This window comes from Abramis brama (genome assembly GCF_963993115.1).
Source record: "Abramis brama genome assembly, chromosome: 6".
Lineage (NCBI taxonomy): Eukaryota > Metazoa > Chordata > Actinopteri > Cypriniformes > Leuciscidae > Abramis > Abramis brama.
This window is the reverse complement of record NC_139968.1, coordinates 27,055,893-27,114,180: the sequence shown is the minus strand read 5'-3', so window position 1 is coordinate 27,114,180 and position 58,288 is coordinate 27,055,893. Positions and strand designations below refer to the sequence as shown.

Sequence of the window (58,288 nt, the reverse complement as noted above, 5' to 3'; positions counted from 1 at the left end):
ACAAATATAAATAAATGAGCCAAGATAATACTTCACAAATAAATACAAACCATCCTACAATTTGCATGTAACCTTTGAACAAATACCAACTCTAGTGTATACAAATGCATATCTGTCTGTTATGTTTGTGTGACACTTGGCTTTTTATGAGATCTCTCGGCTCGATTTTCTCACAAATGTGTCCAGGCAGATTTTCTCACAAATGCAGTTGAGCAACTTCCTCTTCTAAAGCAGTAGATGGCGCTAAACTAGTGGATTAATTTAGTCTCCCGGAGAAGCACTGATTTGAAACTTGCCTTTGCCTACAGCTGAGGAAAATGACCTGTGAACTTGTCTTCATTTATCTACGTCTAAAATAACGTGCCTCCTTTCACGTGAATGACAAACCACCTTCAGAGATTTTCGAGTGGGAAGATTTCCTTTGTCCTGTCGGGACGGTTCATCTGAATAAGTTATGACGGCGTTTAGAATTTGTCATTTCTACTCCAGAAAGATGGTACACACAGAATAATACATTTTACTGTAATCTCCTATATGGGCCATTCTACAGAATTGGTGCAAAGTCAGAGTTGGAAACATCTTGAAATTTTTTTGTTTTTTCCCACAAATTTTGCATGTATGCAAATTGTATAATATCCAAGGTACGCTTTTCTAGTAATTGTGCAGTTAATTCTCATATTGTATTTTCAGAAAATGCTGGAATATTTTCCTCCTCCCCAAATTTGTCACTACCGAAACACAATATTAAATAATTTATTAAGAAGGCTTATAATGACCTATTAAGATTGTGTTTACATCTACCTTATAAATATATATTTTTTCTATTTTTAAAAAATATTTTTACCGGTTAAATCAATAAAGATTATAATTTTAAAAATATTTTAAGTGTAATTTATGAGATTTGTTGTATTTTGAATCCAATCTTTCTTTGTAGAAGGCATAAAGTTTATCGTACTGATTTCAAAGTTAAGGATTCATTAGTTTGAATATGCATTGAACCAAACACTATCATAACATCTTATTTGATAATTCAATATAATTTTTTTTGACAAAACATCCCATGTTACGGTAGTGACTGCACATTTTTGGTAGTGACCACAATACTTAGTTTGCCATGGCTGAATCAGACTGTCCACATTTTATGTTAATATAAATAAATAACTATAATGCACATATGCAGTCAGTACATATAGCAGACACACATCTGACAATAAATATCTTATAAGAACACTTCTGTTCTTTTCTTCTGAGCTATTCTATACTTTGGGTCTTGAGGTGCAAGTGAGAAGAGGTATGCTCATAGATTTTTCTTCCTAAAAAAAAAACTTACAATGTAGACTGTTTCAGAACCACTTTGTTTTATTTTCACATTTTCAATATTTTTTTTATCGGTCATTCAGATCAATCTCCAGAACCACTGAACTGTGTGTGTGTGTGTGTGTGTGTGTTTACATCTATAAATTACAGAAATGTCTGTCTGTCTGTGTGTCTGTGTGTGTGTCTGTCTGTCTGTGTGTGTGTGTGTGTGTGTGTGTGTGTGTGTGTGTGCGTGTCTGTTATTCGCATATCTCTCGAACCGTTAGTCCAATGGATTTCAAACTCGACAGGTGTCTCGCTACGGGCATGAGTAAGTGCAGTGACAAGTTTGACATTGTTTGGATGAGAAATGCTAAAGATATCGTTAAATATATCATTTTTAGAAGGTTGTGGTTTAAAAATAAACATTCTGACATAAACACTCATTCAGCTACACTGTTTACTTCTGAATATTATAGTTTGGTTCCAAAACGTGATAAATCCATTTTGATTAATTTGAGTAAAAATGTGTTTTCTTTACCAAGAAACCAACAATTACTAAAAACACACACAAAAACTGATTTTGCACGGGCACTTTGCACTGCTCCCTGAATCGACGCACTTATTCATTTGTGGATGTTATCTGAATCTGTAACTCAGCTATGCTGTTTACTTCTGAATATTATATTTCATTCTGGTGCGCTTAACCTTATCGCTACTGTGTAATAGTAGTCTATGCTATTCACCAACTAAACATATCCTATTCAATGCGTTCACAGTCTCTTTCACGGGCATCATTTGTAGTTGCCTATTCACAAACTGTTTGCTCAAGCATAGCGTTTTCTCGGAGTTCACTTTGTGCTTTCTACCATGCACAAATAAAAATGTTTTATAAATGTTTTAAAAACTTTTGCTGTGTAATTGTAACAATGAGCACTCAAACACACCAAACCAACAATTACTAAAAACACACACAAAAACTGATTTTGTACGGGCATTTTGCACTAGTAAAACATTAATTTCAGAATAATTTTCCTCATTCAGATAAATCTCCAGAACCACTTAACTGTGTGTGTGTGTGTGTGTGTGTGTATTGTTTTCCTCCATGCTTTTCTGACATGTCTTTGCTCCCTGTCAGATAATTCACTGATACTCTTCAACTTTCCTTCTTCCCTTCGTTTCTTATTTCTTTCTCTTTCTTTCCTTAAGTATTCCTCGTACTTCACTGGGTCTTCCCTCAACCTTTGTTTGTATTCTCTCTGTCTCTCTGTTGTAGTTTTTCAAAAATTTTTAGGCATGTTGGTGTTTTATGTCATTCTCCCTGTCAAGTTAATCATAGAAATTAACATTACTGACAACAACCTTACACCTAAGCTAGTATCATGGACTGCAACCTTAAGTAATTGTAACCTCATCACATTACAGAATTTTAACAGAATCTTGCATACTAAAACACTAAAACACTAAAACATACTACAGTAGTAATTATTTGCATAACTGTACTAAAATGTAGTTTATTCCTCCAAATAAAGGATTATGTGTTCCCTTTTGTCACTACCAAAACAATAATGTCACAACCGAAACTTCAATGTTTCGGTTGTGACTGTTAGTCTTTTGAGCCTAGCACAAAGATGCTAATCAGCACATGGTTAGCAATCACTGGTCAGGACAGTTGAACACATATAACAACTAAATTTTATGGAATAACATCCAAAAAAGTTTTCTCAATAGCAGAAAAAATGAGTTTGGTAGTGACATTCCTTAAAGTTACACACAGATTTTTAGACCTTTAGAACACATTTACCTCAAAATGATGGGATCAATCTACTCACCATATAGCACAAGAGAGAGAGGGACACAGGAATATTTCCTGATCAAAAATGTAGGCGTGTGGTTAAAATCAGTCTTAGCCAATGGACTACAACATTCACTGTTTTGGTAGTGACATGAAAATGCAGGACACGTTTTTTTAGATAAAGTTTCATGATTTAAAAATAAAATATAAAATAAATATTTTTTTTTAAAACAAGAATGGAAAAATTTGCAAAAAAATTTTCAATATCATTTTCACAAGTTGAAATTTAGAGGTTAGGGTTTGGGACAGCGACCTCCTAATTGAAAGTAGCCCATAAATGATGATTTTATATATATAAAGCTTACTGATATCTTAAATATTATTGTGAGTTTCAATAGATAATTGAAGGATCTTAGTAAACATCTAAGATTTTAATAATTAAATGCTTTTCAAATGTGTTTTTTGGATGAGGGACAGCAGTTTGCACCAATTCTGTAGAATGGCCCATATATGAGTAGCTCAGTCAGACAGAGAGGTTTAATTCGATAAGCAAAAGTGTCAGAAGGGCAATTTGACTCAGACTGTCCAGTGCTAAACTGTAATTTACAATTATGAGTTTAAGGGTTAAAAGCTTCCTTAAAATGTATAATGACGAGTCATCATGAATCTGTCCATATGCTACAATGACTAGGGGTAGCTAAACCTGTCAAGGTTTTGCTGGATCTGTTCATCTGCACTGCGCTGTTTTTCAAAGGCCATTCTTCGGGGCTGCTGTTTTACCGGCGGACCCGGTCTTGTTTGGATGTCATGTTGCACCAGTTTGATGCGACCAAGGTCCATCGGTCCAGCCAAGAAAACATCACCATAGGTGCTCAGGAGTTCTGCTAGCTCTTCTTGATGCGACTTCCCCAGATGCACTATACTCTCAGCATATAAAGACTGTAAATGACTTGGGACAGTTTTGCTTGGGCTGGGTTGGGCTTGAAGTTGGCAGCTCAGTGTCGGCAACCCTTACGACATTTGCAGGCTGTAGAAACCCAGCAATGGCCCCCTTCCTTACTCACACGGCAATGGTACCTGGATTATACAGTCTTATTGGAATTTGTTTACTGGGTTGAGCATCAATTACAATCCGTGCCACCAACACTCTGTGTTTCTCCATAAACCCTTTTTGTTACGTGTCAGAACGTAAGTGTTTATACTGTCTAGAGCAAATGTGTTTGCGCATTTGTTTTCTTTTTGTTTTTGTGTTTCTTTCTTTCTCTCTCCCTGTCGCTTTACGCTCATTTGAGTGTAACAGGTGCAGCTGCTTAGAAGGGTGGGGCTGATGGACTCAGCGCATGAATATAAGCTGTGTGGAAGGCTTGTTTATCGAGTTCCCCCTCCTGCTTCACGTTGTTGTAGAGCGCGTGTGTGAACGAGTTTTTGCCCAACACAGTGGTGTTGAAGGCCGGTTGGCTGTCGTGTGCTTCTTCCCATTTGTAGACTAAGCTGCTTGTGAGCGGCATCCTGATTGTTAGTGGTATAGGCCGGTAATTGTGATATTCCGCACCGTTCACTGAGACTAATTGAGAGGTCTAAGGCCCTTTCTTTTTCTTTTAACATTTTCTCCTGTTTACTGGTTAGCAGGGAGGTAAGAATTGTACATTGTTGTTTATTTCTGAATCCAGGAAAGACGATCTAAAACTTAGTTAGAAGCCCTGTTTTGTTTGTTGTTTTTGTGGCCGACTGATCCCTCTCATTTTGCATTATCTTTTTTTTCCCTTTTCAAAACGAACGAAAAACTTACCCCTAAAATAAACATTGATTTTCTTTGACTGCTTTGTTTCGTTGTGTGTTTACGGGAGCAGGAGATGGAACTCCGGGCGTCGCCTTTTAATAGGCGTCGCTCTGTATGTTAGTGCATGTGGCACGTAACACTTTTGTTGGGCTCAGTAACACATTTCCCTGCACATGCTCTCGGAAATATGCATTTCCTGGCACAATATATTCACGTCCTGCTTCCAGAACTGCAGTGCATACTATTCTAACAACGTGCACCCTGGGTTTGTTTTTGGGATTGTGCCAAAGCTAATCCCTGGTCTGAAATGACAATGACTGTGCAGATGAGGTTTTGTTTGGTCGGAGCAGCAGGTTCAGTGATGCATAAAAAACCCAGGTCGGGTAGATGGGATTACACCCGCATTGTGGAGGAAATGGATGCCGCGTACAGCCCATCATCCGAGCACGCAGCCGCAGTTGGGATAGAGCTGAGGCAGAGAGTCCGCAAGGCAGGTGAGCCGCTACATGTGTTAAGAGATGATATCTATGAGAAAGTCTCCACTGTTTGTGCAGATCGCTCTGAAAGAGAGCAGGACTCTATCAGAGTTTGCCCTGAAGAAGACCATTTGTTGGTCGAAACATGTTGGCTCATGTATTTTTTAAAATGACTTACAGTGAGGAAAATAAGTATTTGAACACCCTGCTATTTTGCAAGTTCTCCCACTTAGAAATCATGGAGGGGTCTGAAATTGTCATCGTAGGTGCATGTCCACTGTGAGAGACATAATCTAAAAAAAAAAATCCAGAAATCACAATGTATGATTTTTTAACTATTTATTTGTATGATACAGCTGCAAATAAGTATTTGAACACCTGAGAAAATCAATGTTAATATTTGGTACAGTAGCCTTTGTTTGCAATTACAGAGGTCAAACGTTTCCTGTAGTTTTTCACCAGGTTTGCACACACTGCAGGAGGGATTTTGGCCCACTCCTCCACACAGATCTTCTCTAGATTAGTCAGGTTTCTGGGCTGTCGCTGAGAAACACGGAGTTTGAGCTCCCTCCAAAGATTCTCTATTGGGTTTAGGTCTGGAGACTGGCTAGGCCACGCCAGAACCTTGATATGCTTCTTACAGAGCCACTCCTTGGTTATCCTGGCTGTGTGCTTCGGGTCATTGTCATGTTGGAAGACCCAGCCTCGACCCATCTTCAATGCTCTAACTGAGGGAAGGAGGTTGTTCCCCAAAATCTCGCAATACATGGCCCCGGTCATCCTCTCCTTAATACAGTGCAGTCGCCCTGTCCCATGTGCAGAAAAACACCCCCAAAGCATGATGCTACCACCCCCATGCTTCACAGTAGGGATGGTGTTCTTGGGATGGTACTCATCATTCTTCTTCCTCCAAACACGTTTAGTGGAATTATGACCAAAAAGTTCTATTTTGGTCTCATCTGACCACATGACTTTCTCCCATGACTCCTCTGGATCATCCAAATGGTCATTGGCAAACTTAAGACAGGCCTTGACATGTGCTGGTTTAAGCAGGGGAACCTTCCGTGCCATGCATGATTTCAAACCATGACGTCTTAGTGTATTACCAACAGTAACCTTGGAAACGGTGGTCCCAGCTCTTTTCAGGTCATTGACCAGCTCCTCCCGTGTAGTTCTGGGCTGATTTCTCACCTTTCTTAGGATCATTGAGACCCCACGAGGTGAGATCTTGCATGGAGCCCCAGTCCGAGGGAGATTGACAGTCATGTTTAGCTTCTTCCATTTTCTAATGATTGCTCCAACAGTGGACCTTTTTTCACCAAGCTGCATGGCAATTTCCCCGTAGCCCTTTCCAGCCTTGTGGAGGTGTACAATTTTGTCTCTAGTGTCTTTGGACAGCTCTTTGGTCTTGGCCATGTTAGTAGTTGGATTCTTACTGATTGTATGGGGTGGACAGGTGTCTTTATGCAGCTAACGACCTCAAACAGGTGCATCTAATTTAGGATAATAAATGGAGTGGAGGTGGACATTTTAAAGGCAGACTAACAGGTCTTTGAGGGTCAGAATTCTAGCTGATAGACAGGTGTTCAAATACTTATTTGCAGTTGTATCATACAAATAAATAGTTAAAAAATCATATATTGTGATTTCTGGATTTTTTTTTTTAGATTATGTCTCTCACATTGGACATGCACCTACGATGACAATTTCAGACCCCTCCATGATTTCCAAGTGGGAGAACTTAAAAAATAGCAGGGTGTTCAAATACTTATTTTCCTCACTGTAAGCCATACAAAATAAAGGCTTTTTAACTTTATCCTTCTCCTCATTGAGTGCCTGGGACCAATTTTTTTTTTTTCTTTTTTTTTTTCTTAGGACTCTATCAGCATTGAAGTGTTCACTAACACTATGGGCAATGCTGACATTGTGCAAAGACTGCTGGAAAAGCGCCCACGTACGCTGGTTCATGCTTACGATATTGCTCATAGATACGAGACCACACGACGAACTGCCACCAGTGTAACACAACTCATGCAGTCGGCCACAAGGCCAATGGAACGGAGAGCCAGAGCTGCAGCAGTCCATGAAAACCCCGAACCGAGTGAAAGTGAAGGAGGGGGTTCAGTGTCGCCACACTCTGATCTGAGACAGAAACCATTCAGAATGGTATCCAAACTGCACCAACTAAGATTCAACAAAAGAGGAAAAATTAATTGGGAAGAGATTGTATGCCATAACTGCCATGGCATTGGCCACATGAGACGGAACTTCCCTTCACCCAGGCTCGATCTGCCTCATGTAACTCCAGTAATACACCATTCTGCAGACACTCAACCTACTTCCACCGTTCTCCAGGTAAAGGGTGCCAGTCCTGAAATGTGTATACACACACTCTTATACAGCATGTAGCTATGTGCTCTCTTGGACAGCAGAGCGAGAAGGAATGTGTTACCCCATCATTACTATGAGGCTATTAATGAAGGAGTTCGATCCCCATTTGAACTATCAACAGTACAGGCTCTGCAAGGAATAAGCCCCATAAATGTGGATGTTCTCGGGGAAGTCCACTTGCCGATACAGGTCAGAACCCACAAAGTCAGCGTTAACTTCATTGTAGTCGATGTAACAGAGGAAACAGACACGATTCTTGGACAGCCGTTCCTGGAACAAGCACGAGCACGCCTCGACTTTGGCAGTCAGAAAATTGCACTGACTGCAAAAATTGTACTGACTGCCTTACTTTAATCCCGGACGAGCCCCCAGTGTTACCTTTTTCTCTTCTGTGCTCTCCGTCTCAGCAGCCGTATGTGTGCTTTCCCCTTTCTCCCACAACAGCAGTCCCAAAATAATTTTTGTTAATATAATAAAGTTTGTAAGTTGGTATGAGCCATCACAGTCATCAAAAATATAGAAAATAACACAAAGTGAAAACAAAATGGTATTTTGGGTTAAGGTTATGGAAACTACAGTTACCATAAATACACCGAACTAAAACCATTAATAAAACATGGACACTGCTCCTGATGAACATGGAGCACTCAAAAAGGACATGGAGATGGAAAACATATTCCTTGACTCGCAAAAGTTTCTTGGGGGACCTGAAAATGCTGGATCTGAACATGAACTTACATACAGTACATCATGATTTTAGACATTGGTTTTTCATATTATGTCTGATTAATTGAAATTCATCCCACATGGAGGGCAGTGTTACAGTTTCTCTTTAGTGTGGATCTGCTCATGTGTTTTCATGTTTCCTAACTCTTGTCACAGTGTGAACACTTGCAAGGTTTTTCTCCAGTTTGAGTTTTCATGTGATCCTTAAGGACTCTGTAAGGGGGGTACAGTTGTCAGACCCAGGACCAGATATGATGAAAGAAGACCAGGAGTCGTGAAGTTTAATCAAATAAGTAAAAATTTACTGAAGAATAGTTTGCTGTTCAATTGGTAGAGCCAGCATCAAAGTTTCACGAGGAGGTCGCAAGCCAACTCTACCTTACACAAAAGCTTACACCAATTATACCATTTCCAAGGGCATTCATTACATCTTTACATCTTCTGATTGGCTAAGAGAACATAAAGTCTAAACAATTCTACACTTATAGATACAATGACATTAATAAAGATAATTGTCATTCGAGTCCCTGGAGGTCCAACGATGACCTCAGAGGTCGTCGAAAAGGGTCCCGCGATCTGCTGCTACATATCACAAGACCTGCACAGAACATGCAACGCATGCACCAAAGCACAAAGAGAATAACAGTTCTACCAAATATGTTGACGAGAGCTTGAGCTCATTATTATCAGGACAGATTACCCAAAACATACTGATAACACCTTCCCTCCTCAGAAAGAAGTACAGATACTGTCCACTTTATTCTCTAGAGAAATACACAAGAAATACAATTTTGTGAACGAGATCATGTAAGTCATGTAGAGGTTGACCCCTGTAACCTTCACTTGGTCAACAGAAAACAGACACCGAGTCATCTGATCAGTCTTCAGGCTTGCCCTCTTCTATTAGTTATTAGTTTTTTTCCCAATACAAAGGGCCTGTTCTCAAGCTCCTCGTTCAGAGTAATAAAGATTAGTCACAGACACCATAATGCACTTAAAAATATACTGGTAGAAATGCTGACAACAAAATATGATTAAAACTAAATATGAATCACTCGTTGAATATAGTAATGATTATATAACTTGATTAGTACTTGTTATAGGAATAATGTAAAACTCAAAAGGATATTTATTGATATAGTGAAGAGACAAAGGATTCTGACCCCAATCCTTCAACTCAAAACAAAACTCTTTCCACACTGATCACATGTGTACGGCTTCTTTCCAGTGTGGACCCTCTCATGTCTTTTCAGAGAAGATGAAACCCTTTTTGTGAAACCGGGCCATAATCTTATAGTGTTAAAGTACCCAGCTGCAAATAAAAATAAAAAAAAGAATCCACAAGGTCCACATGAGGATTTTCCTTTGTATGAACTTTCCAGTATTCCAGAACATTTTTCCTGTATTGATGACGGTAAAATTATCTTTCTCCAGAATGAAAAGGCTCTATTGTGGATATTCATGTGTTCCTTAATGTGTGCTTTTTGTCTCGAAATCTTCCCACACTAATCGCATGTGAAAAGATTTTTTCTAGAGTGGATCTTCTCATGTGTTTTCAGGTTTCTTTGATGAAACTTGTAAGGTTTTTCTCCAGTGTGAATTCTCTGGTGCTGTTTCACTTCAGCTTCTGTAATAAAGGTCTTTCCGCAATCAAAGCACATGTGATTCTTCACACCACTGTGTCTTTTCTGGTGTGCTTTTAAATTACTCAGCTGACTAAAACTCTTTCCACACAAAGAACATATGTGAGGCTTCTCCTTTGTATGAACTTTCAGGTGGATCTTTAGTGATGATGCTGAAAGACATGTTTTTCCACAATGATCACAGTAAAATGGTCTTTCTCCAGAGTGAGAAAACAGATGTGATTTAAGACTGATGGCGTGTGTGAAACTCTTCCCACACCAAGGTTATTATAGTTTTGCTTTTTTAAATTAGTTTTTATTTTAATATCGTCTTCAATTTTGCTTTAAATTTAAGTTTAGTTTTAGTTAGTTTCATTAATGGTTTTGTTAGTTTTAGTTTAGTTTTTATTTTGCAAACACATTTCTATTTAGTTTTTATTTTATTTAGTTTCAGTTTTAGTTTTAGTAATTATAGTTTAGCAGAGCAAACAGAACACTTCCAGGGTAGACCAAAGCGAGACGCACAATTTTAGCAAAGTTTAATGTTTGCCGAGATTACAGTTAACTCTTGTGCAGACATCTTAATAATAAAAATAAAAATAATGGTTTGAGATTGAACAAAGCACCAAATAAATTGAACTTAAAAGTATACAAGAAAAAAAAAACGATGAAAAATACAGACAAACTACTTCATATTAAAGATGAAATCTTGTCAAACATAGTTTTCTTTTTTTCAGAGTGACACTGGTACATACAACAAAAAAACAGCTATCAGCTAAATTAATCTGACAACCTGCTGTGAAGCCAGTGTGATTAAATAATGAAGTATCTATGCAGTGTGTGAGTGTGTACATGTTTTTCTATCGTGGTGGGGACTTAAACCTGAATGCACACACACTCATGGGGACTTGTGTCACTGTGGGCCTAAATTAAATCACACAGAATGAGTTTTTTTTTTTGAAAATGTGTGTGATGGGTCGGTTTAGGGGTCGGGTTAGTGTGTGTGTGTGTGTGTGTGTGATGGGTCGGTTTAGGGGTCTGGTTAGTGTGTGTGTGTGTGTGTGTGTGAGATGGGTCGGTTTAGGGGTCTGGTTAGTGTGTGTGTGTGTGTGATGGGTATGTTAGGGGTCGGGTTAGTGTGTGTGTGTGTGTGTGTGTGATGGGTCGGTTTAGGGGTCGGGTTAGTGTGTGTGTGTGTGATGGGTCGGGTTAGTGTGTGTGTGTGTGTGTGTGATGGGTCGGTTTAGGGGTCTGGTTAGTGTGTGTGTGTGTGTGTGTGATGGGTCGGTTTAGGGGTCTAGTTAGTGTGTGTGTGTGTGTGTGTGTGTGTGTGTGTGTGTGTGATGGGTCGGTTTAGGGGTCGGGTTAGTGTGTGATGGGTATGTTAGTATGTGTGTGTGATGGGTATGTTAGGGGTCAGGTTAGTGTGTGTGTGTGTGATGGGTCGGTTTAGGGGTCGGGTTAGTTAGTGTGTGTGTGTGTGTGTGTGTGTGTGATGGGTCGGTTTAGGGGTCGGGTTAGTGTGTGTGTGTGTGTGTGATGGGTATGTTAGGGGTCGGGTTAGTGTTTGTGTGTGTGTGTGTGATGGGTCGGTTTAGGGGTCGGGTTAGTGTGTGTGTGTGTGTGATGGGTATGTTAGTATGTGTGTGTGATGGGTATGTTAGGGGTCGGGTTAGTGTGTGTGTGTGTGATGGGTCGGTTTAGGGGTCGGGTTAGTTAGTGTGTGTGTGATGGGTCGGTTTAGGGGTCAGGTTAGTGTGTGTGTGTGTGTGTGTGTGTGATGGGTCGGTTTAGGGGTCGGGTTAGTGTGTGTGTGTGTGTGTGACGGGTATGTTAGGGGTCGGGTTAGTGTTTGTGTGTGTGTGTGTGTGTGATGGGTCGGTTTAGGGGTCAGGTAAGTGTGTGTGTGTGTGTGTGTGTGTGATGGGTCGTTTTAGAGGTCAGGTTAGTGTGTGTGTGTGTGATGGGTATGTTTAGGGGTCGGTTTAGTGTAAGGAGACAGAATATACAGTTTGTACAATATAAAAACCATTACGTCTATGGAAAGTCCCAACAAAGAGAGAGAGAGAGAGAGAGAGAGAGAGAGAGAGAGAGAGAGAGAGAGAGAATGAGTGTGTGTGTGTGTGTGTGTGTGTGTGTGTGTGTAGCGTGTAGTGTCCCGGGACATGTCTCCACATGGATAACAATATTATTATCAGAAAATCTTTTGTAAAAACAAAAATAACAACAGCACCTTTCAGCCTGTCAACCTTCATGAAAGCATGACATCACCACATTAAAGGTATGTTTGTGCTTGACGGACTTGTTTTGCTGTTGCACCCGCGTCTCGCAGGCAAATGAAAGGGCATTCTAAAAACGCTTCGCTCAAGTTAAAAGAAGTTCAACTTGCGTCTCATTACCTTGAGTTATTATTTCCCATTCCACTGCCACGGACGCATCCTTTATGAACAGCCGCTTAGGACTAGCGATGTGTTCGCTGGTCCTTCATTGAGCGCGTCACAGGACAGCGGTTAATCGCCTCAGCAACTTCACGCGTGTGAAGCGCCATTTACAGGCATTTCCCTAAATAGCCACAGGTCAGACTTTCCACCAAAGTAAAGAGCTTATTAAATACGAAAACGATTATTTATTTTTGCTAATTATTATTTTATTTCAGTTAGTTTTTCAGTAACTGGGTCATTCTCTAATTTAGGGTACATTTCATGTCAGCAAAAAAGCACAAAAGCACTGTCCTTTCTCAGTGGAACATTAAGTGTCTCAATATAGTATATTAATTCAGTGTTACATATCTGTTATCTGCAGAGCTTAAATATTAACTGTTTTTACATTTTTTTAAATTAAAAACATGTTTTTACTTCAGAGTTTGTCAACTATGTTACGGACAAACAGGGTGTTATAGAAACCATTCAATTCAGTCTTGCACTTGAAATTAAATGCAATTTAGAAGGCTCTTGAGTCTATTTCTGCCACACATACAATTGTTATTTAAAAGGATTTTCATAATCAACCTTTTTTTAAAGATGAACATGCAATGCGTTTATAACTGTCCTTATGGACCAGGATGTTTTTCACCATAAATCTCCATTAAAGTTATTTTTGATCATTAAAAAAGATGTTATAGTAAACTCGAACCTATGCAAATAAGTAGAATGCTTAAAAATGTCAGAAACATCAATATTGGCTATTTTAACTTTAAAAATCTAAGTGTAACCTAGGTGACAATGAAAATCACACGGTTGACACTAGTAACCTAGTTGACTGGACATATTGTTAACCATGGACAACATTTTATTCATGAGACAGAATTTAATTAGCAAAGTTGCTTTCGGTGAAAACCTCTTTTATTTTAAATGTAGAATTATTAAACAGTACAGAAATGCACATAATTCCACAGAGAATACATTGAAATGCACACTAACAACAAACAAACAAAACTTTCAATTCACAAAGACATGTGATGTAAAATCATCCTTTATGCATTCAAAAATCTGAAATGATCAAACACTACACACATAAATTCATGGGAAATTGAATATAGAGTGATCAGGAAATAGCTAGAGGTCAGAGGAGAATGGGCTGACTGATTCAAGCTGATAGAAGAGCAACTTTGACTGAAATAACCACTCGTTACAACCGAGGTATGCAGCAAAGCATTTGTGAAGCCACAACACGCACAACCTTGAGGCGGATGGGCTACAACAGCAGAAGACCCCACCGGGTACCACTCATCTCCACTACAAATAGGAAAAAGAGGCTACAATTTGCACAAGCTCACCAAAATTGGACAGTTGAAGACTGGAAAAATGTTGCCTGGTCTGATGAGTCTCGATTTCTGTTGAGACATTCAGATGGTAGAGTCAGAATTTGGCGTAAACAGAATGAGAACATGGATCCATCATGCCTTGTTACCACTGTGCAGGCTGGTGGTGGTGGTGTAATGGTGTGGGGGATGTTTTCTTGGCACACTGTAGGCCCCTTAGTGCCAATTGGGCATCGTTTAAATGCCACGGCCTACCTGAGCATTGTTTCTGACCATGTCCATCCCTTTATGACCACCATGTACCCATCCTCTGATGGCTACTTCCAGCAGGATAATGCACCATGTCACAAAGCTCGAATCATTTCAAATTGGTTTCTTGAACATGACAATGAGTTCACTGTACTAAAATGGCCCCCACAGTCACCAGATCTCAACCCAATAGAGCATCTCTGTGATGTGGTGGAACGGGAGCTTCGTGCCCTGGATGTGCATCCCACAAATCTCCATCAACTGCAAGATGCTATCCTATCAATATGGGCCAACATTTCTAAAGAATGCTTTCAGCACCTTGTTGAATCAATGCCACGTAGAATTAAGGCAGTTCTGAAGGTGAAAGGGGGTCAAACACAGTATTAGTATGGTGTTCCTAATAATCCTTTAGGTGAGTGTGTATATATATATATATATATATATATATATATATATATATATATATATATATATATGTGTGTGTGTGTGTGTGTGTGTGTGTGTTCAGTCCATATAAATAACATAGAAACAATTAATGATCATGATATGCCATAGAGCACTGATGTAACTTAGTTGAAAGATAGTTGACCGTAACTTAGTTGACCATAACTTAGTTGACAATTTCCATATTTTTTCCCCATAACAGAAATGGTGGACCTAGCCTAGCTAACCACATGTCATTTTTTTGAGCAGGTTAATGTAAGAATTCAACACAAAATTTCATTATAATAAATAAAAAAATTTAGCCATGACGATGTACATAACATAGTTGATGGTTAATAATACGGCCATTGACAATATGCTTTTCTACATCAAATATTGAAAAAACTGAGAGGAGACTCACCATGGTGTGTTTGAAATGGCCTCCACAGAGGAAAATGATATGACATGGTGCTGGTCACATGGTCTTGGGACAAACCATTTTTGAGTTGCTGGGGGAGGTTTTGTTCGTAACATAGTTGACCAACATTTTGTGGACACGAATAAATTAATATATTTTAAGTATTTAAATAAATAACTTATATTTGAAACTATTATTTTCCTTTAATATTAAGACTTTTGTAAAAGATTGTAAAAAGAATTGATTTATTTTAATGATTTTAATGGATGTTTTTGGACCCTCAACTTTCTCACATTGAAATCGGACATGGACAAAACTGTACATTTAGGGCCATAATGACACATTTTAAGCAAAATGAGGAATATATTGCACATATTGTCTGTGTGATGTTATTTCATGAAGCAAGTTTACACATAAAATGCAATTTGTTTGAAGAAATTTGACTGTATAAGTATATTTAACATCAGTGGACATGCAGTGTACCCTAAATTATAGAATCACCCAACTGTTGTTAGTTTCGTTTCGTTTTAGTTTTTCATTTATTATGAATTTCTAATTTTATTTCAGTTTACGAAAATGTTTTTTGACCAATAGTTTTAGTCTTAGTTTCAGTTTTCGTTTACGAAAATAACCTTGTCCCACACTGATCACATGTGTACGGCTTCTCTCCAGTGTGGATTCTCATGTGTTCTTTAAGGTTTCCTTTATGTGCAAAACTCTTCCCACACTGATCACATGTGTGTGGCTTCTCTCCAGTGTGGATTTTCATGTGTCCATCAAGGACTTCTTTTTGTCTGAATCTCTTCCCGCATTGATCACATGCATACGGCTTCTCTCCAGTGTGGATTCTAATGTGTTTGTCAAGGTTTTCTATTCGTGCAAAACTCTTCCAACATTGATCACATGTGTGTGGCTTCTCTCCAGTGTGGATTTTCATGTGTCTTTTAAGGGTTCATTTTAGTGCAAAACTCTTCCCACACTGATCACATGTGTGTGGCTTCTCTCCAGTGTGAATTCTCATGTGAAGTTTAAGACTGTGTTTGTATGGGAAAGTCTTTCCACACTGAGAGCAGGTGAAAGATTTTTTGGCTTGACTTTTCTGTAAAAAAAAGTCTATCAGCATGTGAGGAACTTGATTTTTTTTTTCCAGTTTTGACATGATGTTCTTCCTCCGCTTCACTCATTTCTTCACTCTCCTCGTTCTCTCCAATCAGGTCTAAAAAGAAAGTAAAATAATATGTAACAATTGGCAGTCTAACGGTTAATAAACCAAACTGCATGCATCTTGTAGAAGTTACTGAGCTACACCCCAGGGGTTGGGATCCCGCCCGGACTAAAATAGTCTGTATATGAACACTTTTTTTCAGATCAACAAAAAAATCTTGGAGTGCTGCTTGCTGGAAGGACCTCCGTTTAGTAATCCCAGAAGGTGCTCTTTGATTGGGTTCAAACTTGCAATTATAGAAAAATTATCCAAGGTTAAAAATGATAAAACGCCTTTGTTTAAACATGGCTCACTCTACAAACATTAAAAGAGACTCAAATTTAGCTTCCCTCCAAGTGACACAAAACTTCCTCAACCACACCGAATGGCCGAAATGCATCAGTGTGCAGTGTTTTAGTCACTTTTAATGTTTGTAGAGTGAGCCATGTTTAAATAAAGCCTTTTTATCATTTTTGAACCAGAGGAAGTACCTTGGATATTTATTCTATAGAAACACTTATTATATTCCTATCGCAGTAATCAGTATTAGGCAAAAAAAGGTTTGGAAGATGGTTTCATGATGTACATGTGCTCATTATAAAAAATGTTTTGTACATTTTGAACAAAAAGATTTCAGTCCATCCACTTTCCAAACGACATGTTAATTTTCAGTGTAAAAAAAGTACTGCTGTAATGATTATGCATTATGATGAATTTTGATTATTTTTTAATAAATCAATATTCAATTTTCCATGAATTATCTTCCAATTATTTTTTCTTGACTCAAATTCCATGTTTTTGTAGTGAGAACTATTGAATATACTTGATCAACTACAGTCGTAGCCGCGGGAAGATATTTTACGAGGGGGGTGCTGGGGGCGGGGCTTAATGGACGGGGCTTGATATTGTGGGGCAGTTTTTTTTTAACAAAATCCTAATAGTAAACAGCCCAAACAAAAAGATGAACATACAAATGAATGAGTACAGAGTTGGGAGAACGCATATACCTTATACTCACTCAGGAGTGCCGGTTCATACAGAAAGCATAATCTTTCAAAGCGAAAACACAAGACGCAAGACGCCAAATGCGGGCAGTGCGCAAGGTCTCGAGGCGCGTTTTAGGGCACTTTCACACTAGCACTTTTGGTGCGCACCCGGGTTCGAATGACGTCAGAGTTCGGTTCGTTTGGATGATGTGAACGCTGTTTTCCGAACTCGGGTGCGCACCCGCGAACCGTACTCGAGGCCGCTTAAAAAGGTGGTCTGGGGTACGGTTCGCTTCTGATATGAACGCAATCGTACCAAATCGCGGAAGTGAACCGCTATTGATGACGTATAATGTGGTGCGTGCCTGCGTGCGTGTGTGTTTAACAACTGCAAAAGGGTCTATACACTTACCTTGACGAAAAGCGGGATTGATGCACTGCAAGCAGAGAGATGATTTCTGCTTGCCTCCACAAAAATTGTCTTCGGCGGACATCCCGCTGTCTTTGGAACGGTTTTAATACTTTTGCGGCAGACAGACGCAAGTGTGTTTCTGTATCTTTTCTTTGAAACCAAAACCAAAGGTTAAAAAAAAAGAAGAACAAATGTGAAGCGAGCAATTCTATCCATTTTGACGCCTTTTCATAGCGGTTACCAAGCAACACGAGTACGCGCCAGCTGCAGCTTGATGACGCAAGCGTACTGCGGTTCAGATACAAATAATATAATGTGAACACAGTCCATCGGGGGCAGGGGCAGGGGCAGGGGCAGGGGCAGGGGCAGGGGCAGGGGCAGGGGCAGGGGCAGGGGCAGGGGCAGGGGCAGGGGCAGGGGGAGGGGGGAGCAATCGAACTCGGGTTCGGAACAGGCAATCGAACCAAGTGTGAAAGCACCCTTAGTTGAACTTGTTTTAACTTGAGTGCTGCGTTTTGAGAATCCTGTGTAATGCGTGAGACGCGAGTGCAACAGTTAAACACAAGTAGTGCGTTCACACTGAAAAACAATGGAAAAGTAGCAGAGTGGAATGGTTGGGGTTCTGTGTGAACAGCCCCTAATGCCAATGAATGCTTTAATCAATACATCTATATTTAGTTTTTTCACATTCATTAAATTAGTGTCAAATCAGTTCTGAGAGCAGGTCCTCAACCAGTGTCACGACATGCGATATCGGCTTATTGCCTTATGATATATTCATTTCTTTTAGAGTCATAAAACCCTATTCAACAACATATAAAAACGAAATAATCTTTAGAGTAATTTTATAAAGGTTGAAGGTGTTCTTAAAAAACAGGTTGAAAAACAAAAAGTTAAATTCCATTGTGAAACAGTTGTCGTCAGCACCCCTAGTTCCCGCGGCCATGACTGCAGTTATCTTACATATTAACATTAAAATACTAAATATTTATTAGCAGTTCTCTTAAATGAAGAATTAAGAACAAACACAGACCTCTTTGTTCTTCCATATCTTCAGGCTCCATTCTGCAGGATTCTGGATCACTCATGTTCTTTCATAAACACTGTCTTCTTCACTATTAGGCTGACATGATTATTTCAGCATTTATTGGTGCTGTGGGAGGAGCTTCAGTGAAGATGAATTGTTGTGTAGTAGGAACAGCAGATCTGCCAAAAAAAAACTAGTTTCAAAGAGTCATCATACCTGGCAATAGAGACACACAGCAACAGCGTGGCTTACAGGTGCTTCTCAGAATGGTTTGCCAATTCCCTTTAAATACCCAAATGGAACAAAAGAGCAATAAACATTAAGCACCCAAATAGTTGTGCAGCTTTTGTCAGACCTTTTCTTGTGCCTAAATGGTCACGTCTGATTTTGGGGGATGAAGACAAATGGTTATCAAAGATCTTTATTGGGGCAACTCCTGCATCAGATTAACAGTTTTGTTTCCTTTATTCTGGCCTGTTCTGCTGATGCGGGAATGAAAGCACCTTAAGTCACACCTGAAGTATGTACATTGACCTCCAACAAAACGTCTGGAGACAGTATTTATGAGATTTGCATGACTGAATGAGAGGGTGTGAGGAGTTGGGAACGACGGGGTCGTCTTATTGAGAGTGTTTTATTGTAGGATAAAATTCTTGAGATCAGTCTGAGGAGAAATCCATTCTTACACATTTTAAGCATTGTGTTTTGTTTATCCATCTACGAAAATGTAAAGTTACTGGTTTTGCTTTTACCACAAATTCACATTCAATGCATTTCTATTTTGTTCCGAGATTCAATCTAATATAAACATTTTAATAAATGTTTACCCTTAATTTTATTTGCTGCATGGACAAATACACAAAGAAATATAGAAACATGCCAATAAATCCCACAGTTAATGAATAAAAACCTTTTAAAAAAAAAGTATGAATAAAAAATTGTTAATTCATAAATAAATAAAGTAATTTGTAAGGAATAAATAACACTTCAACCTGAGTTCAACGTTGTGTTTTTGATAGAAAAAGAGTTCAAGAATTTTTGATAACAGGTTTTAGAATTTTTTAGTTTTTAATGTGAAACATGGTTTATCACAGACTATAATGAAATAAATGCTTTTAAGATACCTTGTAGATATGAAATGTGATGATCATGTAGAGTTTGCCTCCGTTAACAGTAACACCAGTGAAATGAGCTTAAAGTGGCAGTTTACAGGCTATTAACAGCATAATGAATGAGCTGAAAACAAGATCTATTGACATGAATTAAACAGGCTTTTCAGGAGCTGTTAATAGTGACACTCCTGAAACAAACCTTACAGGATCATAGCAGAGATTTGACTTCATTATAGGCCTAAGTGTTTGGGGTAGGAAAAACTGCTCTGTTGTAGTATCATTTTTCACAACGTGAAACAAATAAAACATAAATTATACATAAAAACAAATACAAACGACACTCATCTTTAGTCAGTTTTTTTTTTTGGTTAATTTCTGTGTTGGAGACCAGCTCTAACCATTACAGGTAAATAACTATCTTTCAGCATCATAATATGCAAATAGTTTGATTTTCTAATAACTGCATTAATAGCAATAAAGGAATTAAATCATTAACTTACCATTTTGTATGTGCAATGGCAATGGCAAATTTAATGTTTCTAGTTCTAAGATTTCTAAAAGTTCTGAAACTTCATTCACATTAATCTATATGTTCACATTTGTATCTCCTGTGGTTTGTCACAGGATCGGTAAAGTATTTTAGCATTGATCCTTCATGCTGTGGGGGGAGCTTCACTAAAGGTGTATTAAAAATTTTACAAATAATTTTTTAATTAAATTACATTTTTTAACACAATTAAAAAGATCAAAATGTATAAAATATGAATAATAAAACAGAAGAATAAACTCAGAAATAAATGTACAGATTTATAAGCACCAATTAACACTTTAATTGAGTTCAACATCATATAGCTGAGTTTTTGTTCATTGGCTTTAGAATTTTGTTGTTTTTACATGAAACATGGTTTATCACTGACAGACTATAAAGAAAGAAATGCTGTTAAGAGATATCTTAACAGCAATCAAAAGCAGTGATGGTGTAGATTGTTTCAGTCTGTTGACATCAATGAAATAAGTGAGCATTTGCATGTGATTAAGACATCATCATAATGAGTGAGGTCAAAACATTGAGATGCAATAGAGGCATTTCAGCAGCTGTTAATAGTGACACTTATCTCACAGTCTCAGTCACAATCTGAGACAAAATTGTATTGATATACACAATTTAAAATGTATAACTACAAGTTTGAATTGCAAAGGTAAAGCCTAAATGTCCAAAGAGAAATAAAGGCAGACATTAAAATCGCAGCAGCACTACTACCCCTGACATTATGCACTGCCTGTAACATTATCACTGCAAAAAACGAAAGAATAATATCCATCAACATTTAAATAACACAGAAAATCATTCAGGTCTTACATAGACATCATGTAACAATACAGAAATTACTCCATAATACTAATACAAACTTTTATGATTGTGTAAATATCCGAAACATAGTGAACTGCTTACATTAAGACTCGACTCAAGAGTTAGTGCCATGTTGACATCACAGCGTAGCGAAAATGTACATTATTCATTCTGCTCCAAATGTTGCTCCAAAAAACAATAACATACTTGTTCATCCTTAAGAACATTTTGTCTTTTCCAAAAAAAAAAAGTGGGTTTTTTTTGTTTGTTTTTTCTGCTTTTACAATAATATGGTCTTCTCTAAAATGAAATTACACTAAAGAACTGGTTCTTTGAATAAGTACAGTTTTCTTTACCTATGAAACACTTTATATATAAAAATCTTTTATGCATTTGAGGAGCAGAGAATGTAAAATTTTAGCTAAATGAGAAAAAAAGAAAAAAGAAAAAACAAGCACCCACATAGCTACCGCTACAATAATCTTAATAACATTTAAGTTGATGCAAACATGACAATGGACTGACTGCCTCAGATGCAGCCGTTCTAATGATGAAAAACAAATGATGGACAAAAACTTCCTAACTTCATTTGAGCTTGATTTTAGTAAAGTGTTAATAATATAATGACACATATGATCACATATAAAGCCACAATATCAAATTTTACATCAATTATTACAAAAATAATTTAATTGTCAAATTACTAATTTTACTCCATTGGAGGAAAGCTTGGAGAACCCATGTGCAGTTTATTGATAATCCAAAATAAGTAAATACAAAACAAAGACTTGACTTGGCATGACTTGAAACCATAAACTAAAACTTACAACATGAACTAAAAACTCGGGTTACAACATCAATACAAGACAAAGATGCACAGCAAACATGAGGGCTTAAATACACACATGGACTATTCACTAAACAAGACACACCTGTGAACATGATTAGACAATACCCAATGACAACATGACACATGAGACTAGGGAAGCACAAGGCCGAATCACATGAGGGCAAGAGAATCGCGTGACAAGACAAGAAACATGCCTGACATGAAACATGAACCAAAAACCAAAACTAGACATTACAACTGGCACTAAAATAAGTAAAATAAAAGAAATAAAAATGAAATTTGTGATTTAACTCTGCCACAGTCCTTTACTGTTATTTCATACTCCGCAAACCCTAAGGCCGTGTGTCCACCAAAGCATTTTTAGCCAGCTGAAAACGCTAGACGCTCTGCTGAAAATGCCTGGCTGTGGGCGCTTGAGAGCGTTTTGGCAGCGCAGTGTTTTTTCAGTTCAGACGCTTCGTTGCTATGATACAGAATATCCGCAGCACAGTTTACTTGTAACTGAGTTCGCAGATAATTTGTTTCATACTAAAAAATTATTTTTCATTCATTTTGTTTGGTTAGCTCTGCTGGTTGATGTCGTTGTACAGAAAGAATGTTGTGACAGTTGGTCGGTGTGGTTTTAGTCCCGTCCCTCCTCCACTGTGATTGGTCGGTTGGGTAAAAAGTGACAGTGATGAGCACAGCGTTTTACCCAAAGTTTACCCATTCTTCAACTCTCGGTGACCTGTAAAAAACGCCGAACGCTCAGCACTTCAGCGTGAAAAAGACGCTCAGCACCTCGTTACGGTGCTGATCCACTTGTCCGACACGACTGTTGCGTGGTGTCGCGACCCCTCCCCACATTGGTACGTTGATGGGCGTTAACCGCTATGGGCGTGGTTTTGACCGAGCGGGAAATGTAGCGTATTAGAACAGAGGACCTGCGAGAGACTTCCCTCCGTCTCCATATGCTCTACTTCTATTGGATAGACGCGTCGCGTTTAACGGACTTCATTTGCATAAAGATGGGCATCGGCCAGCTTTTTGACGCGCAGCATTTTTTCAAATGAAGCGCCGCCTTCCCGGAATGCTTTGCGGGTGCGACAAAGTCGCTTGACGTCACCCATAGGAATATAGTGGAGCGCGGCGCGACAGAAGTGTCGCACGGACAAGTGGATCAGCACCGTTACGCTCATGGCGTTTAAAAAACGCGGCGTTCCCATTAAAAAAACACGCCAGCCGCGTAGAAAAATGCTTTGGTGGACACACGGTCTAACAGTCAAAATAATTAATTGGTTTGAGTAGGACAAACTTAAATTAAACTAATTAGTTCAGTCAAATTAGAGTATTAGCACTTTCAGTGCTAGTTCACAGAACTGATAAATTTTAATTAAACTAAACTGTTTCATTGTTTTGAGTTTTATGAAATTATTTAAATTTAGACGAACTTAAGCTTAACTGAAATGGCTGTGATTTCTATTTCCCAGCATGCTTTGCCCATTGCACTCAAAAGTGAGAGTAAATGCAAAAATGTATTTATTTTTTTTGTGCAAGATTAATGTTAAGTTGTGATTGTTTTGTTACGCTAATTTAGAATAATTTCTGTTAATGTTGGTTTTAGGATAGTTACCTGGTGACAAGTGGTGAAGCGGCTTTGCTTGAGAGCAAATATGTTTAAAAAAAAAAAAATATTGCTGCACTCAAGCATTGCAATACAAAGCAGTGTTAGATTGGATAGATCTAGACATCAAATATTAGCTCCAAATTCCTGCCAGAAGATATCCATGTCTGTCCATGTATTTTGTCTGGTATCCAAAACCAGTAAAACTTGTCAACAGAAAGTCTTGTCTGGTACCCATAACATTTATTAACAGTTTTCTATCAGCCTGAGAGTTTGACTGAGAAAGCCAGGGAAAAGCAAAAGCAGGAGACGAAGTGATGAGAATAAAAAGAGCAAAGTTTATTGAATAATCTTAGTTGCATATGCATCAATGCTCAGACTTCTTCTAAATGTCAACGTATCAATTCTAAGACTTCATACAATTCCAACAGGTGTCGTCATACCAAAGCAAAAACAATGGAAAATGACTTTCACAACATCGTCCTGTGACGTTAAACACCTTGAATCTCTTATCACACAATAATAAGATTAAACAACTATAGCATGCATTGCAAGAGCAAGGAAATAAAAAGGTAATAAAAATATAGAAAAACATAAAATGAAAAATAATGATAATATGATTAAAAGCTAAATCAAATGACAATTACATAAATGACTGAATATTAATTATTATAAAATGTAATAGTATAAAAAACAAGAAAATAAAACAGATGTATGTTTGCTTTTTTTTTTTTTTTTACAATTTCTTCAAAACCATTTTACCTGTACTCAAAATCATACACACATCAATCGATAATATAAACACTACAGATTATTCATTAGACACTATATCAAAGAAATTGAGAACACAGCATCCATAACATGTCACAGAAAAAAAATGTATATTGCATACAGTGAACTAATTTTAAAATTATGTAAAAAGTAATCGCAATGGAGTAAGGTGAATATATTGTATAATGTACTGCAGGTCTAGTATTTTATTGATTCTGTCCACAATGTTGTCTCTTTCCAAGCAAAGGGAAAAATCCTCTGGACTGACGGATTCAGCCTTGACAACACTCTTTTTCTTTCTAGTCCTCATCCTCTTCCTCCTCGTCCATCTATTACATGTATTCTTTCACCTCTTCCTCTCAGATTGTTTCCATCCATTGTTCAAATCAACCGATCTGCCTTATATTTTGTACAGTTGGTTTGATCACATCATTAGAAACAAGTGAGAACAAATTTGAGTCGTTATGTGTAAATAACTGTCTTAGTTGGTTTGACTTGTTCCCGCCTGCGTTTTGCAACAAATGCAACAGTCCAATGTATTTTAGTGAGCGAGTATGTTAAGAGTTTTGCAAAAAGAGTGCATGAGATTTGCAAATAGTGTCTAACTGCCTGAACTTGTTCAGGGTTTTGCAGAAAGAGAAATTTATTCAACAAATTGGTTTAGGCCATTGAGAATTTGGTTCAGAGAATAGGGTTTAGTGTCTTAATAACTGTGAAAAACTGTAAAGTAACACACACGGGTTGCTTAGATCCTTCAGCAGTTGGCATATTGGTGACGTCTGAGGAGGACAGAAAACCAGAAAGACATTCAGTTTACTCGAGGTTTAGACATTCTCAAAACCTGAAGGGATATCCTTGTTTTATCTATTAGCTTGAATGGGTATAACTAAATATTTTAACTAATTGCAAAAGCTGAATAATCAATCAAAGGCTACTGATTAATCTGTGAAATAATCAACGAACAGTCGATTAATCGTTGCGCTAATTTTTGATAAAATCAATTATCAAAAAATATGTTGATGCAGGACTACACAGCATCACACCTGGAAGTACAGCATAAGAAATCTAACTTCTTATTGTAATTTTAGGCATGCATTTTCTTTTTATGTCCGATTAGAGTAGATAAATGAGTGAAACTCTTTCCACATGGATGGCAGTGATACGGCTTCTCTCCACTGTGGATCTTCTCATGTATTCTCCGATATTCTGACCTCTTGAATCTCTTGTCGCAGTGTGAACACTTGTAAGGTGTTTCAGTAGTGTGAACTGTCTGATGCACTTTCAGAGCACCATCTGTAAAAAAACGCTTCCCACACTCGGCGCAAACATGATCCTTCACACCACTGTGTCGTTTCTGGTGTATTTTTAATGCAGTCATATTACGAAAACCCTTTCCACACAGGTAACAGACGCAAGGCCTCTCCTTTGTATGCACTTTCCGGTGGTCCCTTAGGAAATCTGGCCTAAAAAATGTTTTACTACATTGGTCACAGTTATATACTCGTTCTCTAGAATGACTAAGCAGATGTACTTTATAAACACCTGACTTTATGAAACTCTTTCCACACTGATCACATGTGTGCAGATTCTCTCCAGTGTGGATTTTCATGTGATCCTTAAGGGCTCCTTTTCGTGCGTAACTCATCCCACACCGATCACATGCGTGTGGCTTCACTCCAGTGTGGATTGACATATGTTCGTTAAGGGTTGCTTTATGTGCGAAACTCTTCCCACACTGATCACATGTGTACGGCTTCACTCCAGTGTGGCTTTTCATGTGTTCGTTAAGGTTTCCTTTATGTCTGAAACTCTTCCCACACTGAACACATGTGTACGGCTTCTCCCCAGTGTGGATTTTCATGTGTACATTAAGGTTTCCTTTATGTGTGAAACTCTTCCCACACTGATCACATATGAATGGCTTCTCTTTAGTATGGTTTGTCATGTGTACGTTAAGGTTTCCTATTTGAGTGAAACTATTTGTAGCCTGATCGTAGGTGTACAGCATCACTCCAGTGTGGATTTTCATGTGTACATTAAGGTTTCCTTTATGCGTGAAACTCTTACCACATTGATCACATTTGTACGGCTTCTCTCCACTGTGGGTTTTTATGTGTAAATTAAGATTTCCTTTTTGTGCAAAACTCTTCCCACACTGATCACATGAATACGGCTTCTCTCCAGTGTGGATCCTCATGTGATCGTTAAGGTTTCCTTGATATGGGAAACTCCTCCCACATTGATCACATGAGAACGGCTTCGCTAAAGTGTGTATTTTCCTGTGCTCGTCAAGGAGTTTTTGTTGTGCAAAATTCTTCCCACAGTGATCACATATGTACGGCTTCTCTGCACAGTGGATTTTCCTGTGTTCGTCAAGGTTTCCTTTTATTGTGAATATCTTATCACACTGATCACATGCATACGGCTTCCCTCCACGATGAAATTTTATGTGAAGATTAAGATTTTGCTCGCATGAAAAACTCTTTCCACACTGTGGGCAAGTGAAACTTGTTTTGTCTTCTCTGTTCAATGAGGGACTCACGGATGCTTCTTCAGTTTTGATATGATGTTTATCCCCACCTTCAATCAGTTCTTCAACCTCCTTGTTCTCTTCTATCAGGTCTAAAATGAAAGTTAAAAAGTTATAAAAGTTTTGATTTTCAGCAAATCATTAAAAAAAAAAAAAGTGAAATGTGAAATTAAAGGACACGAGAACCCTGACACAATAGTAGATAGTCAGTACCGATACCACCAAAAGTACACAATAATCGATACCAAAGTCAATACCACAATAAAATAACAAATAAATAATAATACTTAAACATTAACTTTGGGGAGGGGGGGCATTTTTATACATTTTTTAAAACGAAATACAACCCCAAATCAGAAAAAGTTGGGACACTGTACAAATTGTGAGTAAAAAAGGAATGGAATAATTTACAAATCTCAAACTTATATTTCATTCACAATAGAATATAGATAACATATCAAATGTTGAAAGTGAGACATTTTGAAATGTCATGCCAAATATTGGCTCATTTTAGATTTCATGAGAGCTACACATTCCAAAAAAGTTGGGACAGGTAGCAATAAGAGGCCGGAAAAGTTAAATGTACATATAAGGAACAGCTGGAGGACCAATTTGCAACTTATTAGGTCAATTGCCAACATGATTGGGTATAAAAAGAGCCTCTCAGAGTGGCAGTGTCTCTCAGAAGTCAAGATGGGCAGAGGATCACCAAATCCCCCAATGCTGCGGCGAAAAATAGTGGAGCAATATCAGAGAGAAGTTTCTCAGAGAAAAATTGCAAAGAGTTTGAAGCTATCATCATCTACAGTGCATAATATCATCCAAAGATTCAGAGAATCTGGAACAATATCTGTGCGTAAGGGTCAAGGCCGGAAAACCATACTGGATGCCCCGTGATCTTCGGGCCCTTAGATGGCACTGCATCACATACAGGAATGCTACTGTAATGGAAATCACAACATGGGCTCAGGAATACTTCCAGAAAACATTGTTGGTGAACACAATCCACCGTGCCATTTTCCGTTGCCGGCTAAAACTCTATTGGTCAAAAAAAAAGCCATATCTACACAGGACCCAGAAGCGCAGGCATTTTCTCTGGGCCAAGGCTCATTTAAAATGGACTTTGGCAAAGTGGAAAACTGTTCTGTGGTCAGACGAATCAAAATTTGAAGTTCTTTTTGGAAAACTGGGACGCCATGTCATCCAGACTAAAGAGGACAAGGACAACCCAAGTTGTTATCAGCACTCAGTTCAGAAGCCTGCATCTCTTATGGTATGGGGTTGCATGAGTGCGTGTGGCATGGGCAGCTTACACATCTGGAAAGGCACCATCAATGCTGAAAGGTATATCCAAGTTCTAGAACAACATATGCTCCAATCCGGACATCGTCTCTTTCAGGGAAGACCTTGCATTTTCCAACATGAAAATGCCAGACCACATACTGTATCAATTACAATATCATGGCTGCGTAGAAGAAGGATCCGGGTACTGAAATGGCCAGCTGCAGTCCAGATCTTTCACCCATAGAAAACATTTGGTGCATCATAAAGAAGAAGATGCAACAAAGAAGACCTAAGATAGTTGAGCAACTAGAAGCCTGTATTAGACAAGAATGGGAAAACATTCCTATTCCTAAACTTGAGCAACTTTTCTCCTCAGTCCCCAGACGTTATAAAAAGAAGAGGGGATGCCACACAGTGGTAAACATGGCCTTGTCCCAACTTTTTTGAGATGTGTTGATGCCATGAAATCAACTTATTTTCCCCTTAAAATTATACATGTTGTATTCTGAATAAAATATTGAAATTTGAAACTTTCACATCATTGCATTCTTTTTTTATTCACAATTTGTACAGTGTCCCAATTTCTTCTGATTTGGGGTTATACAATTATCTCACCAAAATGTTTGCTCTCTTAATGCATTTATGTTTTAGGAGTTTTTTTTTTTTTTTTGCAATAGTCCGTAATAAAACAAGAATGAATAAACGAAAGTAGCATAAATAAATACAGTAGAATAAAGATACAAATTAAACAATACTGTATATTTTCAGGTCGGTCTAACAGAAGTATTCAAGTAAAAATAACACAGAAATTGAATAATTAAATATAAAATAACTCGGCATAGTCATAAACAATCCTTTATTGATTATTCCTATTCTTAACCCTAATATATTAATTAATATATTAATATATTAATCCTATTATTTTGTTGTTTGATTATTATTATTAATAATAATCCAGACATCCAATTGGAGAAAGTAGCAGGTTTTAAAGGCTGCAGTCACCAAGATAAAATAAACACATAAACCCATAATAAATGTCATATTTACCTGTGCCTCTACCTCTAAATACAGAAACTTAATAGTTATCAAACAGTCTGCACTGCATAAATTATAAATGTACTCAATTCTGGTGCACTGTCTATGTAACCGTGTATGTATTTTAATGTTAATGAGTAATAGGCCACGACAATCTGACACTCGCGAGAGGCGGCTACGTGTGCGCGCTTTGGTTGAGCACGCACTGACTGAAGACCGTCTCTCAGAGAGCGTGCCAGTCCTTTATAGTTTAAAATCACTAGAATTTATACATTGGCATGATATAAAACAATGTGCGCTAAAGTCTTGTATTGCACAGTCCAGCTCACAAAATCAATGTGGATACTATGGATGTGAAGCCAGATTTTATACATGAAGGGGAGATTTTATATGTGCGTCAGGTTTTTGGACAAGAAAGACTTCTGCATAGGATGCATCCGTGTTCCCTCGCTCATAGCTCTTCTGTAAGCTTCCTCATCTCTCGCTCGCTTGCGGTGCAATCAGAATTGAGATGTCCTTCAAGATAGTTAACTTTGTTTTTTGGTGTCACAGGCTGGAGGACGGAGGAGCGAGAAGTAAAGGAAGCATCAATTTGAGTAATGAGAAGCACCCATACTCGGTTGTTTGAAATGAATGTAAACAGTTCAGAAAGAAAACGCGTGTGTAACAGTATGTTGGATCCATGCAGCTCTTAAAGTGACCACAGCCTAAAAAACCTACTGTCCTGTCTTTGTCCTTATTGTTCATCTAACAACAAAACTAACACTGCTCTTGACTGAATAACTTTTGTAACTTTGATGAAGGATTAATCTATATTCACTTTATACAGTGAAGACTATGCAGTGTTATGTTACAATATATAACTTTATTCAATTTCTGTACCTGAAAATTGTGATGTTTCACTAGCATCTAAAAATTTTGAACCACTGACCCAACGGGGCCAGCAGAAAAAAATCCTTAACATTGAGTTTTTCTAAATATGCGATATGCTATTAAATTAAAGATAATATATGATAGAGCAATCAAATGAACCGTGAAAGTAACAGAAGCTTCTACAAAACATTTCAACAGGCATAATTAGGCTGAATAACTAAATTAAAAATATATTTGCTAAACTAATTTGATTCATATTCTTTGGCGTCTCTACCCAATATTAATTACAAATGCAATGAATTGCAGGGATTGGTCCCTGGTATCGGCAAGTACCAAAAACTTAAGTATTGGTATCGGACTAATTCTGGAAAAAGTGGTATTGGTGCAGCCCTAATTTAAAATAAACAAATCAATTAATCAATCAATCAATTATTGACAAAGTACACAAAAAAAACAGTGTTCGAAACAGTAAGTTTATAATAATAATTTATAATTGAACGGTCGGGTTGGGAAATGTCACATCAATCTTTGCGTAATGATGTCATGTACATAAACATGAAGATGAAATATTTTCAAGAGATGACAACAACTTACATAGTCATCATAATACAAACAAGCACAACATACAAACAAAATAAAACATTTAACACATCATAGGTCTCTCTCTAATTTGGAAAATTGTACGACTGTACATACGGCAAGTTCTGGCTACGCGCACTAGTGTTGGCAAAAGTACCGACTTTGGCACCAATTCGGTACTGAAATTTAAAAACTGTGACGATACCAGAATTTCCCTCTAGTATTTTGAGCACTGTTTAACAAGTACTTAACACCTCTGATTGGCCATTGTGTTCACACACTAAATATACACTCACCTAAAGGATTATTAGGAACACCTGTTCAATTTCTCATTAATGCAATAATCTAATCAACCAATCACATGGCAGTTGCTTCAATGCATTTAGGGGTGTGGTCCTGGTCAAGACAATCTCCTGAACTCCAAACTGAATGTCAGAATGGGAAAGAAAGGTGATTTAAGCAATTTTGAGCGTGGCATGGTTGTTGGTGCCAGACGGGCCGGTCTGAGTATTTCACAATCTGCTCAGTTACTGGGATTTTCACGCACAACCATTTCTAGGGTTTACACAGAATGGTGTGAAAAGGGAAAAACATCCAGTATGCGGCAGTCCTGTGGCCAAAAATGCCTTGTTGATGCTACAGGTCAGAGAAGAATGGGCCGACTGATTCAAGCTGATAGAAGAGCAACTTTGACTGAAATAACCACTCGTTACAACCAAGGTATGCAGCAAAGCATTTGTGAAGCCACAACACGCACAACCTTGAGGCAGATGGGCTACAACAGCAGAAGACCCACCGGGTACCACTCATCTCCACTACAAATAGGAAAAAGAGGCTACAATTTGCACAAGCTCACCAAAATTGGACAGTTGAAGACTGGAAAAATATTGCCTGGTCTGATGAGTCTCGATTTCTGTTGAGACATTCAGATGGTAGAGTCAGAATTTGGCGAAAACAGAATGAGAACATGGATCCATCATGCCTTGTTACCACTGTGCAGGCTGGTGGTGGTGGTGTAATGGTGTGGGGGATGTTTTCTTGGCACACTTTAGGCCCCTTAGTGCCAATTGGGCATCGTTTAAATGCCACGGCCTACCTGAGCATTGTTTCTGACCATGTCCATCCCTTTATGACCACCATGTACCCATCCTCTGATGGCTACATCCAGCAGGATAATGCACCATGTCACAAAGCTCAAATCATTTCAAATACGTTTCTTGAACATGACAATGAGTTCACTGTACTAAAATGTCCCCCACAGTCACCAGATCTCAACCCAATAGAGCATCTTTGGGATGTGGTGGAACGGGAGCTTCGTGCCCTGGATGTGCATCCCACAAATCTTCATCAACTGCAAGATGCTATCCTATCAATATGGGCCAACATTTCTAAAGAATGCTTTCAGCACCTTGTTGAATCAATGCCACGTAGAATTAAGGCAGTTCTGAAGGCGAAAGGGGGTCAAACACAGTATTAGTATGGTGTTCCTAATAATCCTTTAGGTGAGTGTATGTCTGTGATTGGCTACAATGATCAACGCTTCAAAAACATGTCTTCAGAGAGCACTTACACGGATACACACGGGAGAGTTTGAAAGCAGGCATCTATCAGTGGATCCGTCTATCAGTGGATATATTAGGGATCCAGTGACAGACGCCTGCTTTCGAACGCTTCCGTGTGTATCTGTGTAAACACACATTACCAAAGCCCACCCCCAAAACACTGGATCAGACAGGTAAGATCTAACATTTGCTATAGTATGCAAAATTACCAAATAAAGCAATAATTAAAAACAGAAAATGGCTCTCTATTATCCTTGCATAACTACTATTTAACAATAAACAGCCAAAAAACATCCATAACATTAACAATTTGATGTTGTCCATAAACACATATACATCGTAAACATGCAACAAATAATAAACTCATCACGAGATCAACACAAACACCAAGTAAATACAGAATAGTACTAGGCTGACGCTCATCATCAAGGTTCATCATCACAGTGTTTCTTACAGTAAGGCGTAAGAGTCTGAGACGCCAGTAACCTACACGCATGTAAACAATTAAAGTGCATATGTATATTGAACACACAGGAGAATATATTTATTTAATTGAATCACAGCCTTTGTGATCTCACAATAGCACTATGCTATAGTATGGTTTTTAAACGTTTTTAGTACATTGTGCAGTCTTAGAAAACAGTCTAATAATGCAGTTCATGGATTCTTGTCCGTCGAATACATCACTTCCGGTATTTTGTCCGTTACTCGATAAGGGGAAAGTGCAATCGAGGATTTTATAAAATTGAGTACTTTGATTTAATCATGGAATACACAGTGATGTCTATGCAAGCGGCAATAACAAACTGTTCAATTGTAATTTGACAACGTGTTTTATTCATATCAGATAAACTTTGCGTAGGTAACTTAAGTTTACCCTATTCTTCTCCCAGTTCACCAGCCACTTACTTTTATGTATTTGGGGAGAAGTAGATGAACTTATGTGTTGTAAATCTGACAGATCCGATTCTCTGAAGTAACATGGCGGCGCCCATCACGTATTATAGAATTAACATGACCATTATAAAAGGTATTTAAACGACAAAACACATTCACTTACAGGTATTCGGCAATTGGAATATCAGATGTTTCAAAATCTAGTTTACAAGATTGTGAATATTTTGAATAAAAAAGGAAAAATTAAAAGCGATACATCAGTCATACAGCTCTGTTGTGTCTGCGGTGTGTCACGTGATAAGCATGATGCGTCGGCATGGAAATAAGATACTCAGCTAGAATATTTTAAAATTATGTGTGAAAGGGTTAATTAAGTTATTTCACAGCTCTTATGATTTTCTGACTGCAATCACTGAATCTGATTAACTACTTTAAGTATCATAACATTACTGAAGAATCAAAAATAAACACCAACCTATTTGTTCTTCAGTATCTTCCTCCTTTATTCTGCAGAACTCTGGATCATTCATGTTTTCAATTTTCTTTCACAAACTCTACTGTCTTGACTTTAGGCTGGTGGGAATATTCCAGCATTTACTGGTGAATCGCTGTGGGAGGAGCAGAACAGCTAATATCAATGATGCTGTTATTAATTCACACACTTAAAGCACAGTGTTTGCGTTTATCTACCGAACTATCGAAATATAAAGTTATTTAATTAGTTTTAACAAGTTCACATATTCTACATATCTATATTTTGTCTGTGAGTCAATCTTATTATATTGAAGATGCTTTTGAGCAGCTGTTAATTGTGACACTCCTTATTTAATTAACCACAGTTATAATAACTTCTATAGAGCAGTATATGTCCAATGAACCTATAGTTTATGACTTCAGCTAGTCATTGCATAGTCATAAAAAATAAAAATCATACAATCAACTTGCTGATGTTTTTTTCTAAGGACAGAAACGGCTCTTTAAATACAATGAAAGAGCATGACAAAGCAACATTTTTATGTTTACAATGTAAAACTTTCTCCATATTCAGACTTCCCTCTTGCAATGGATTTAAAGTAACAGCTGCTGAAAAGCCTCTTCGTGTCAGAAATAGATATTAATGTTAAAAATAACAAACAAAAGAAAAGACCTATTCCTAATAACTACCCTCACAAGATCATACTTGGCCTTTTGATCAAGTGACATATCAGTAAATACCATTGTTGCTCCAAACATGGAAACAATCATACAGACGAACATACAAAAACACACAATAATCTCTCAGGTCATAATTAATTTAACATTGGTTCCTCACATCTGCTAGGCTATGTTTATGTCAGTCAGCAAACGCCAGAAATGACGCACAAATAGCTCTGTAGCAGATGAAAAACTTACAGAAAATACACTGTAAAATGTTACTATAACAAGCTGCGCGTTTTTTATATAATTGTATAAACACACAAAGCACCGTGAACTGCTTACCTTATATCAAAAGGCTAACGCTGTGATGGCGATATTAGTGGCGACGTCTTCTTCTTGTTTTATGGCGGATAGCAGACACCACGTGCATTACCGCCACCTATAGCCCGGGTGGACCATTGGCCCAGTTTTTTATATTTGTTCTACAAAAAAGGTATGTACATTTCTTACAGTATACTTTGTATTATATTACCTTTGCATAAAATAAATAAAAAACAATAGTTAGCGCTGCTGTGGGGGTGTGTCTAATACAGCGGCTGTGGGAGAGACGGGGTAATATTGACATATGCAGTTTGCTGTTTGATAATGGCAGCATATAAAGCCAAATTTTCTTTGAAAAAAAAGAAAAAAAAGATGGTATATCTGGGAAAAATAAAAACTATATTCATGCCTCTGCTATGCTGTCTCTGTACTAGATACAGTTATTCCACGCAAAACTACAGAACCACAGCTTTCCAAAGAGCCCAATCACTTGATTATAGGCCCAAGTATGTAAGAACAGTGCAAAACCGTATAGAAGGACAGTGGTCGCACTGCAATTGAAAACAGCATTTAAGATATTTCCCATATTCCCCCATCATGCAGATCACATAGTCATGCATTGCATTTGCTCTTTTTTTTAAATGCATTGATTTTAATATACACCTGCAATGCGGCTGAAAAAAGCACATCATCAAAAATATTTCAATGTTAACATGTAAAATAATTTTCTTGTTTGTTCTGACCATCAGTTGACCTCAAATCACCCATCTAGGCTGATTAGTAATTGAGATAAAGCCATGGCAACCAATTTGTAAATGACCCTTTTCCCAAGGTCAGATTTAAAAAGATTTTTAGTCTGTTATTTAGTATTTTTTTATAGTTAGCATATTTGAACTGTACCAGAATCCATATAAAAAAACCAAAAACATTTTGCATAAATTTTGTTGGTTTAACCCTATATTGACCCACCTATAAGGACCTGACGGCCACCATTTTTTTTTTTTTTTAAAGGGGTCATATAATGCCATTTTTGCACAAGCTTTAAATTAAAAGTTTGTAATATACTTTAATTAAAAATTCTCATTAGTATTGTAAGAAAACACAAATTTTACCTGGTCAAAAACAGCTCTGTTTTCAGCACGCCGTTTAAAGGTGCCCTAGAATGGATTATTTTATTATTTTATAATGTTTCCTGGGGTGCCCTTATAATGTTAGTATGTTTTTTAGATCAAAATTTGTTATAATTTAGAAATAAAAGGCATATTTCCTAGCCTGATTTCATCCCTTGATTTGAACACTCTGTTTGAAGGGGCGTGTCTGCTGCAAGACTGCAGTGTTGTTGCCCACTGCTGTGATTGGCTGACATGCTTGCATATGAAATATCTGGCATTACATATATATATATCAAAAAGTACCGAGAAGAATACCGTTAAAGTACAGGATCGATAAGCAATATCTGTAAGAGTAGTAATACCATTAAAACCTTAACGATTCAGATGTTCCAATTCGATTTCGATTCGCAAGCTTTCGATTCTCGATTTTAAATTAATAACAGGAATGATTAAAATGATGCGCAAAATACCATGGTGAAATTAGAGCCCTGAATATGGAAAAAAAAAATCGATTTGTGGTCCCTAAGAATCGATTTTGAATCAACCACATTTTAAAAAACGATTAATCGAAAAATCAAATTTTTTTGCCCTATTTACATACAGCTGTAAAACTTGAAAATCAGTGTTTCCCACACAGACTAATTTGTGGCGGTGCGCCACAGGATCAACACCGGCTGCCTGGCACATTGCGTTTCGTTATTCATTTTAAAAAAAAATTAATAGTGTTAAAAGAAAATGAATAACTCTCCCTCCATTTCTCTCAGCCGCCAAAGAAAATTTTTGTCCTGCTAAAGCCATTTGAACAGTGTGATGTGTAGACGACTGCTGAACTTGTGACAGGGCACATGTTACTGTTAGAACGAGTAGAGAGAGAGAGAGAGCCCTGGCCGCGCGCGCACTCTCACCGTCTTCAAACTGTCTTGCTCTCTCTCGCTCCCTCAGCAGGGACGTGCACAGGGGGGTTGCTCAGGTTGCCCGGGCAACTGCCCATATGCCCTTCTCGACTCACGTTGCCCTTCCAAGGGAAAATAAATAAATAAATAAATCGTACAATGGATGCAGAATTTCACGTAGACCTAGATAAAAAAACAATAATAATTCACAAAGCCTCATTCACTTCCATTCGGGCACCGAAAGTGAAAGTCAGTAGGGGAAGGGCAAACTCTGTTTACGTGACTGCAGCGCTGCACGCGACCGGTGTAGCAGTTACCATACGTACCATCAGAACTGAATACGAGCAAGAAGCACAACTGAATGTACGGGAAGCCAAAAGGTTAAAAAGGATTGTATTTTTTCCCGAAATTTAAGCGTTTTCTAAAAATATATATATATATTTTAAGTGAGTTTTTCCCCATCTGTCAATTCAATCCAGATTATTTATTTTCAAATTTAAAACAATTAAAAAAAAAACAACAAAAAATAATAAACAATAATATGAGGAACTCTTTTAGCCTCGGCTGCGTCGCTCCAGTCTGCAGCTGGGCCCGGAGGCGCAGAGACCAGAACACGAGGAGTCAGGGCCTCGTTCCTCGTCTCTCCCCCTCCCCTTGCCACCGGGCAGCCCGCAGCAGAATGCCCACAGGCCTTCTCTGCCATCTGCCCCCCGGTGGAAGCAGGGTGGTGTCAAGTTCCACGCCCAGACCCCGCTCTCGGATTCTTGCGTCCCTTGCTGCGTATGGCGCCCAACGTCGGTGACCTCCATCACCCCTCCGGTGCCAGGCGTGGCGGACCGCCCGGTGGCAGGTCTGCTATCTCTAGTAGGAGTTGCTAGTAGACTGGGTTTTTTTTCAAGTGGTCTCTACGGTGACCCATGATGTCACGTGCAGTTCAGCTGTGTCTTCCCATTGACAGACTCGTTCTGTCGTCCCTGTTAAGTACGCTCCCACTTCCCTCGGACTGGGACCACATCAGGGACTGCCATATGTTTCACTATCCCACTGGGCTAGTACATATGTGTATTCCAGGCCTTCCTCAGGCAGGCTGGGGCTTCTGGAGCGCCCCCCCCTTTTTTTATGGGTTAGGGCACGCTTTCCCAGTGTTATCCAATATCCACTGAGCGGGTCTTGCGGAACAGCAGTGTGATTCCCTAGCTAGCTCCCGCAACTTATTACGAGAAACTGCTGCAGGGTAGCTCAGCTGGGCGCTGGAAGGGGCTAGCACCATGGCATTTTATTAGGGAACCCAATTCGTCAGGGAACTTCCCCGACGACACGTCGGAGTTCCCAGGACGAAAGGGAACGTCTTGGTTACGTATGTAACCCTCGTTCCCAGAGTTCAGGGAACGGAGACGTGTCGTCCCTTCGCCATGTTGCTGTACCTTCGCAGAGGACTGGACACCATTCGGCTCCTCAGCGAAAAGCACTATGCATGCGTTGCTTCCGCCTTTTTATACCCACGCTGGTAGGCGGGCTGCGGAATGCAAATCCTGCATGCCAATTTTCATTGGCTCGTTTTAATTCACTCGTAGGCAATTGGTCTCCCTAGCATGATCCCAATTCATCAGGGAACTCCCCCGAACAGGGAACGAGGGTTACATACGTAAATGAGACGTTTTATTTACCTATGAAACACTTTATAAAAATCTTTTGTGCATTTGAGGATCAGAGAATGTAAAATTTTAGCTAAATGAGAAAAAAAGAAAAAGAAAAAAAAGAAAAAACAAGCACCCACATAGCTACCGCTACAATAATCTTAATAACATTTAAGTTGATGCAAACATGACAATGGACTGACTGCCTCAGATGCAGCCGTTCTAATGATGAAAAAAATGATGGACAAAAACTTCTAACTTCATTTGAGCTTGATTTTAGTAAAGTGTTAATAATATAATGACACATATGATCACATATAAAGCCGCAATATCAAATTTTACATCAATTATCACAAAAATAATTTAATTGTCAAATTACTAATTTTAGTCCATTGGAGGCAAGCTTAGAGAACCTATGTGCAGTGTATTGATAATCCAAAATAAGTAAATACAAAACAAAGACTTGACATGACTTGAAACCAAAAACTAAAACTTAAACACGAACTCAAATCTTGGCAAATCAAAATCAAATCAAATCAATACAAGACAAAGATGCACAGCAAACATGAGGGCTTAAATACACACATGGACTATTCACTAAACAAGACACACCTGTGAACATGATTAGACAATACCCAATGACAACATGACACATGAGACTAGGGAAGCACATGGCAGAATCACATGAGGGCAAGAGAATCGCGTGACAAGACAAGAAACATGCCTGACATGAAACATGAACCAAAAACCAAAACTAGACACTAAAATAAGTAAAACAAAAGAAATAAAAATGAAATTTGTGATCTATTTTAACTCTGCCACAGTCCTTTACTGTTATTTCATACTCCGTTAACCCTAACAGTCAAAATAATTAATTGGTTTGAGTAGGACAAACTTAAACTAATTAGTTCAGTCAAATTAGAGTATTAGCACTTTCAGTGCTAGTTCACAGAACTGATATATTTTAATTAAACTAAACTGTTTCATTGTTTTGAGTTTTATGAAATTATTTATTTTAATTTAGACGGACTTAAGCTTAACTGAAATGACTGTGATTTCCATTTCCCAGCATGCTTTGCCCATGGCACTCGAAAGTGAGAGTAAATGCAAAAATGTTTGGGTTTTTTTTGTGTTTGTGTGTATGCGTGTATTTTGTTACGCTAATTTAGAATAATTTCTGTTAATGTTGGTTTTAGGATAGTTACCATCATGGTGACAAGTGGTGAAGCGGCTTTGTTTGAGAGCAAATATGTTAAAAAACTATGTATTGCTGCACTCAAGCATTGCAATACAAAGCAGTGTTAGATTGGATAGATCTAGACATCAAATATTAGCTCCAAATTCCTGCCAGAAGATATCCATGTCTGTCCATGTATTTTGTCTGGTATCCAAAACCAGTAAAACTTGTCAACAGAAAGTCTTGTCTGGTACCGATAACATTTATTAACAGTTTTCTATCAGCCTGAGAGTTTGACTGAGAAAGCCAGGGAAAAGCAAAAGCAGGAGACGAAGTGATGAGAATAAAAAGAGCAAAGTTTATTGAATAATCTTAGTTGCATATGCATTAATGCTCAGACTTCTTCTAAATGTCAATGTATTCTAAGACTTCATACAATTCCGACAGGTGTCGTCATACCAAAGCAAAAACGATGGGAAATGACTGCTTCACAACATCGTCCTGTGACGTTAAACACCTTGAATCTCTTATCACACAATAATAAGATTAAACAACAATAGCATGCATTGCAAGAGCAAGGAAATAAAAAGGTAATACAAATATATAAAAACATAAAATGAAAATTAATAATATGATTAAAAGCTAAATCAAATGACAATTACATAAATGACATTCATGAGACACTATATCAAAGAAATTGAGAACACAGCATCCATAACATAAAAAAAAAAAAGTATATTGCACACAGTGAACTAATTTTAAAATTATGTAAAAAGTAATCGCAATGGAGTAAGGTGAATATATTGTATAATGTACTGCAGGTCTAGTATTTTATTGATTCTGTCCACAATGTTGTCTCTTTCCAAGCAAAGGGAAAAATCCTCTGGACTGACGGATTCAGCCTTGACAACACTTTTTTTTTTTCTAGTCCTCATCCTCTTCCTCCTCGTCCATCTATTACATGTATTCTTTCACCTCTTCCTCTCAGATTGTTTCCATCCATTGTTCAAATCAACCGATCTGCCTTATATTTTGTACAGTTGGTTTGATCACATCATTAGAAACAAGTGTGAACAAATTTGAGTCGTTATGTGTAAATGATAACTGTCTTATGGCGCTTTTCCACTGCATGGTACGGCTCGGTACGGTTCGACTCGGCGTGGAACGGTTCGGCTCGCTTCGCTTTTCCACTGCGTGGTACGACTCGACTCGGTACGGCACGGTTCGGTTCGCTTTAGCTCGGTTGCTTTTCCACTGCAGTTAGTACCGCTTTGAAGTGGGTGGGACTGATCGTTATAGTTGCCGTCTCTACTGCCATGATATCATCATATTAAATGCGAATTTTTCATTCCGTGTTTCCCCATCCACTCCTCGGCAACCAACGAGAGGAGCGTCTGCACCTCGTCCACTGACCACGATTCAGCCATTTCTTTTTTCGAAGTTTATACTCTTTTTTTTTTTTTTTTTAAGCAAATACTTTTAAAACAGGCGCTACAGCGCTGGCTGTTGTCTACTGGCTATTTAAATCTAGCGGGTTTAGTGTCTCGTGTCGTAAATACAATGACGCTGGTAGTGATGATTCTGTCTGACCAATCAGTGATCTGCAGTGTTTTCACGTCACATTTTAGTATCGGTACGGTACGCTTGGAACCTCAACAGAGGTGGTACCATTTAAAGCGAGCCGAAGCGAGCCGTACCGTACCGTACCATGCAGTGGAAATGCGCCAAAAGTGAGCCGTACCGAACTGAGCCGTACCGTACCATGCAGTGGAAAAGCGCCAAAGCGTGCCGTACCGAACCGAGCCGTACCGTACCATGCAGTGGAAAAGCGCCATTAGTTGGTTTGACTTGTTCCCGCCTGCGTTTTGCAACAAATGCAACAGTCCAATGTATTTTAGTGAGCGAGTATGTTAAGAGTTTTGCAAAAAGAGTGCATGAGAATTGCAAATAGTCTCTAACTGCCTGAACTTGTTCAGGGTTTTGCAGAAAGAGAAATTTATTCAACAAATTGGTTTAGGCCATTGAGAATTTGGTTCAGAGAATAGGGTTTAGTGTCTAATTAACTGTGAAAAACTGTAAAGTAACACACACAGGTTGCTTAGATCCTTCAGCAGTTGGCATATTGGTGACGTCTGAGGAGGACAGAAAACCAGAAAGACATTCAGTTTACTCGAGGTTTAGACATTCTCAAAACCTGAAGGGATATCCTTGTTTTATCTATTAGCTAGAATGTGTATAACTAAATATTTTAACTAACTGCAAAAGCTGAATAATCAATCAAAGGCTACTGATTAATCTGTGAAATAATCAACGAACAGTCGATTAATCGTTGCGATAATTTTTGATAAAATCAATTATCAAAAAATATGTTGATGCAGGACTACACAGCATCACACCTGGAAGTACAGCATAAGAAATCTAACTTCTTATTGTAATTTTAGGCATGCATTTTCTTTTTATGTCCGATTAGAGTAGATAAATGAGTGAAACTCTTTCCACATGGATGGCAGTGATACGGCTTCTCTCCACTGTGGATCTTCTCATGTATTCTCCGATATTCTGACCTCTTGAATCTCTTGTCGCAGTGTGAACACTTGTAAGGTGTTTCAGTAGTGTGAACTGTCTGATGAACTTTCAGAGCACCATCTGTAAAAAAACGCTTCCCACACTCGGCGCAAACATGATCCTTCACACCACTGTGTCGTTTCTGGTTGTGATTTGGCTTCTCTCCAGTGTGAATCCTCTCATGTATTCTCCGATATTCTGACCTCTTGAATCTCTTGTCGCAGTGTGAACACTTGTAAGGTGTTTCAGTAGTGTGAACTGCCTGGTGCACTTTCAGAGCACCATCTGTAAAAAAACGCTTCCCACACTCGGCGCAAACATGGTCCTTCACACCACTGTGTCGTTTCTGGTGTATTTTTAATGCAGTCATATTACGAAAACCCTTTCCACACAGGTAACAGACACAAGGCCTCTCCTTTGTATGCACTTTCCGGTGGTCCCTTAGGAAATCTGGCCTAAAAAATGTTTTACTACATTGGTCACAGTTATATACTCGTTCTCTAGAATGACTAAGCAGATGTACTTTATAAACACCTGACTTTATGAAACTCTTTCCACACTGATCACATGTGTGCAGATTCTCTCCAGTGTGGATTTTCATGTGATCCCTAAGGGCTCCTTTTCGTGCGTAACTCATCCCACACTGATCACATGCATGTGGCTTCACTCCAGTATGGATTGACATATGTTCGTTAAGGATTGCTTTATGTATGAAACTCTTCCCACACTGGTCACATGTGTACGGCTTCACTCCAGTGTGTCTTTTCATGTGTTCGTTAAGGTTTCCTTTATGTCTGAAACTCTTCCCACACTGAACACATGTGTACGGCTTCTCCCCAGTGTGGATTTTCATGTGTACATTAAGGTTTCCTTTATGTGTGAAACTCTTCCCACACTGATCACATACGAATGGCTTCTCTTTAGTATGGTTTGTCATGTGTACGTTAAGGTTTCCTATTTGAGTGAAACTATTTGTAGCCTGATCGTAGGTGTACAGCATCACTCCAGTGTGGATTTTCATGTGTACATTAAGGTTTCCTTTTCGTGCAAAACTCTTACCACATTGATCACATGAATATGGCTTCTCTCCAGTATGGATTCTCATGTGTTGATTAAAGTGTCCTTTTTGTGAGAAACTCTTCCCACACTGATCACATGAATACGGCTTCTCTCCAGTGTGGATCATCATGTGATCGTTAAGGTTTCCTTGATATGGGAAACTCCTTCCACATTGATCACATGAGAACGGCTTCGCTAAAGTGTGTATTTTCCTGTGCTCGTCAAGGAGTTTTTGTTGTGCAAAATTCTTCCCACAGTAATCACATATGTACGGCTTCTCTGCACAGTGGACTTTCCTGTGTTCGTCAAGGTTTTCTTTTATTCTGAATGTCCTATCACAATGATCACATGCATACACCTTCCCTCCACGATGAAATTTTATGTGAAGATTAAGATTTTGCTCGCATGAAAAACTCTTTCCACACTGTGGGCAAGTGAAACTTGTGTTGTCTTCTCTGTTCAATGAGGGACTCACGGATGCGTCTTCAGTTTTGATATGATTTTTATCCCCACCTTCAATCAGTTCTTCAACCTCCTTGTTCTCTTCTATCAGGTCTAAAATGAAAGTTAAAAAGTTTTTAAAAAATTTGATTCAGCAAATCATTAAAAAAAAAGTGAAATGTGAAATTAAAGGACATGAGAACCCTGACACAATAGTAGATAGTCAGTACCGATACCACCAAAAGTACACAATAATTTATACCAAAGTCGATACCACGATAAAATAAATAAATAATAATACTTAAACATTAACTTTGGGGAGGGGGGATATATGTATATTTATACATATTTTTAAAAAGAAATACAATTATCTCACCAAAATGTTTGCTCTCTTAATGTATTTATGTTTTATGAGTTGTTGTTTTTTTTGCAATAGTCCGTAATAAAACAAGAATGAATAAACATTAGAAGCAGTAGCATAAATAAATACAGTAGAATAAAGATACAAATTAAACAATGCTGTATATTTTCAGGTCGGTCTAACAGAAGTATTCAAGTAAAAATAACACAGAAATTGAATAATTAAATATAAAATAACTCGGCATAGTCATAACTGAGCAAGTTAAATACAGATTAATCCTTTTCTATTGATTATTCCTATTCTTAATCCTAATATATTAATTCATATAATAATCCTATTCTTTTGTTGTTTATTATTATTAAAGGGATAGTTCGCCCAAAAATGATATTTAAGCCATGATTTAAAGCAATCTACTCAATCTTTTTTTAGACAAACACATTTTCAGTTATTTTAGAAAATGTCTTAGATCTTTCAGTGGTTATAATGTGAAGCAATGGGGTCCAGCTGCTTCAAGTCCGAAAATGTGCATGCATCCTTCACAAAAATAATCCATCCAGCTCCAGGGGGATAAACGAAGGCCTTCTGAGGGTAATCCGTGCGGTTTTGTCGTAAAAATATACATATTTAAAACTTTATAAACTAAAATAACAGGCTTCCGGTGGCGGTCGGCGCGCGCAAAACCGCACGGATTACCCTCAGAAGGCCTTCGCTTATCCCCCTGGAGCCGGATGGATTACTTTTGTGAAGGATGCATGCACATTTTGGGACTTCAACGATGTGGACCCCATAACTTCACATTGTAACCACTGAAAGATCTAAGACATTTTCTAAAATAACTGAAAATGTGTTCGTCTGAAAAAAGATTGACATATGCATCTCGAACGGCTTGAGGGTGAGTAAATCATGGCTTAAATATCATTTTTAGGCAAACTATCCCTTTAATAATAATCCAGACATCCAATAGGAGAAAGTAGCAGGTTTTGAAGGCTACAGTCACTAAGATCCTCACATAAACCCATAATAAATGTCATATTTACCTGTGCCCTTCCTACCTGTAAATACAGAAACTTAATAGTTATCAAACAGTCTGCACTGCATAAATTATAAATTTACTCGATTCTGGTGCACTGTCTGTGCTCACAATCCCAGTGCGCGTCTTTCTGTGTGCCATGTGTGTGTCACATAAACATGACATTCACAGACAGAGCATCCTCTTGTCTTGTCATGCTTGAATGGTTTAAATGCATTGGCATGAATAAGAGTGTGATCATATAATGTAACACTAGCCAAAGGATGGCAGAAAATACGGATGCTGCGTTAAATATTAAAAAAAAACGTTACACTGGACAAAAATGTATTGCATGCGTTAACGTTGACAGCACTAACTGTTACACATGCTGTTCACATATCTGACGTGAATATTTGCCAATACGGGCATTTTGACATAAGCATGTATGTATTTTAACGTTTATGAGTAATAGGCCGTGACAATCTGACACTCGCGAGAGGCGGCTACGTGTGCGCACTTTGGTTGAGCACACACTGACTGAAAACCGTCTCTCAGAAAGCGTGCCAGTCCTTTATAGTTTAAAATCACTAGAATTTATAAATTGGCATGATATAAAACAATGTGCGCTAAAGTCTTGTATTGCACAGTCCAGCTCACAAAATCAATGTGGATACTATGGATGTGAAGCCAGATTTTATACATGAAGGGGAGATTTTATATGTGCGTCAGGTTTTTGGACAAGAAAGACTTCTGCATAGGATGCACCCATGTTCCCTCGCTCATAGCTCTTCTGTAAGCTTCCTCATCCCTCGCTCGCTTGCGGTGCAATCAGAATTGAGATGTCCTTCAAGATGGTTAACTTTGTTTTTTAGATGTCACAGGTTGGAGGACGGAGGAGCGAGAAGTAAAGGAAGCATAAATTTGAGTAATGAGAAGCACCCATACTCGGTTGTTTGAAATGAATGTAAACAGTTCAGAAAGAAAACGCGTGTGTAACAGTATGTTGGATCCATGCAGCTCTTAAAGTGACCACAGCCTAATAAACCTACTGTCTTGTCTTTGTCCTTATTGTTCATCTAACAACAAAACTAACACTGCTCTTGACTGAATAACTTTTGTAACTTTGATTAAGGATTAATCTATATTCACTTTATACAGTGAAGACTATGCAGTGTTATGTTACAATATATAACTTTATTCAATTTCTGTACCTGAAAATTGTGATGTTTCACTAGCATCTAAAAATTTTGAACCACTGACCCAATGGGGCCAGCAGAAAAAAATCCTTAGCGTTGAGTATTTCTAAATATGCGATATGCTATTAAATGAAAGATAATATATGATAGAGCAATAAAATGAACCGTAAAAGTAACAGAAGCTTCTACAAAACATTTCAACAGGCATAATTAGGCTGAATAACTAAATAAAAAATATATTTGCTAAACTAATTTGATTCATATTCTTTGGCTTCTCTACCCAATATTAATTACAAATGCAATGAATTGCAGGGATTGGTCCCTGGTATCGGCAAGTACCAAAAACTTAAGTATTGGTATCGGACTAATTCTGGAAAAAGTGGTATCGGTGCAGCCCTAATTTAAAATAAACAAATCAATTAAACAATCAATCAATTATTGACAAAGTACACACACAAAAAACAGTGTTCGAAACAGTAAGTTTATAATAATAATTTATAATTGAATGGTCGGGTTGGGAAATGTCACATCAATCTTTGCGTAATGATGTCATGTACATAAACAAGAAGATGAAATCTTTTCAAGAGATGACAACAACTTACATAATCATCATAATACAAACAAGCACAACATACAAACAATATAAAACATTTAACACATCATAGGTCTCTCTCTAATTTGGAAAATTGTACGACTGTACATATGGCAAGTTCTGGCTACGCACACTAGTGTTGGCAAAAGTACCGACTAGGGCTGCACGAATAATCGAAAAAAAAATCACGATCTCGATTCAAACATGAATGCGATCTCATTTCTTAATGATGGCGATTCACTTCCGTGTATTTCCCTGCATTCAGATCATGCTGCATTCACGCGTTATTGGTCACACTCACACAATAACAAAATAGGGTTGTGATGGCTAACCGACATCACGATGGAAAGGTCACGTATATCTATTGATTCGTGTAAACAAGTGGTTGGGAACGGAACCTATGGCTCGCAAGCCATACCTGGCTCTTTGACCAAAATCATGTGGCTCGCATGGTCCAACAAACGCTAAAAAAATGAAGACACATCAACAGAGATCAGCTCTCTCTACAGAAAAAGCAGCCAATTATAATTCCCTTGTTGTACTACCGAAGTTAATGAAAAGTGTATGATGATAATAATAATATTCAAGTTGTACCGGCAAAAGTGCGTGTTCAGTGCTGTTCGCGAGAGTCACGAGTCACCCCAGCAATCAACTAACCGCTTACGTTTCTGTGGTAAATTGTAGCCTAACAGCTCCTGCACTGGGAGTCAAGCCAATAGAACAGCAGCGAAAATGTAAAAGTAGGCTATATAAACTTTACAGTTTTTTTCAATTGCTAACATCCTTTTGTCCAATCTGTAATCACATTTTCAAAACTCTAAACACAATTAGCACAACATCGGTCTGTTGTGGCCATACCATTAACAAAATTCATGTTGTTTTCACTCAAAATGCAGTCAATTAACACGTTTCTAGAATGCCTACATTTTCTTTACATAAGCATACCCAATACCAAAATCATGGATCTTTATAGTGTTTTTAACAAATGCTTAAACGCAGCATGCCAGAAATGAAGACCTATTGTTCCAAACCATAGATACATTATAAAGCCTCTACTTCTGCAACAATATCAGCTCAAAAGTATTGAAACAAATATTTAAAAAAAATATTCATACAGCTGATAAGCATTTTTAAATTACTGATAATTAGAGTAAGCAATAGCTGATTCCAATCTCAATCAGAGACATAGCCAGGTGTTGAAGACTTTCCATTACATGGACATACACAATAAAAAGGCAGTCTTTGGATTGGTTTTGTTCAAAGCAACACATAACACAGAGAAGCAGAAAAAGAAAGAAAATGTCTGCACGAGGGAGAGGACTAGTTAGACGAAGGAGAGGACTAGATGGTCGAGGGAGAGGACAAGATGGACCAAGGAGAGGACGAGATGGACCAAGGAGAGGAAGAGATGGACCAGGGAGAGGAAGAGATGGACCAGGGAGATGACTAGTTGGACCAGGACAAGGGAGAAGGAGAGGTAGGGGAAGAGGAGTAAGAATGCGTGGTGCTGTTCAAAGGAGAGTAAGAGCTGTTGTCACAGATGAAATCAGAGCCACCATCATAGACCATGTGATAAACCATGGTCTATCATTGAGAGAGGCTGGTGAAAGAGTCCAGCCTAATCTCAGACGGTCAACCGTTGCTTCCATTATCCAGATTTTTCAACAAACCAACAGGTAAGTCATGCATTTCATTAGAGCTATCAATGCAGTTGCTATTTACTGTATTACAGTAACTGCTGGCCACCAGAAGTTACAAATACAAATATGTTGCATTTTTGTTCTTCTAAAGGACACAACGACTTTCTCGCTCTGGGGGAAGAAGAAAGCTTCTCAGTGAAGACCAAGAACATGCCATTGTAGGATGGGTCATTGCTGACAATGCAACAAAACTGAGAGAAATTCAGACCAGAATTGTAGAGGACAACCTGGTATTCCAAAACGTGGAAAGCATCAGCCTGGCTACCATTGCTCGCACTCTGACCAAACACAGAATTGGAATGAAACAGTTGTACACGGTTCCATTTGATAGAAACAGTGATCGGGTCAAGGAACTCCGGCACCAATACGTCCAGGTATGGTGTCTATACACCATGTCTTATTCTACAGTGACTATTACAGTAAACACTTTTTTTCACTATTCTCTATTGCTACTCTAAAACATTTATGTAAAAATTGTGTTTGATTTTTCTTTCAGAGAATTATGGAGTTGGAGGCTAATCAGACACTACATGAATTCATTTATGTAGACGAGGCAGGGTTTAACCTGGCAAAAACTCGTAGACGAGGAAGAAATGTAATTGGGAAAAGGGCCACCGTTGATGTGCCGGGTCAGAGAGGAGCAAATATCACAATGTGTGCTGCAATCTCAAGTGCTGGTTTGGTCCTGCAGAAAAGCCAGATTGGTCCCTACAACACAGAACGCCTTCTTTTGTTTTTAGATGACCTCCACCAACAACTGGTGCCAGAAGCAGAACAGGTGGGAGGAAACATGAGGACATTTGTGATTACATGGGACAATGTAGCATTCCACCATTTACATGCAATCACTAACTGGTTTGCAGCACATCCAAGAGTGATTTCCCTTTTTATTCCTCCGTACTCTCCTTTCCTCAACCCCATTGAGGAATTTTTTTCTGCTTGGAGGTGGAAAGTTTATGATCATCGGCCACATGACCAAATGTCCCTCCTGGATGCCATGGATGCTGGCTGCAGAGACATCTCAGCTGAAGACTGTCAGGGATGGATAAGACATGGCAAGCGTTTCTATCTAGGGCTGGGTACCGAGTTCGATACTTTTTAGGTACAGACCAAATTGCCTCGATAGTATCGAGTATCGAAAAATGACTTGTTTTTCGGTACCAGATTTCGATACCTAAGGGGTTAACTCATTAACGTCAGTGCTCAAACAAATACATATGAAATGCACAACGACACGCCTACAGTCGCTTACGCACATACACGCAAACTCTACACACACGAGACGCTCGGAACTCTCCGCGCACATACTCATATGAGACGCGAGCACACACACACAAACTCGCGCACATACTCAATGAGACGCGAGCACACGCACTCACAATACCCTAAAGATGTGGAAAAGTCAATCAAAAGTGTGGCTACATTTCTCCAGGCTCGATGCCAACTGTTTCAAATAAATGCTGTTATTGTGACTTTTTTATTCATCAAAGAATCATGAAAAAAAAATTATTTTGTGTTTTCATATTTCTGAAGGATCATGTGACACTGAAGTAATGATTTTGAAAATTCAGCTTTGACATCACAGGAATAAATTACATTTTGAAATATATTCAAATAAGATTTTAAATTGTAATACTATTCCACAATATTACAAGTTTTACTGTATTTTTGATCAAACAAATTCATTTTTGGTGAGCATGAGCTCTTTATAAAAAATGATGTTGTTCCTTATGTGTGTGCTTTTTTTTGTTCCTTTGTGCACTGGCTAAGGAGCATGAGTCAAACTGAAAAAATAAAACCAAAGTTTTTCTGAGGTAATGTGTTATGTAATCTTGTTAAAATGGATTTCATAAAATTGGTATCGAAAAAAGTATCATTCAGGAACCGGTATCGAAATCAAGGTATCGGTATCGAAATTTTTTGAACGATACCCAGCCCTAAAGGTGTATAGCAAGAGACAACATAAGATGTGATGTAGATGAGAACATGTGGCCAAATGCTGAAGATCGTATAGATTAGAACAGGACTTCTTTTTTTTCCTGGACTTTTTTTTCTGTCATTTTGTTCTATTTTTGCACACTTTAAATCAAAGGCCATGTATGTTTGTCCTTGTTTCGTTTTGATCACTGACAGCAATTTCATATTGCTAATAAAGTCTTTACTGCAGCAATTCTGTCACTTACTGTTTTTTTCCAGTTGTACATTCTATAAAGCATTGATGACTCCTTAACATTTAGATATTATGTTGAACACATCTAATGCACCATGAATTCTCACACACACACACACAGCTGAATGAATGAAAAAAAAGATTTCATACTGTATGTTCTATACAGAAAGAACTGAAACATGACAAGTAATGCAGTTTTTGTAATGCCACCAACTGTTAGTATTTTGACAGTCATTGCGGTATGATTGACTGTGTTCATGTTGGATAGAAAACAAATGCTAAAGTTTTGACCGAATTATTTGATTTTGAAACGAGTTTGCAGTGTTTTGATAGAGTTAGTGTATATTGAAAAAGTTTTTTAGCGTTTTGAAATGTAGAGTTTGTATTTATTTAACAAACTCTGGTTTTGGTAAGAAAATTAACTATTTGGCTAATTGTGTGATGTAGGTGTGTTGCTGTGTTAAGAGTTTAGAAAAAGTATTTTAAGAATTGGCAAACGCTTCTTAGCAATTGAAAAAAACTGTAATATGTCCTTTTATTAAAAGGGTGCTTTGCTTTTACTTTCACTTTTGCTGCAGAGACAATTTTATGTCCTTTAAATATAAAATATTTATAGCTTTTATTTATATTTATACTTATAAAATATATCGTATTTTTGATAATCCACGCATATTTCAGTTGATGATTCTGTTTAAAGTTACTAATAACAAATCATGAATGAAAGAGAAAGAAAAGAGCAGAATGTGCTTTATATTGAAATGAAATATTAAAAGCGCGATAAGTCGCGAAAGAGAACTGAATTATACTGACAGGATGCTGTGCGCGCGCTCCGAGCGCAACACGGACAAGCAGTCTTTGTCTCCGGTTGCGCACCTAAACGGCCAAATAAACAGAGAGATATTTCAAAATGCCAAGTCGAATATTCCCGTAAACACAGTAGATGTAAGTACTATGTACATTACTCTGCAATTGGAGCAAAAAGCACAGGTTCTATTTAGTTATTTTTATTATTGTATGTGTTAATGTTCTCTTATGTTCAACAACATAAAGCTTATTATACTGAATGTCCTTTGTTTTATGTTGTTGTTGTTTTAGTACTTGATTGCAATAAATTTTGGTTGAAAAAATGAGAATCGTGCAAGAGAATCGTGATCTCAATTCCCATGGAGAAAAATCGTGATTCACATTTTAGCAAGAATCGTGCAGCCCTAGTACCGACTTTGGCATCAATTCGGTACTGAAATTTAAAAACTGTGACGATACCAGAATTTCCCTCTAGTATTTTGAGCACTGTTTAACAGGTTCTTAACTAGCCTGGCAAGCCAGACCAACATCAAGATGTTAGGTCTGACAACTCACCATAGACGCAGCTCAATCCGAGGGGCGGGATAAACGGCTGTCTTTCAAATTCCCTCTGCACGCAATAGGACAGCGCTTCAACCAACCAGAGCGTTTTCCCAACAGCGGAGCTAGTTGATAGAGTCAACTTTTGCCATATCTGGCCAGCAAAACGACGAACACATCTTCCTTTTTTTAAGAATGATTTAAGTGCCGTTCTTTGCTCTTTTCTCAAAGAAAAACTTAACTCCAAGTCCTCCAGAGTCGCGGACAAAGCCGATTCGAAAGATGTTCGCCAGCAGCCGTCATTCTTTGTTTTCAAGTAGCAGGAAACCGTCGCAACTCTGTCGTCATATGTTAAGCCCGCCCCGCCTACTCTATACGCGACGTGATTGGCCTGACCCAATTTAAGTTTTTGCAGCTCGAAAGTCTATGGAGAGTTGCTAGACTGCCCTGGCTGCAAAATACATTTTGCTGCCGCTAGGGTGCGTCTAGATTTCTAGGCTAGTTCTTAACACCTCTGATTGGCCATTGCATTTACACGCTCAACATTTAAGTCTCTGATTGGCCATTGTGTTCACACGCTAAAGATATGTCTGTGATTGGCTACAATGATCAACGCTTCAAAAACATGTCTTCAGAGAGCGCTTACACGGATACACACGGGAGAGTTTGAAAGCAGGCATCTATCAGTGGATCTGTCTATCAGTGGATATATTAGGGATCCAGTGACAGACGCCTGCTTTCGAACGCTTCTGTGTGTATCCGTGTAAACACACATTACCAAAGCCCACTCCCAAAACACTGGATCAGAGAGGTGAGATCTAACATGTGCTATAGTATGCAAAATTTCCAAATAAAGAGGCTGACGCTCATCATCCAGGTTCATCATCACAGTGTTTCTTACAGTAAGGCGTAAGAGTCTGAGATGCACGTAACCTACACACATGTAAACAATTAAAGCGCATATGTATATTGAACACACAGGAGAATATATTTATTTAATTGAATCACAGCCTTTGTGATCTCACAATAGCACTATGCTATAGTATGGTTTTTAAACGGTTTTAGTACATTGTGCAGTCTTAGAAAACAGTCTAATAATGCGGTTCATGGATTCTTGTCCGTCGAATACATCACTTCCGGTATTTTGTCCCTTACTCGATACGGGGAAAGTGCAATCGAGGATTTTATAAAATTCAGTACTTTGATTTAATCATGGAATACACACAGTGATGTCTATGCTAACGTTGTCAAATTCAATTGTAATTTGACAACGTGTTTTATTCATATCAGATAAACTTTGCGTAGGTAACTGTTAAGTTTACCCTATTCTTCTCCCAGTTCACCAGCCACTTACCTTCATGTATTTAGGGAGAAGTAGATGAACTTATGTGTTGTAAATCTGACAGATCCGATTCTCTGAAGTAACATGGCGGCGCCCATCACGTATTATAGAATTAACATGACCATTATAAAAGGTATTTAAACGACAAAACACATTCACTTACAGGTATTCGGCAATTGGAATATCAGATGTTTCAAAATCTAGTTTATATATTATTGAACAAAAAAGGAAAAATAAAAAGCGATACACCAGTCATACAGCTCTATTGTGTCTGCGGTGTGTCACGTGATAAGCATGATGCGTCGGCATGGAAATAAGATACTCAGCTAGAATATTTTAAAATTATGTGTGAAAGGGTTAATTAAGTTATTTCACAGCTCTTATGATTTTCTGACTGCAATCACTGAATCTGATGAACTACTTTAAGTATCATAACATTACTGAAGAATCAAAAATAAACACCAACCTATTTGTTCTTCAGTATCTTCCTCCTTTATTCTGCAGAACTCTGGATCATTCATGTTTTCAATTTTCTCTCACAAACTCTACTGTCTTGACTTTAGGCTGGTGGGAATATTCCAGCATTTACTGGTGAATCGCTGTGGGAGGAGCAGAACAGCTAAAATCAAAAACAAAATCACTTATCAAATTGATGCTGTTATTAATTCACACACTTAAAGCACAGTGTTTGTGTTTATCTACCGAACTATCAAAATATAGTTATTTAATTCATTTTAACAAGTTCACATATTCTACATATCTATATTTTGTCTGTGAGTCAATCTTATTATATTGAAGATGCTTTTGAGCAGCTGTTAATTGTGACACTCCTTATTTAATTAACCACAGTTATAATAACTTCTATAGAGCAGTATATGTCCAATGAACCTATAGTTTATGACTTCAGCAAGTCATTGCATAGTCATACATTTTTTATTTTATTTAAATCATACAATCAACTTACTAATGTTTTTTTTTTTTTTCTAAGGACAGAAACGGCTCTTTAAATACAATGAAAGACAATGACAGACAAAGCAACATTTTTATGTTTACAATGTAAAACTTTCTCCATATTCAGACTTCCCTCTTGCGATGGATTTAAAGTAACAGCTGCTGAAAAGCCTCTTCGCGTCAGAAATAGATATTAATATTAAAAATAACAAACAAAATATCTACTCCTATTATCTACCCTCACAAGATCATACTTGGCCTTTTGATCAAGTGACATATCAGTAAATACCATTATTGCTCCAAACATGGAAACAATCATACAGGCGAACATACAAAAACACACAATAATCTCTCAGGTCATAATTATTTTAACATTGGTTCCTCACATCTGCTAGGCTATGTTTATGTCAGTCAGCAAACGCCAGAAATGACGCACAAATAGCTCTGTAGCAGATGAAAAACTTACAGAAAATACACTGTAAAATGTTGCTATAACAAGCTGCGCGTTTTTTATATAATTGTATAAACACACGAAGCACCGTGAACTGCTTACCTTATATCAAAAGGCTAACGCTGTGATGGCGATATTAGTGGTGACGTCTTCTTCTTGTTTTATGGCGGATAGCAGACACCACGTGCATTACCGCCACCTATAGCCCGGGTGGACCATGGACCCAGTTTTTTATATTTTGTTCTACAAAAAAAGGTATGTACATTTCTAACAGTATACTTTGTATTATATTACCTTTGCATAAAATAAATAAAAAACAATAGTTAGCGCTGCTGTGAGGGTGTTTCTAATAAATAATCTGTAAAAACACTATTGTGGAGTTTTCTTTTGCTATTTAAGCAAATGCTTTAAGAAGCTTTATTCACTGATTTGCTGTGTGGTTTGTCCCTTCTGTTAAAGTTGGGTTTATTATGGTCTCTTATTAACTGTGGGTATTTAATTGGTAAACTGGGCAAGAGATTTATTTTTAGAATGTTTTAGAATAATATATATATTTATTTTTTTGTGAAATAAATTTTTGTATCATTTTGGAAAGTCACGTCTCTGTCTTCAATACAATCAGAACCAGCAGGGTCCTTCATATTATTGTAACTCTTTTTTGGTTTAACTATTTTTGGTCTATATTTTATTTTCCTGGGTGGAGAAATGGCGTAGTCGGGTGAAGTACTTTTAGCCAAAGGTTACATTGGGATATAAGGTCAAATGGACAGAATAACTATACAGTTACCTAAACTCAACTAATGATTGAAAGTAAGATCTTTTTTTTTTTTAGCCCTAGCTGTGAGACCACAAAATCAAAATTGGATGCCTTCAATGCTATAACAACACATAGGTGGGCGGGCCAGGTATCAAACAGGAAGTTGACCCCGAAATGCATGGAATGAGGGTAATGACATATAGGGTGTTCCTCATTTCCTATTTGTGCATCCTTGTTTCTTTTCCTCACGTCTTAGCTTCACCCCCTTAAGATGCGAGGGAAGGATACACCTGTGTATCCTTGCTCCTAACTCCTCAGGAAACTTCCTCTCTCCTTGTTCCTTACTTCCCCACTTCCTTAATTTCCTTCAAAGTATTGGGCTCTTCCAGTTTAGAAGCAATATCAGAATCAAGATGTGGAATAATTATATACTGGAAAAAGATATCGTTAAGAGATTCATCAGCTGTATTTGCAGAGCAATAAAGAGTGACGTTAAAATCCCTAAATTGTTCATTAATACAAGGGGCTTCACAGTGGTGCCAAAGGGGAGGCTATATGAGTAATATGATGAGAAGAAGAAACTGACGGATTTGATGAGATAATAATTTACTCCCATTATCGCCTAACTCATAATGCTTCCAGTAATACTTTTGTAATGCTACAATTGTCTCATTTGTAGCTAACAAATTAAATTCGGCCTTAGTTGTGAGCAGCTTTTTAACAAGGTCAGAGCTTGGCGAACTTGCTCGACTGTCTGAATTCTTAAGAGCCAGCTCTTTTGGCTGCAATGTTCCAAATTTAACAATGTTTTGACCAATGATTGTTATATGTGTAAATATATCAATTAATTTATTGTAATTGTACTTAAACCTATAATTTCCAGAATAACATCCTTTTATGTTATGTTTAGTATAAAGAGTATAAATAATGTAAAACAGAACATGGTGTGCCATAGGCCTGCACAGTTCTGAGTGACGGGCCAAATTGTTTTGGCAAGGAAACTAGGCCAGAGTATCTCTGAAATGGCAAGGCTTGTGGGTTACTCCCAGTCAGCAGTGGTGAGAATTTACCAACAGTGGTCTGAGAAGGGACAAACTATAAACCGGCAACAGGGTGTTGGGCGCCCAAGGCTCATCGATAAATGAGGGCTGTCTGGTCTGAGCCAACAGAAAGTCTACTGTAGCACAATTTACCAAATTTTAATTATGGTTATGGGAGGAATGTGTGCTTATGATAACCCATCCATTGCTGCACAGCATGCAAAACTATTAAAAGCCTGCAGTGTGAACAGAACTCTTTTAGTTTAACTGCAAAGAATGCAGAGGAAGCACTCTTTTAGACTGCTAATGAATGCAGAGGAAATGCTCTTTGAAAGACGACCACCGCTGACCCGTCATACCAAATCTGTCTGGAGCACTACTTCCAGGTTTGTAGAACACTGTTGAAGATTGATTGTAGAGCAAAATCAAACTAAATGCTTGGCTTCGAAGTGAAAGCTTAAAGGATTAGTGCTGCACGAGTCCATATATGCCCGCATCACAGGGCGTGGTTTGCGATGCAAATCTCGCTCGCCAAAGTCTATTGGCTTGTTTTAATTTACACTCGAAGGTGATTGAGCTCTTAGGCAATATCCCAATTCGTCAGTCACCTGTTGTTAAAGGGATAGTTCACCCAAAAATGAAAATTCTGTCAGTAATTACTCACCCTCATGTTGTTCCAACCGCGTAAGACCTTCGTTCATCTTCGGAACACAAATTAAGATATTTTTGATGAAATCTGAGCCCTATCTCACTCCTCCGTAGGCTGCTAGGTGGCCCAAACTTGCTGGCCCAGAAAAGTTATTAAAGAGATCGTTAATATAGTCCAAGTGACTACAGTGGCTCAATCTTAAGTTTATCAAGCGACGAGAATACTTTTTGTGCGCAAAAACAAACAAAAATAACGACTTTATTCCACTATTCATTTCCTTCTCTCTGGGCCTCTAGTTGGTTCGCGTAGTGTTTTTGCGTAGCGCGTCTGTGTTACACGTCACCACGTAGGCTCACTATTGGCCGACGCTGGTCATGTGTGTGATGCGTGATGACGTATAACACAGACGCGCTGCGCAAAAACACTACGAGGCCCAGAGAGAAGGAAATGAATAGTGGAATAAAGTCGTAATTTTTGTTTGTTTTTGCGCACAAAAAGTATTCTCGTCGCTTGATATACTTAAGATTGAGCCACTGGAGTCACTTGGACTATATTAACGATCTCTTTAATAACTTTTCTGGGCCAGCAAGTTTGGGCCACCTAGCAGCCTACGGAGGAGTGAGATAGGGCTCAGATTTCATCAAAAATATATTAATTTGTGTTCCGAAGATGAACGAAGGTCTTACGCGGTTGGAACAACATGAGGGTGAGTAATTACTGACAGAATTTTCATTTTTGGGTGAACTATCCCTTTAAGTCAAATGTGACTGACAGATAAGGAATTTTCCTTTCAAGGGAAAAAAAACGTACATTGAATCATTAAAGTGGAAACATCACGACACGAGAGGAGATGGAAACAATGAGAATATAAACATGATTACAGTGAAGGGATAGTTTGGTTTGCATAGTTTAACTTGATCTAGCTCAGCTCTGGTTTGATCATCATAACACTAGAAGGCATTTTAGGAAAGTAAATGTTAAAAATGTTCCTGCTGGTGGAATGATCTGCCTAACTCAACCAGAGCTGCTGAGTCCGTAGCCATTTTCAAGAAACGGCTGAAGACACATCTTTTTCAGCAACACTTGATCCATTAATACTAAAGCCAAATTTATACTTCTGCGTCGAACTCAGTGCACGTACCCTGAACTGCACCTCTCCAAAAATTTACGTCAATTCTAAACAACGCGTCAATTCTACGCGGATGCAAGCGCTGTGATTGGTCTGCTAGAACCCCTCCCTCGGGTTTCACATGCTCCCTCTGCATGTGTAATTGCGCGTCCACGCAGACAACGACGCAGAAGTATAAATGAAAACCAATGCGTAGCCTACAGCATAGAGGCTCTGGCGTAGGTCCAACGCAGAAGTATAAAT

At 38.1% G+C, this 58,288-nt stretch overlaps 2 protein-coding genes across 5 annotated transcripts; both read right to left on the bottom strand.

Moving 5' to 3' along the window:
* Positions 1 to 23,796: 23,796 nt before the first annotated feature.
* LOC311085642 (uncharacterized protein) lies at positions 23,797 to 34,638 on the bottom strand. Of its 2 annotated transcripts, none has more exons than XM_084118197.1 (3): positions 34,492 to 34,638; positions 33,488 to 33,620; positions 23,797 to 26,874 (listed from the first exon to the last, which is right to left on the bottom strand). In XM_084118197.1, exons 2-3 carry the CDS (start codon positions 33,540 to 33,542, stop codon positions 25,337 to 25,339), a joined length of 1,593 nt encoding a protein of 530 aa, XP_083974323.1. In that variant the 5' UTR covers positions 33,543 to 33,620; positions 34,492 to 34,638; the 3' UTR covers positions 23,797 to 25,336. The 2 variants fall into 2 exon arrangements, with proteins under 2 accessions (XP_083974323.1, XP_083974324.1); XM_084118198.1 differs by having other exon boundaries at positions 33,488 to 33,640; positions 34,492 to 34,551.
* A 4,988-nt stretch (positions 34,639 to 39,626) lies between these two features.
* On the bottom strand, positions 39,627 to 54,711 carry LOC311085638 (uncharacterized protein). Of its 3 annotated transcripts, none has more exons than XM_084118185.1 (3): positions 54,573 to 54,711; positions 53,535 to 53,667; positions 39,627 to 43,468 (listed from the first exon to the last, which is right to left on the bottom strand). In XM_084118185.1, exons 2-3 carry the CDS (start codon positions 53,587 to 53,589, stop codon positions 41,727 to 41,729), a joined length of 1,797 nt encoding a protein of 598 aa, XP_083974311.1. In that variant the 5' UTR covers positions 53,590 to 53,667; positions 54,573 to 54,711; the 3' UTR covers positions 39,627 to 41,726. The 3 variants fall into 3 exon arrangements, with proteins under 3 accessions (XP_083974311.1, XP_083974312.1, XP_083974313.1); XM_084118186.1 differs by having other exon boundaries at positions 53,535 to 53,687; positions 54,573 to 54,644; XM_084118187.1 differs by lacking the exon at positions 54,573 to 54,711 and adding an exon at positions 54,486 to 54,508.
* Between the last annotated feature and the right edge of the window lie 3,577 nt (positions 54,712 to 58,288).

Excerpts from the sequence above, each read along its gene's own strand:
- LOC311085642 (XM_084118197.1), bottom strand. The coding sequence starts at position 33,542 with ATGAATGATCCAGAGTTCTGCAGAATAAAGGAGGAAGATACTGAAGAA. Across the intron at positions 26,875-33,487 it reads AGATACTGAAGAACAAATAG|ACCTGATAGAAGAGAACAAG; the intron begins GTTGGTGTTTAT and ends CTTTCATTTTAG.
- LOC311085638 (XM_084118185.1), bottom strand. The coding sequence starts at position 53,589 with ATGAATGATCCAGAGTTCTGCAGAATAAAGGAGGAAGATACTGAAGAA. Across the intron at positions 43,469-53,534 it reads AGATACTGAAGAACAAATAG|ACCTGATAGAAGAGAACAAG; the intron begins GTTGGTGTTTAT and ends CTTTCATTTTAG.